Here is a 72,089-nt window from a genome sequence, read left to right on the forward strand (position 1 = left end):
AGTATCACAGCAGGCTATAGCTGTCATAAACGTGGTGTCATGGACCATAGTATCACAGCAGCAGGCTATACCTGTCATAAACGTGGTGTCATGGACCATAGTATCACAGCAGCAGGCTATACCTGTCATAAACGTGGTGTCATGGACCATAGTATCACAGCAGGCTATACCTGTCATAAACGTGGTGTCATGGACCATAGTATCACAGCAGCTATACCTGTCATAAACGTGGTGTCATGGACCATAGTATCACAGCAGGCTATAGCTGTCATAAACGTGGTGTCATGGACCATAGTATCACAGCAGCAGGCTATACCTGTCATAAACGTGGTGTCATGGACCATAGTATCACAGCAGCAGGCTATACCTGTCATAAACGTGGTGTCATGGACCATAGTATCACAGCAGGCTATACCTGTCATAAACGTGGTGTCATGGACCATAGTATCACAGCAGGCTATACCTGTCATAAACGTGGTGTCATGGACCATAGTATCACAGCAGCTCATAAACGTGGTGTCATGGACCATAGTATCACAGCAGCAGGCTATACCTGTCATAAACGTGGTGTCATGGACCATAGTATCACAGCAGCAGGCTATACCTGTCATAAACGTGGTGTCATGGACCATAGTATCACAGCAGGCTATACCTGTCATAAACGTGGTGTCATGGACCATAGTATCACAGCAGGCTATAGCTGTCATAAACGTGGTGTCATGGACCATAGTATCACAGCAGCAGGCTATACCTGTCATAAACGTGGTGTCATGGACCATAGTATCACAGCAGCTCAGGAATGTTGCTGCTGTGTTTGCACATTGTTGTACTACACCCAGCAGATATGGAAGTGTGATCATAATCAGTGTACAGTATGTTCCCTCTCTCTCTCTCTCTCTCTCTCTCTCTCTCTCTCTCTCTCTCTCTCTCTCTCTCTCTCTCTCTCTCTCTCTCTCTCTCTCTCTCTCTCTCTAATGTGGGTATGTGGCCCTAATACATATAAATCTGGAAGGCCTTGAAATTAAAAAATGTTTGAGAGAACTACACTGAATGCACACCCTCCCTCAGACCCGCCTGTCACAAACCTGTGAGGTTGGTCATCATGTGAAGTGAGTGGTGCAAGTCTGTGTGGGGGTTCCCGGGCAGGGGGGGGGGGTTGTTCCAGACCCACAGGAACGCACCCAGGGTGCCGGGCCGGTTCCGGCGTGCTGCCCCGCGTCCAAAACGGTTGAGAAATGACAGAGTTACCGTGTGGCAGTCCCTCTACTGTACTGTACTGCACTATACTGTACTGTCACTGTACTGGCACACCCGAAATCATCATATATACAGTTATTATGTGCGTGTGTGTTTGTGTGTGTGTTAGGTTGCGCACAGGTGGTGAAAAACAACCATGCTGTTATCGTGCTCATACCAAGCCACCCACCCACCCAGCCAGCCAGCCAGCCACCAACACACACAGCTCCGTAAGGGAGTGGTTGCACCACTCAAAAAGACTGTGGATTACATTTCCTCTATGTAGGACAAAGATGGTCCCCAAACTGTTTCTGTGAACCTTTGACAGTGTGTCAAATATTGTCTGCCAATAAGTTTGGAACGGTCCCAAATTTACATTTGCAATGATAAGATGTTAGCTTCAGGTAAAATGTTTGACAGTCGAGTCTTGGACCAGTGTTGTCAATGAACTATTTCAATTGTATTGTCTCCACCAGGCATAGGGAGAGTATGTTTTGCACACGTCCGTGTGTGTATAGTGTGTGTGTGTGTGTGTGTGTGTGTGTGTGTGTGTGTGTGTGTGTGTGTGTGTGTGTGTGTGTGTGTGTCCGACTGTCCATCCGTGTGTCTGTAAGTCTGCGTACAGCTAATCTCCGGCACCGTTGGCCCGGTCGATGCCAACTGTGCCCACAAACTCCCTGGATGCCAACGACGAACTTCTGCCCCACTTCTTCCATAAGGGCCTGTTATAGCGCCACCATGAGGCCGATTTTTGCAAAACACATTTCTTTATATTACTCGTACACATTTTATCCATACATCATGCAAATCGGTATACACTATCTCTATAGTCATGTGATCAACACGGACCTGTCCGCTTCCCCATATTCCATCACCATTGGCTAAGATTACCTTACAAAGTTTGCAGGATTGGTCCGTTTTGAACAAAATGCCTCAAATCATGAACACAGCATGCAATTTCTGTGAAATTATGCACACTCATTCCCACTAGGCAGAGGAAGAAATGGAACTTCAAATAAATTCAGCCTCATAGTGGCACTATAACAATCCTATAACACTATAGCAGTATAACAGGCCAATTCATGTGCTTACACTGGATGTAATGGGGGAAACTGCACCGATCTGTGAACAACTTTGTAGGCACACTCCCTAGAGGCCAAGGAAAAACCTTTGCCCTGCATTTTTCACATCTGCCGGTTATAGCATGGCATGAGGCCGATTTTGGCAAAACACATTTCTGTAGATTACTCGTATGCATTTTATCCATACATAGTCATGCGATCAACCAGAATCTGTCCACTTTCCCATATTCCATCCTGTTTGGCTAAGATTGGCTTCCAAAGTTTGCAGGATTGGTCTATTTTGAACAAAAGGCTGATTTTATTTTACTTTATATTGTAGTTTTGCAGCCACATAATTATTCTCTTTGTTATTGGTTTTTTTTCTTCCTAATGTATTCTATTGTTGTCGCACAGCTGAAGCTCTAAGCAAGAATTTCACCACCTGCAATGTTGACACAGCTGTGTAAGGTAAGAGCATGTGTCAATACTCTGTGAACCTTGGACCTTGAATGTCAATATAGTATTTACAGTAAAGTCCCGCCCCTCACCTGCCTCACCTAAGATAACGCAGGAAACAAAGAGGTTTATTCTTACACTTCTCAGCCAAGTCTAACCCTGATGAGACAACACCACCCACACGCACACACACACACACACAGAGAGAGAGACGGAAAATACGATTTGCTTTCAAACACTACAACTACTAAGGGAGGACTGACCGTCTTTCCCCAGGAGAGAATACTGACCCACACGACTTTAACCTGCTGCTGACTCTCATCAGCTGAAAAGGAAATCAACGTCAGGGAACATTCTCGGTGCGTTACTGTACCGCGACTGACTAGTAAGTCCGTTTTTTAGTTTCACTCAGAGACACAATGGCTTCCATGTTGTCTCTTTCGGAAGAGGACTTTTCCTGTCCTGTGTGTTGTGACGTCTTTAGAGACCCTGTTGTCCTGGCGTGTAGCCACAGCTTCTGTAATGCCTGTCTGCAGAAATGGTGGAGAGAGAAGGAAATAAAGGTATGTCCAGTTTGTAAGAAAACACATTCAATGGATGATCTACCCCGTAACCTGGTCCTGAAGAACCTGTGTGAGGCCTTCTTAAAGGAGAGAAGTCGGAGCGCTACGCGAAAACAGAGAGGTAAAAAAAAGAAGTTTAAAAAATATACTAATAAAATAGTGGCTAATCCGAATGCTTCAGCAGGGTCTGAGGGTCTCTGCAGTCTGCACAACGAGACATTAAAACTGTTCTGCCAGGAAGATCAGCAGCCGATCTGTGTTGTGTGTCTTCATTCAGAAAAGCACACACACCACAGAATGAGACCCATTGATGAAGCTGCACTGGATCACAAGGAGGACATCCAGAAATCACTGAGACCATTACAAGACAAACTGAAGGTCTTTAATGAATTTGAAACAGACTATTCCCAAACAGCAGAACACATTAAGGCCCAGACCCGGCACACAGAGATGCAGATTCAGGAGCAGTTTAAGATGCTTCATCAGTTTCTACAAGAGGAAGAGGAGTCCAGGGTGGCTGCACTGAGGGAGGAAGAACAGCAGCATAGTCAGAAGATGAAGGAGAAGATTGAAGGTCTGAACAGAGATCTATCAACCCTTTCGCAGACAATTAGAGCCATAGAGGAGGAGCTGAGAGCTGAGCACATCTCATTCCTGCAGAACTACACGACCACAATGGAGAGAGTCAAGCTCACACTGCCGGACCCCCAGACGGTCTCAGGAGCACTGATGGACGAGGCCAAACACCTAGACAACCTGACCTTCAGAGTCTGGGAGAAGATGAAGGACATCGTCTCCTACACTCCTGTCATTCTGGACCCCAACACCGCCCATCCTGATCTCATCCTGTCTGACGATCTGACGAGTGTGAGATGTGGAGATGGACAGCAGCAAATTCCTGCCAACCCAGAGAGGTTTGACTCCTGGTGCCATGTCCTGGGTTCTGAGGGCTTTAACTCAGGGACTCACAGCTGGGATGTTGAGGTTGGAGACAATAAATGCTGGTCTGTAGGTGTGTTAGCAGAGTCGTACCAGAGGAAGGGAGACATTGAGGGTCAATCTTGGAGCATATACTTTGATGATGGTGAATACAAAGCAGCCTCCTCGTCCTCGCCAGGGTCAGAGACTGTTCTCTCTGTGGAGCATGCCCCCAAGAGGATCAGTGTCCATCTGGACTGGAACAGAGGAGCGCTCTCCTTCTCTGATCCTGACACTGACACACACATATGCACCTTTACACACACGTTCACTGACACACTCTTTCCATTCATTAACACTTGTGATACACTCCCTGTGAAGATATTACCAGGAACGTTTAGTGTAACTCTGCAGAACGATGACGATGATGATGATCGGGAATCTGATGATGATGCAGATGATGAAGATGAAGATGATGATGATAATGTAGATGATGCAGATGATGGACATGATGAAGATGATGATGATGACACATTTGATGATGATGATGGTGGTGGTGATAACAAATTTGATGATACCCGAAACATTAACATTAACCCTAACCTCACAGGGAAGCCATGGGTGATTTTTAACCAGCAACGCATGACTTTGTTATCGGCAGTTGCCGTGTCTGGACTGGCGGCCGCGGCACGGGCCTACACTGCCGCGGCACGGACCAGCAGTGGAGTGTTATAATCCCCCCCCACCGCGTCTGATGCCGCTGACGGCGAATGCACTCACTCCAGATACAGATACATCCGACAGCATCATCATCATTGGAGTCATCCTCAGCATTCTTTTCAAAATCCTGAATCAGTTGATGAATCACCATCGTCTTCATCATCGTTGACGACATTGGATCCGGAGTTTCAGGACATTATCGACATCATCATCATCATCATCATCATCATCACCACCTTCATCGCGATCATAGTCGGATGCATCATGATCTTCAATGTTTATTTTTAAATACATGATGGACAGTGATATTATTCATAAGAAAAGTGTATAAAAAGTGAATAAAAGAAAACCTTGTTTGACTCTATTGAAATAATTAATTGAAAAAGTGCATGTACAGTATGTCTTAAAGCGATAGTTCACCCCACAAAGGAGACTTGTTGTGTCTCCATAGGGAACCACTGCTGGTCATTACATTATTAGCTTAGGAATGCGGAAAAAATAACAAAGATATGTATGAATTCAAGTCTCCATGGGGGGTGAATAATCCCTTAGTTAGTTTTTTTCAGCCATGAGTCATGCATAAACCAGAATAATCAATGATCAATTAATCAAATAATAAAAGATGAATCAGCTGATTATAGTCAATTTAATATGAAAATGGTTTTCCCCTTTGTAGCTTTACAGAAACATCTCTAAAAGATGTAGCTTTTACATGACACAATAAGCAATAATATACTTGTTTTGTAGTACAATTTCTAAATAAAAACTTTTAATTTAAGATTAATTTCCTCTGAGCTGCACACTAGTTTTACAATTTGCATGACAGATTTGTATTTGTTTATATCCACTTACAGTATACCTGTATCTGGATAATTGTGTTCAATAGATAGATTGCATGCTTTAAAGATGGAGTGCCACGATTTTTTCCACCCTAAAACATGATCATCAGGTATTATTATAATATAAGGAGGAAGAACTTTTTCCAGAAAGTTTACAGTATTTGTTAAAATCATGCTTTTATGTGGACAAGCCCACCAGTTCATTAAGTATGCCTGGTTTGCCTGGTGGGTGGTGATGAGTGTTGATCCAGCTGAACTGAAGCCGCACCCACAGCTGTAGTTGTATGATAAAGGGGGAAGGGTTAGGGGAGGGGCTGATAGTGTGATGTCACTATATTACTGTTTATTTCATTAGCCCGTTTGACTGTCAAGGGTTCATCCTCCAGGAAGAAACCCTAAATACAAAGTTAATACACCATTGCACATAAAAACGACTCCAGGGTGTCTAATGAAGTACTGTCACCTCAGACACATGAAAAACTGGAAAAATACAAAAATTGTGGCACTCCATCTTTAAGAAAAATCTAGGCCTCACAGAACTCTGTAGTAGCCTACTATAACTACCTTATTATTTATTGCATGTTTGACAGTGTCAGTGACACAACATAGTATATGCTAATATTTGTGAAGACATTATAATAAATATAATGTTTGAGTTTACAAATAGAATTATGTAGCTGAGCTGGTATCACTTACTGTTCATGAAGTTACCTGGGAATACATAGATAGAGAAGAGAACCCCAAATCATTATGCCTAATTGCTTTAATATTATGTCCCCATTCTTGGCATGTCAGGCAAACATTTTCAAAAAAATTGAAAAAACAAATACAAATCCATTCCCAAACATCTCTATCCCGTCCCTCTTTTTTACTCCCCCCCCCCCCCCCCCCCTATTTTTACAAAATAGCAAAAATATATATTGATTGGCTATTTTTGCTATTTGCCATACCACAAAGTATACAGGGATTAACTAACTGGTTAACATTTTTGATAACCCTTATGTGGACACTAGTATCATGCATATTGTCTCTGCCGGGTGGAAAACAAACGATTTTTAAGGATTCAAATTCAGAAATGGCAAAAGTAGCAGATCTACCCGCTCCATTAAAGTGTGTCGCTTCACGCTGCACTTCGAGTCTGTAGATCAGGGGTTCTCAACCCGTGGGTCGCGACCCCTCGGGGGGTCGCCAAATTATTTTAGGGGGTCCCCAAATTATTTTAAAAAAAAGAAGAAAAAAAAAGATTTTGTTTAATTTTTTTTCCACGATTTTTCAAAAATAGCAGACCTACAAGCTCGTAGCGCGCCACTCGGTGGCGCGCTATGAGCTTGTAGATCTGCTATTTTTAAATAGCTAAATTATAACAATGCTTAAAACACCAAAAGGGGTTCCCGCCCAAAATGGTTTAAGGTTATTGTAGCAGTCAATTTATATTGGGGGTCGGGAGGGGGCGGGGCGGGGGTCCCGAGACATTGCCAAAGCATTTTCGGGGGTCCCCGGCCAAAAACGTTGAGAACCCCTGCTGTAGATCAGCTACTTTTGATGCTTTTGGGTGACGCTAGTGTGATCAAGTGGGGCATTAATTTACGAAAAAACACAAAAAGTCAGAATATGGAGAGGAGAGGTTTCTGCCGCGACAGCCATGCAGCAACGATATGGTCCTTTTAACAGGAGTCAGGAGCTGTTGGACACGAAGCAGGATGAGCGAGCGAGGGAGGGAGGGAGGCATGCGGCGAGAGACAGGTCGGCCAAAGGTGAAGGGCTACAGTCCAGTATGTGACTATATGTGTCCGGTATGTGACCATGTGTCCTGTCCACTATGTCCCTGGTGGTCAGGAAGGTGAGGAGCTACAGTCCAGTATGCGTCCAGACACCAGTATGTCCTGATGGTCATGGAGGAGAGAGGCCAGCAACGCCCCAGCTCTAAGCAGATGGATGTGGTGGGGGGCACCGGAAGGTCGTTGTAGGGGCAAGAGCGCTCCTGATGTGTACGGCTAGCTCACTCAACCACTGGGGGGCCCGACACTAGACAGGGACTGAGACTTAAAGTGTGTGTGTGCGTGCGTGCGTGCGTGCGTGTGTGTGTTAGTGTGCGTGTGTGCGTGTGTGCGTGCGTGCGTGAGTGTGAATAACAGCGTATAAAATGTCGATAAAGTGGTTAAAATGATTGTGATTCTGTGTTAAGACATTTTGCTATGGACCACCTGGAACGCATTAAGCTACTATGAATGGACCAAGGAATTGAAACCCAGTCACTGTGAGAATACAAAATTGATGTATTAATTCCCTGCTCTTTTATCCCTTCTACATTTTTGAGGACCCCCTCGAAAATGAGATGATGCATCTCAAGGGGCTTAGCCTCCAAAGAAAATAAAAAAAAATCATTAATCTTTCCTCAGCGGTGGTCAGGCACCAAAGTGAGCCAATGGCAGCACCACCAATGCAAGAGAAAATGAGAAATTAACATATTAGTGATTCATGATTAGCTCAGTGTCACCAAAGCCATGTTTACGAAAATATCCACGTCTTCGGATGTTGCATTGTTAATTTCTGCAAGCTGCACTAGAACAACATTTGGATCAAGACAACAGGCTCATCCATGAAACAACACATGATGTATCCCACTGTTCCCACACCATGGCACTATGGCACTATGGCAGTATGGCAGCATGGCAAAAAGAAGGGGAAAAAAATCTTGAGTAAAGCTGGTCAAGGTCAGAGTCGGAGGGAATGTAGTCAATTGCACCCTGGACTACATCCACTCAATCTTGCCAAGCCCAACTACCCCCTTCTGTGTGATTTGAACTCTCTTCCTGAGTCCAAATGCGCCCCTCAGCCATGGGCCATGCAGCAGTGCTCATGTCCATCACGCTCAGGTCTCTAGGCAGCTGATGGCTATTGCACACCCCCTGGGACCGTCGCTGACCTTTGCTGCTGATTCTTTGCTGCTGATTCTTTGGCTTGCCACTGTGCTATTATCTGCGGTACAAGCAGACTTAATGGTAGCAGGGGAGCCAACCCGTGAGCCCCCTTTCTTCTCCCCACACACCACCACCATCATCCACCAGCCTCAACACTACATTCTTGGTAAAACGGCCCCATCTGTATTCAGACAGACTGCACAAAATCTGTCCACTGCTCACAATGAACCCCGGAATCGGGGATGTTTGAGTGGTTGCGTTTTACTTCAAGAACCCCAACCTTGTGAGCGTCTAGTTAATGAGCGAAGCAATTAATGAGGGAGTCGCGCTTGAAGCAGGGAAGGGAACGGCTGCCGAGCCGAGTGGAAAGATCAGCCGCCTCTCTCTGCAATTGGACATGTAGATGACAAGTTCAAAAGGTATGCTAGAAAATCATATAATTTGTCAGACAAACTCCATGGCTGTCAGTGAGCAGAGCACAGAGGGGAAAACACTTTATGCTACCTCATGAAATGATGTGCCATAACAGTGAAGCGTGTGTGCGTGCATGCGTGCGTGCGTGCGTGCGCACTGGAATTATAGCTTTTTTTTTTTACATTTCTCATACAGTATTATTTTTTAGAGTTATTTCCCCTGTCACTTGCCCATACTACCAGCAGGCCTCATGTCTGCTCATTCAATTAAAATTATAATTGGTACAGAGATGCAACACTAATATTCTGATATTACTTTTATTATTAATTTAAAAGTAAAAAACAAAGAAGAAAGAAAAAATACAGGTGGGAGCAGTGTACGATTCTCTGAGACAAATGGGGTGAGTGGGACTACTAGATGATTGTTTTTTATCAACATTATTTCAAGCTTTTGCCTCGATTATGATTAATAAACAATATTTATATTATATAATTAGGTTTATTTTTAAACCTAATTAACACCCCCAACACCCCCCATCGATTACTTTTTGCATTTCCTAAGCCAATAATTTGATGACCAGCAGCCTATACTCCCTATGGAGGCGACAAAAACAAAAATAAATATCCATGGGGTGAGTAATCAATAGGAACAAGTCATTTTGGGGGGTAAAACCTTTAACCTTTAATGAGCAACCCACACGGCTCTAAATGTTGGTTTTGTTAGTTATGCGGGAACGCCTACTGAGTGGCAAAAAACTACTTTCTGGCAGCCCATACCTCCAAACATCTGATTGCATTAAACGACGTTAAACAATATTTAACTCACTTTTCCACTCACTTTATGCATGCAAAAAAAGAGAACAAAACAATAAATAAAAACTTAAAATAACTAAAGATTATGAACGGTAAATTGTCATCGTATACGGTAGACAGAGGGAGAGATAGAAACATATATATTTTTTAAATAGGTCATACTCAAAATGTACAGTATACTGTAATAATATTCTCTAATCATCATGTCAAGTGGCTCGGGGATACAATGCAGAAGACACTAAATCAAAAGAGAACAGAGAAAGCCTTCTTTCTGTCTTGCATAACCATGACACTTCCATGACAGCTTTTATTGTATTATTCATTCTTCATTTTTGATCAGATTCAGATGTCAAAGCTTCACCTTTAAGCTCCACTTTCAAAGTGCCTGCACTGCCCCTGAGCATGCATTTCACCTTTGTTCCATCGTATTCCATCATTACGTCTGTCGTTCTGTCTCGCATCGCTCTCGCAACCCTCTCCATCATAACTGACACGTTTAGCTTTTCGTCCGTCAGTTAATTCTGTTTTTCTGTCACAGTATCACAGAAAGAAAGTGGTGGAAGAAGTACTCAATTTAGTGATTTGACTGATTTGAAAAGAAAGTGTGTCACCGCGACGTGCCGTTCTTTAGTTATTGGCAGTTGAATATAGCTTATTCTCGCCAAAAACACAGAAAAAACACAAGAAAGCAAACAATTTTGTTTTTTTTAATACATTCTTTAACATTAGTACGGGTTGGATTCGCTGTGACCACGTTATTTCCGGGTGTGAGAGCTGACCATACTGGAGAAGGCCAACATCTTGTTTCTTCTTTTTCTGCACTGCACTGGGAGTGTAACCGTTGCAAGGAGCAAAACTAATGTCTTTTGCAACATGTTGCATCACTCCCTTACTCCCTATTCCCCCTAGATAAGAACATAGGACTGACAGGGAGATGTGCTGCTAGAATGACACGACTGTGTTAATCACTGCGGTCGATCCATGTGCTTAAAGGCTTGTCAAAACACAGGAAGGCAAGTTCTCAATCTCAAGCCCTTACGGACACATTTTCAGGTGTCAGTCTCTGTTCTTGTCTCTTTCTTTTCCGTTCATAATTATCTGCATGCTACGACACAAGATCAATACCTCTTCCTACAGTATAGACGAATCCACAGAGTGCTGCCCTGGAGTTGCCGTTTCATTATTGCCACTTGAGTTATGATCGCCGCTCTGTGGGTTCGACTATAGATGGAAACACAATCAGCCTCAAACTCGCAAACCAAGTGAAAAGGAAGAAAACACGTTTCATCTTCCACTCCACATATCACCCACTTGAAAATATCCAAAGCCTTCGCGGCCCACCCATCTTTTCAGAGAATGTTATGATCAATCAATATTGTGTTCTGGCTTGGATCAATACAAGTTCATCTGTATTACAATGTGAGCTCACATTTCAAGATTTGAAAGATTAAAAACAAAAACAATAATATAAACATTTGTGTGTGTGTGTGTGTGTGTGTGTGACGCGACTTGGCCTGTTGTAGCGCCACCATGAGGTTGATTTGAAAACTGTCAAGTGGCATTTCTTCCTCAGCCTAGTAGTGGGAATAGGCATGCACAGTTTCACCGCAATCGGACGCTGCGTTGCGGAGTTGTGGCAATTTGTACAAAACGGGTACAAAACGGGCTACTCCTGAAAACTTTAGAAGCCAATCGTAGCCAATCAGGATGGATAATTATGAGAAATCAAACAAATCACATGATCACATGACTATGGAGAGCATGTGTACCGATTTGCGTGAAATTTGGATAAAATCTGAAGGAGTAATAATTAGAAAATGTGTTTTACATATGTCGGCCTCCTGAGTATGGCTGCGATCAAGCCAACGGTGCCAGAGATTAGCTGTTCACAGACGGACGGACGGACACACGGACGGACGGACGGACACACGGACGGACGGACACACGGACGGACGGACGGAGTGCAAAACATACTCTCTCCCCATGCCTTCGGCCTGGTGGAGACAAAAAACACCATGATATTCCACACACACACATTTATTAATTAATTTATGAATTTAGTCATGCAAGATTATCATTAAAAACGTAGTGTTTTGCCAATCATTTGGGGACCCTGTGGGTCACCGTGCGGCCCACAGGTTGAGAACCACTGTTCTGCTCCCTGATCCTATAATCTCAGCTTTTCTTTCCCACTACTAGTTCTATTCACGTTCGAAAGTGTCAACGCCATCATATTTCTGGGGCTCTAGTTAAGACTACAACGCTCCACTGCTCTGCTCACTCAATTATGGACCGTACTCACACTGGAGCCATTTTTGCTCTTATTTGAGCATGACATAAATGTGACATTATGGAAGGCCACTGTGTGAAGTTTCATATCCTTTTTTCAAATAGTTAACTCAAATGTTTTATAACTCCACTACGGCCCGTGGAGGTCAAATTGTGCTAACAATGCAAAATAGTACGGTGCACACATTGGACCAAATAGAATATAATTTGCGCACGCACGCACGCACGCACACACACACGCACACACACACACACACACTCGTCAATTGACCCTAGCCCACTGCTAGCCCTCTTTGGCACTGTCCGCGATTTGTATCACTTATAATAAAACTTCCATCTGACTATGTAGCCTTTTCTCACTCTTTCTCGCAAGTGGCTTAACATTAATGTTCAAATGGAAAGACTTTAATCCAACAGCTTTTACACACTGGAGGTCCAGGATGTTCTCTGCTTTTTAAACTTGGAAAAAGATTAATTAGCCTACAGTAGCTACTTTATGAAAGGCCGTACTACAAAATACCATAAAGCCCCTTCTCGCGATATGCAAAAGAGCACATATCCAACTGCCTGGCCTTCTCTGAAAGAGCACATATCCAACTGCCTGGCCTTCTCTGAATATATATTCACTGCCAGTTCATCTGTTGCTTTAGTGGGTTCGTTGCCATCTAGGTTTTTGGGACCGATACTGCCAATGACAAGATTTCTCGTGATATCACTTCAAAGTCTTCACGGGTCCAATTTGACCAACCGAACCCAAATTGACCCGCAAAAGATTTACCCAGCACCGAATGGACCCGCTGCTGCCTGGTCTTTAACGTGTGAATGTATAATCCCATAGTAGACCAGTTAATCATTGCGGACAGTTTGTAAATGCAAAATAAATCCACGTTTTCTTTTTGTAGTTTCCATCGTGTTTTGCAGAGCATATTAAGTTCAACACGGCTATGACAACTCCACAGTGATGTTGTTGAACAAAGAGCCTGGCGTGCCTCTCAGGAATTGTTGATGTTTGTGCCTTTACACATTCTATATTACAGGAAGAACAGAAAGCTTGGTGGAAACGTCTCGTTACCAAAACGTTTATGTTAATGTCAACAATTTATATGATATCACAGCCCCGATGTTGTTTGTAAGTAGCGCCTAGTATAATAAATTAATAATTTACATTTGGGGGATATCTTTCACAATAATAAATAAAACATGTTCTAGACATTCTAATGATCACAAAAAATATATATTACAGGCATTTTACTTACTTTTATCATAGCTGGGTCTGAATTCGTTAAAATCGTGCACTTGGTGACAAGTTTTTGATTTTTGGTATGGTGGTAGGTATGGTTATAAGGTTTTCAAAAACCATCGCAAACGAGTTGGGAGCGCCCCCTAGTGGTCCGTTTGCAATGAATCTAATATTAAATGGGTCAGTATATGGTTATAAATCAAAATAATTGATAAAAGAGATTTTCCAATGGATTCTATTAGTATTGGGTGTGCTAAATAACATACTAAAAAATTAGGAAAAAATAACTTCTGGAAAGGCATAATTTTCAAGATGGCGTCCACGATGGCTGCCGGGAGCTTAAAATGCCTATAAACTGGGATTTAATACATAAGAAATCATAACAATTATGCACTTGGTGACAAGTTCTTGATTTTTGGTATGGTGTTAGGGATGGGCATAAGGTTTTCAAAAACCATCGCAAACGAGTTGGGCTCGCCCCCTAGTGGTCCGTTTGCAATGAATCTAATATTAAATGGGCCAGTATATGGTTAAAAACCATAATAATGGATAAAAGAAAAAATTCAATGGATTCTATTAGTATTGGGTGTGCTAAATAACATACTAAAAATGTAGGAAAAAATAACTTCTGGAAAGGCATCATTTTCAAGATTGCGTCCACAATAGCTGCAACATGCCTATAAAGCTTCGATTTAATATGTAAAACAAATAAAATAATAATTGATAAAATAGATTTTCCAATGGATTCTATTAGTATTGGGTATGCTAAATAACATATAAACATTTTGGGTGAAAATAACTTCTGGAAAGGCATCATTTTCAAGATGGCATCCACGGTGGCCTCAGTAAGCTTAAAATGCCTATAAACTGGGATTTAATACATAAAAAATCATAACAATTATGCACTTGGTGACAAGTTTTAGATTTTTGGCATGGTGTTAGGTATGGGCATGAGGTTTTCAAAAACCATCGCAAACGAGTTGGGCTCGCCCCCTAGTGGTCTGTTTGCAATGAATCCAATGTTAAATAGGCCAGCATTGGATTCATTGCAAACAGACCACTAGGGGCGAGCCCGACTTGTTTGCGATGGTTTTTGAAAACCTTATACCCATACCTAACATCATGCCAAAAATCAAAAACTTGTCACCAAGAGTATAATTGTTATGATTTGTTATGTATTAAATCCCAGTTTATAGGCATTTTAAGCTCCTGGCAGCCATCGTGGACGCCATCTTGAAAATGATGCCTTTCCAGAAGTAATTTTTTCCAAATGTTTTAGTATGTTATTTAGCACACCCAATACTAATAGAATCCATTGGAAAATCTCTTTTATCAATTATTTTGATTTTTAGCCATATACTGACCCATTTAATATTAGATTCATTGCAAACAGGCCACTAGGGGGAGCTCCCAACTCGTTTGCGATGGTTTTTGAAAACCTTATAACCATACCTACCATCATACCAAAAATCAAAAACTTGTCACCAAGTGCACGATCTTGTTGATTTTGGACGAATTCAGACCCAGCTATCAGGATTAAAGGTCAAAGGTCATAGGTTAAAATGCATAAAACATTTCCAGAGATTTTGAAGTCAGTAAACAATGAACATCAATGATGATGTTTAGGTGAAAAAAGAATAGGAAGAAAATATTTAAGTAATTAATTTAAATAAAAATGTTGCATTTGTAGCATCGCTGGGGTTAATTTACAGGGCTAAAGTGTTAAATAAAAATGAAATAGACTTTAAAAAATACGTGAAACGGTTTTGTGTAAAACTGAAACTAACTGAAATAACAGAGGATGTCCTTAAAAAATAGCAGATCAACATAAGCTCACAACACTATTTTTGCTATTTTACTGCATATTACAATGAAAAACTAACACTAGAACTAAAACTAAAACTAAACTAACTACACGTAAAAAATAGAAGATAAACTAAACTAGGAAACCTGCTTTGAAAATTAATCAAAATTAAACAAATTGGAAACAAAGTTTGTCTTGTTTGGGAGCAAGGTGTTGGACAGACAGATCGACAGCCATCCTTAACCCTTAGAAGATGAAAGACGCCAATTGGCGTCTTCATCAGAATTCCGTAAATGATCAATGACGCCAATTGGCGTCTTCGCCGTTTTTGATTAATCTAAACATATTAATATGCTCCGAAGCGCTGTTTAAATTCCTGAGCTTATATTCCAACTACATTACCCAGAAAACCCGTGTCACGTGACACACGTGTACGTGTTGCCATTGGAAGCTGGTCCCACCCCCTGTAAACAGTGGGGGCAGAGGGAGTCTTCATAGTTTTCATTGTTTTGCCTGTTTACCCGTCTCGCCCGAGCGATTTTCTAGCAGAAAAAGTTGAAAGCAGTACTATTTATTTGAGCGAGTTTTGTGGTAGTAGTATTGATCCATACGCGTCCCAGTCGCCTTCTCCAGGCGGAGTAGCCCTGGTCCAGTGCTTACAGCGAGACTCGCTGCTCCCTCCCTCCTTTTTTCATTGTCTCCCCATCGTCGTCCGATGAGCTATACCGGGAAACCATTGAAGAAGACGATCAACCCGGAATGTTTTGAGGTAATCTTATTGTAGATCCTTCTATAGTGATCAGAAATCATAAGATGATCGCTACAAATAGATGCTTGGATAATTACTACTACTAGTCAGATCATGACGCCAGAATGACTCACCACGATGGCCCCCAGCCATTAGCCAGCACCAAAGGTGCTGGCTAATGGGGGGGTTGGTGTCGGTCGGTGCATTGGTGCTGGCTAATGTCTGGATGGTGGTGTCGATCGGTTGGTCGGTGCAGTACAAATGTATCGTAGCAGGCATGCACGCATGGCAGTACAAGTATTTTATATTGTAGCGTGCCTTATAGGCGATCTGATCTTTAGAGTAATGTTCGCTCCTTTTATTTACTGTCTACAAAGACGGAGAACAAACATGCATCGTTTACTGAAGCAACGCGTGGTTGTTGATGACCTTGCTACAAGGATCGGAGGGGGGACGGGGAGTGAAGCTAACAGTAGCGTATTATATAAGATCTGTATGACGTTTCATTGACGTCTGAGCTTGCATGATAATCGCATTCATTGAATATTGTATACTATCATGATTGTACATTGTTTAGTGTGTCTCCGTGTGATGATGATGATGACGATGATGTCAGATAGCCTACGTCCCCCCCCCCCAACTGGCTATTGGCCGGGCTGACTACAGCTAAATGTTTATTTTTATATATTTAGAACTGGCATCAGATGAGGAGGAGGAGGAGGATGATGATGATGATGATGAAGACGAAGAGTCAAGACTGCGATGGAGTTCTCCGACACTGAACCGGATGCATTCATTCATTTCAGTTGTTTTTTTTTAATTTAGCCTACACACACACACACACCGTCAAGAACAACTGGAATGCAGTGGTTTGGGGACACTGGGGAGTTTGGGGACAACTGTTTTGTATGTAGGCCTATTTATTTTCTGTAATATTTATTATAATTGTATTATGTTAGTAGTCATAAAAAATAAAAGACGCTTTTACAATGCGTTAGACCTGTCATGGCTATTTTGTTCACTATTCTGAGGTTTATGGTTTGACTAAGCGAGTTTCAACTGTGATTTACTCTGTAACGGTAGATGGTAAGAACCCAATTTTTTGTTATAATACAGTATACATTCAAGTCTATATTTTGATACATATCATGGGCACAAAGTCATATCAAAACAATGTCCTTGGATGTGTTTTTTTATCAAAACTGTTTCTTCACAACAGGTTTTTGAGATACATGCATGAATAGACAAGGTACTGGTAAGACTATGTAAACATGGTATATATCAAAATGTGCGTTAGAATGTCTAATTTTACCCCAAAAAAGAATTGAGTTTATATGATGTTCCATTTCAGAGCTAGGGGGACTTTTAGCTGGATAGGTCAGATTGATCATGACTGACCATGCTATTTATAGATGGCAAAATATCTACAGTGGTACATGTGAGAAACTTTTTATTTTATTTTAATTGAACTAGACAACTCACCCTTTAAAATGAGATATTGCATGGCTATGTACGCCCAGCAGAAAAAAAGTTATTTAGAAAATAAAACTTCAACCGGGCATAACTTTTTTTGTTGTCCTAGAAACACTACCCAGTGTAAATGCAGGCTCTTTTAAATGGCTTCCAACACAAAAACTAAACATTTTATCAACTCAGTTAATTTTTTTCCTGGAAGCAGACAAGCCAAGCTTTCTCTGAAGGTCTTTCGTTGTCACACATTCACAACAGAGAATTTTCAATAAATCATTCAAAAACGCCATTCTGCCATAGAGAAGTCTAAAAACTATATAGAAATCCATGAAACTCTCAAAGAGTTAAAGACGGAGTGGTTCAAGGTTATTTATTAGTGTCCCCGAAGGGCAATTGGTTTTACAGCAGGTCATAAGGCTTGAAACACATATAACATACATCAATCAAACCAAACTTATTGCTGCTGGTCGCAAGCGTGCGCTGCGCCCGGAGTGCTGTGATTTTCCTTACTCCCTAAAACACAATACTATAGGAGGAAGATTTAGTGTACAGAAAAGTGTTAAAATTGAATAAGGGGCTTTTAACTCAAAGCATTTCAACTTTCAGGATGATACCAAAAATACCCAGGGAAGACATATTTGCGTATTACCACACCTGGGGGTCTATTATTAGAGTAATGTTAACTCCATAGACGCATACAGAACAGAAAAAGTACAAAACTATGGCACCTCATCTTTAAAAAATTCATCCTATATTAATTCAGCGTGAAATTTACTCATTTATTGATTTTCTTTGCTCCCCTGACATGCCATATGACTACTTTCCAGGGTATAAACGAAATTGGATTGTGCACAGCTGCGTGTCTACTATTCATTATGATGCAGCCTTTCATATTGAGGGTTCACAGTAAATTACTCAATTATCCACTCAAATTTATCCAATTTGTAACTCTGGCAGTGCACAAAATGCATGGAACCTATAGGTCCATTTGGTTACATTTTTTACACTTCCAGAGTTAAATGAACAATTGAATAATTTTAGCTTTGCGTCATCACTGTCTCTATTGCATCATTTCAAGGGATATTTTAAGATCTCTCAATCACCTCTCATGTGATTTCCCTGTGGGTTGTGCAATGGGACTCTGTGCACTCCCAATGCACCTCGTTGAGGTGATTCAGCTTGTGCTCTTTGAAGTGTGAGCCTAGTTTGTCTGATTACCCTTGAATAGGACTAGTTCCGAAGGGACGTGCCCTCGGGGGGACCCCTCTCTAGTTTTATTTCAAATGCCTAAAGAATAACATGTTCTCACAATCACGATCAGAATGATCTTTCTGATTCTTTACTGTAACATCACAGGTTCTAAGGTGTGTTAAATAAGTGTTTTTTGGTGTGCGCTTCATTTGTATAGCTAGTTTTGGTGAGATTAGAGAGGATAGAGGTACGTAGGGTATAGAGCGTCGCAGTCCCGCCCCCTGCCAGGGCCCAGGAAATGATTCCGAACAAATAATTAGAAAGAAGAAAAACAACAATAAGTGTTTTTGTTGTTGTTTTTCTTCTTTGTAATTATTTGTTCGGCCCAAAATGTTGTGTTTGTTGTCATGATTTGTCACAACTCCGGTTGGCTTTGTCCGCGGCGAAAAGGTCTTTAAATAAATACTTTTTGAAAAGCCTATGGAGAAAATGAACGGGGAATTCACTTCTGGGTCCCACGTCGTCATGAAAGGGGGCGGGACTGCGACGCTCTATAGGAGAAGTATAAGAAGAAAAGAAAAGAACACAGGATAGAAACATTTCAACTAATCAATACATACAGTATAGTGTGTGTGTGTGTGTGTGTGTGTGTGTGTGTGTGTGTGTGTGTGTGTGTGTGTGTGTGTGTGTGTGTGTCCTTCACCTCATGTTGACTGATGCAGACGTTCCGCCTCAGCACAGATTCAATTATGTTTCATGTACTGACTCTCAGCTAATCCAACTAATCAACTTAATCGATTATATATATATATATATATATATATATATATATATATGTGTGTGTGTGTGTATATGTGTGTGTGTACATGTGCGCGCGTGCGACGTGCGTGCGTGCGTGCATGTTTGCGTGCATGTTTGCGTGCATGTTTGCGTGCGTGCGTGCGTGCGTGCGTGCGTGCGTGTTGGCGTGCGTGCGTGCGTGTTGGCGTGCGTGCGTGCGTGCGTGCGTGCGTGCGTGCGTGCGTGCGTGCGTGCGTGCGTTACAGCAAAATCAAGAAACCAGTAAAATCGAGAAAAACAGGATGGTTACGCGATGCATAGCCGGGTGGAGCATGGATCTCCAACTTCCATCGTTACCGATTCGGTGCTCTACAGCCGGACACCAGTCTAGTAAAACATAAATTGAGGGGGCAGATTATGCAAATGAGCGGTGCCATTTTCTTGTGTTTGGGCCCCTGCTCCCTCAGTACTTCCGCACATCAGTTATTGTGTGGAAGTATGGGGGAGCAACTATAAATCAAACATCAACCCCATATTTCTTCTCCAAAAGAAAGCAATCCGAATTATAAATCACGCCGATTATTACGCACCAACAAATCCACTTTTTATTCAGTCACACACCCTAAAATTGCATGATCTGGTAGACCTCAACAGCAGTTATAATGTATAAAGCACATAACAGACTGCTTCCGCCCTGTGTCCAGGAGTTGTTCGAGGCTCGAGAGAGCAGGTACAATCTTAGGGGATTCGGCATATTCAGGGGGACTAAGGCTAGAACCAACAAAAAAGCGAGATGTATAAGCGTAAGAGGTGTGAAACTGTGGAACGGCTTAGACAATGAACTAAAAAAGTGTAGCTCAATTTATACATTTAAAAGAATGTACAAATCTAAAATAATAGATAAGTATAGAACATTATTATAACCTAGTATATTTACTAATCATATCTTAATCATATTAGTACACAATTATTATGATAAAGCAATATAATAACTATATAATAACCATATAAATAACTTCTTCTCATGTGCGACTCTGGATTCTGTGTGATCAAATCTGTATTCTCCTGTGTGTCTTTGTTTTATTTTTATTTTTATTTTTTTGTTTGTTTCTCTTTGTTTCTCTGTCAGTTTTATGTCCCCCCCACTCCCCCCCTGGGATAGGCACAATAAGCCATTGGCTTCAGCCTAAACCCTTTTGGTCTAAGTGTAAAAAAACACGATGAATTGAATACATGTAATGTAATGTTTTTTTGTTTTTGTATTTATGACCAAAATAAAACTGAACTGAAACTGCTCTCTCTGTACGGCCCTGTGTGTCCGGCCCTCTTCTATTCTGTCCCACAGAGCTGACCAGACCTTTTTTTAAAGATTTGTTTTTGGCTTTTTGCCTTTATTGATAGTTACAAGTGAAGATAGACAGGAAAGAGGGAGGGAGAGAAGGGGAGAGACATGCAGCAAAGGTCGTCATGAGCGGGACTCGAACACGTGACGCACTGTCAGGCCAGAGCCTATGTGGCATGCGCCTGGACCACTAGGCCAGCGGGCACCCCAGATTTTACTAACTTGAGGAGAGTTAACCACTTAAACCCTATACTTAGTTGACCGGATTACCAAGGGGCTCTACACTAAAATATCTTTGCTGAAAATAGCCGATCTACAAGCTCACAACAACACGCCATGTTCAAGTGGTTAATCCTGATTTCGTTCCTATAAGTCTATAATTGTATTTAAATTGGGATAAAATATCGTCATACTGTCGGGTGGAAACCTCATACGTCCAAAACTATTACTTTTCAGGATTCAAATTCAAAAGTTGCAAAATGTTGCACGTGTCGCTGTGCCGCGTTTCGAGATTGTACGTGTTATGATTCATGCCATGTACAGCTAAGTAAGTCTGTGTACTGAACTTAAGATACAATTTCATAAATTATGTGACAGTGCAGCTTGCATTGTGATTAATAGCGATATGTTTCTCTGTCTGCATTGTACTTTCTAGATGTGAGGCATCCTGTTAGGTGGCACCCATAAGGTCCGCCTGGTATACGAGACAGTAAGGCTAGCCTTGTACATGGTGAGTTCAACCTTGCACATCATCACGCCACGTTCCTATGGCGCGCATCTTCGTGTCTTACTGTCTCGTTTCTATGATCCAGCACTATAAATATTCCCTGTCTGTCTAATAAACTTTGTGAACCGATAGTGTGATGCTGCCTCAGCGTCTCATTACTTGTTCTCCCGGGCCCGTCTCCAACTTCAACTGGATCGTCACACACACCACCCAGCCTACACACACTGCCAGCCTGTCAGAGCCAGACCGAGGGTCCATTTAGAAATCACAACAGTACGTCTGCTACTTTTGATGCTGTAGAATGATTGCGTAGGGCGTTAATTTGCGTTACAATTATGGAGATAAGAGGTTTCAGCCTGACATTGACTGCAACAATATACAGCTATAGTTCAGCGGTGTCAAATGACACATTTATAATACCTCTAAAGATTCCTTTGCTTGGCGGCAATAGATGCAGTTAATCCCCCCCAACCGACTGTACCTGTGAAAGTCTATGGCGGCCAAACTTGTTCTGTGAGAACACTAGGTCATGGTCAATTAAGCATACTAGTTGACCATTGGTCTCTCTTACAGTACAGTGTCATTGTCAGCATGAATAGAGCCTCTGAGTCAGCCTCAGTTACGCTGTTGGTATCACCATTCGCCTGAACTAGAGACACTATTACTGTATGATGCAACATGCTGTCCAACAAAAGAAAGCTTGTCGACGAAGGCTGTGAATTCAATACTCGGAGAGACCGTTTTTTCTTCTATAGTTTTGAAGGCAAGCCTCTGTGCCTGATATGGCCAGGGCAACGCCTGGAAATAGAACATTGGCGCATCGGAGCGCCGGGCGAGGCATGAACGCGCGTCTGACGCCGCCGGTGTGGGATACGTAGGTACATTGAAAATAATGGAGGCGGCTGTTTTGATGCGCGCCGTTTGCAGCCTGTGTGTGTTGCTTACGCATGTTTCTTGATAAATGCATTTTATATATGTGATGTATTCCCATACTTTTGTTCTTGCCTAATGTAAATCGCTCTGGATTAAGAGCGTCTGCTAAATGCCTAAATTGTAAATTGTAAATTGCCCTTTACACTGTAAATGGCGAGCAAGAGTGAGAAATCCTCCTCGAAACTGAGCGAAGACGTAGAGAACGATTCTGAAACTCACTCGTCGTCAGCTGTGATATGCTGTCCTTGACCTGTCCATGTTGTAATTATTCCCATGATGTGCTTGGTTCGCTGTGGGATAGTTGCAATCCTAATTTAATTTGAAAAGCACAAATATTTTTGTAGTATTCCAAAACAATATTGTTGTCGCCTGTGTAGATTAAGTGCCCTGCTATATCAATGTAAATTACAAGATCATGCCAAGCCAGTCTGTGTCATTCTCCAACAGGGCTGCTGGCTTACTGTACATTTTTCATTCATGAATTGTCCACATTTTGCATGTAATCAATCACGATAACACTTTGGGACAAAACAGTGTTACATTATAGAAGATTGAGTCCCATGAACTCAATCTTCAATCCGTTTTGATACCAACATCCATGACATTGTCAATGTTCAGCTCCTGCTATGATCATACATCTCATCGGTGTGTGTGTTTCTGTGTGTGCACAGAGTGTGTGTGAGTGCACGACATTCACTGCGCGTGTGCGCGCGTGCGTGCGTGTGTGTGCGTGCGTGCGTGCGTGTGTGGGGGACTCAGCTTGTGTCAGATGTAAGAAGAGCAGGCTCCAAGGAAAAACACATTTTGAACCACTATACTAAAAGACAGCAGTGTCAGTAAGTGAAGTCATTCATTGCCTACTCTATTGCAATTGATGAGAGCATGGATGTGGCTGGTGGAGCTCAATTTGCGGGAGAGGAATTGCTGGTGTTGATGAATGTGTGACCGTCACAGAGGAGCGTGTGGAGATGGTGTTCATGACAAACACCACAGTGAACATGTTCTGTTTTCTCGGGCCTCATGCGGAGGCCCTGGCCTGGGCAGACACACAACCACCAGCCTCCAGCAGTGCGACAGGCCATAAAGACAGTGCTATAGTATAGGGCAGGGGTCCTCAATAGGCGGACCGCGGACATTTTGTGGTGCCCCTGATTGAAAACCCATTAATTTGTTGTCCCATAGAGGTCTCCGAAACTATTTATATAGATCATTTTGAGCCTGGAACCAAGCCATCCAATTGGCTCTTGGTGAATCATGACCATAACACATTTGATTCTGTGTAAAACAATATTTGAAAACCACAACAGCTATTAAACAGAAAATGCTAGATTTTCAATGCTAGATGTACAAGCTCTCTGGGCCCCAGTGGGCAGCTGATCTGGGCCCCAGTGGGCAGCTGATCTGGGCCCCAGTGGGCAGCTGATCTGGGCCCCAGTGGGCAGCTGATCTGGGCCCCAGTGGACACCTGATCTGGGTGCTACTGAAGATCTTTAGCTATTCCACGCTCTTCAGTGTAGCGGCAGCCGGCAGCATCTCACCCACAGGCCTGCGTTCCATTGGGTCTCTTGGAGCTCCGAGCAGAGGTGAGCAAAGGGGGATTATTAGACTTATCAGATCAAATTAAATGATCTCACGTTTCTCGCCTTTCTTCATGTGACCCTCGCCTTTGCGCCACACGCGCATCCTTCATTAGGCCTACTTTTCCACAGAGATAAGATACCGTTCCGTGCTAAATGGAACACGCTATAGAGCGTCGCAGTCCCGCCCCCTACCATGGACCAGGAAATGAAACCCAATGCATTTTTCCCATAGACATTTCTTAAAGTATTTATTTAAAGACGGTTACGCCGCGGACAAAGCCAACTTGAGTCGTGACAACTCATGACAACACAAACAATATTTTGGACCAAACAAATAATTACAAAGAAGAAAAACAACAACAAAAGGGTTGTAACCTGCCGTTTTTTTCTTCTTTCTAATTATTTGTTCGGCCCAAAAAATTGTGTTTGTTGTCATGATTTGTCACGACTAGAGTTGGCTTTGTCCGCGGCGTAAACGTCTTTAAATAAATACTTTCTGAAATGTCTATGAGGAAAATGAACGGAGAATCATTTCCTGGTCCAGGGTAGGAGGCGGGACTGCGACGCTCTATATGGGTGGAGTGGAGATCGCTTGTAGCGTACAGTAAGTTGTGTTGACCTTGCTGTTTCATCCCACACACACACACACACACACACACACACACACACACACACACACACACACACACACACACACACACACACACACACACACACACACACACACACACACACACACACACACACACACACAGACCTCTGTATCGTTCCAATTTCAGTTGCCCTCTGGTGACGGGCGGGTGGTGTTACAGCGTGACACACAGACACACAGACCGACAGTTTTGGCCAGCTTCTATAGTTAGTGCTCACTTCGTTCGCAATAACACGTATCTACTGGGAGTTGCTCCCTGGCACAGCATTTCAGATGGAGGGTCCACGGCCAGATTCATATCAATTTGAGAACCACTAGCTTTGCACATATTAGAGGAGGAGCTGTCCAATGCATGCTGTATAGTCTTCCTCTGAAGTCTATTCCTCTATTACAGCACCGTTAGTGGTTAAGTACCTTTACTTCTCGAAAGCACCTTGATTGTAGGCAGCTGCTGAGAGGAGAGAGCATGACTCACTCACTTTGAACTCCCATTTTCCCCGACCCAATTGCCCACTTCTCTAGCCTCACGGCTACCTGCGCCCTGGTTTGCATGTCTGAGATCTTCACCACTTAAATAAACTAGAGGGCGGACCGCCTCACCCCCAGCTATTCATTTCACTGAAAGTTGCTCACTGGCATTTGAAGCAACCGGAAGAACGCTCTACGCAAGTGCTAAACTCCATAAACGCGCCTGCATCAATTCACGAACGAGCGCTCTGTGTTACACCCCAGCTGTGCACGCTTTTCCTCATGCGTGTACTTCACCCGGCTGCAGTTCCAGCTTTGGCCAGTAGGATGGGGCAGCTACAACCTTTCCCATCCTCTCTGGGGGCCCGCTTACCGCAGCGGAGTACCTCAAGGGCTCTGTTTTCTGTTATTGTGGGGAAAGCTTTCGCTGACAATTGCCGCGGAATTAGCTCAGTGATTAAAAATTGAGCACTTGGGGGTAGAACAGGATAAAAGTGGTCTGAACTCTGCTGGAAGAACAAACATGTACATGTCCCAGTTTAGTCTCTCTCCGTCCTGCATACAGACAGAGCATGAAGTTGAGGAAGGCGTGTGCGCGCGCACATGCGTGCACGCACACACACAATGTAGTGCATTGACAGCTAGGAGTGTGGAGGAAAGCTGGAGCTAAAGACCATAGCTGCCACTGAGCAGCTTGGCCACAAGAAACAATTGGACGAGGTAAAGTGACCCAGAGAGAGAGAGAGAGAGAGAGAGAGAGAGAGAGAGAGAGAGAGGAAAGAATACAGAAATGCTGCCAGAAAGGAGGGCTATAAGAAAAGGAGAGAGGCTGTGTAAAGGGGGTCTTTCCTTGCCTCAATGACTGCCCTCAGGGCTGTGCCTGTGGATGAAAAGGACGGAGTGAAGCCTGGGTCCGCTCCAAGCTCATTAAAGCACAAGCCAGCCTCTCTCCCGCTGAAGCTTAAAGCCTCCAGCGACCTCACCGACGACCTCATGCCAAGTCAAATGCAGCTGTCTGGGTGCTATAGGCCCACCACGGTTCCCAAAGTGGGGTCCGGGGACTTCCAGGGGTCCTTGAGGGAGTTCCAGGGGGTCTCCAGCTAAATGATAGCGTAGAACCAACTCTGAATGTGTGCAAATGGTAACGGGTCTGGTTTGGTTCAATTTGTACACTCTCAGAGTTAAATTAACATTGATTTTACAATATAAATTGGGATCCCAGAGGTAAAAATGCCATTAAATAGGGGTCAGTAGACGAATGCATGTCAAACTGGGGTCCTTTAAATTAAACGGGTTGAGAATCTCTGCTAGAGCCGTAAAAATTCTTCTCTTATGGGGGTCCCTGGCATCTCTTTTAAAAATGGGGTCCGCAGGCTAATGAGTATCATTTTGGGGGTCCTTGACATGAAAAGGTTTGGGAACCACTGCTATAGGCCAGGGGTTCTCAACGTTTTTGGCCGGGGACCCCCGGAAATGCTTTGGCAATGTCTCGGGACCCCCGCCCCGCCCCCTCCCGACCCCCAATATAAATTGACTGCTACAATAACCTTAAACCATTTTGGGTGGGAACCCCTTTTGGTGTTTTAAGCATTGTTATAATTTAGCTATTGAAAAATAGCAGATCTACAAGCTCATAGCGCGCCACCGAGTGGCGCGCTATGAGCTTGTAGGTCTGCTATTTTTGAAAAATCGTGAAAAAAAATGTATTATTATTATTTATTTTTTTTGAAAATAATTTGGGGACCCCCTAAAATAATTTGGCGACCCCCCGAGGGGTCGCGACCCACGGGTTGAGAACCCCTGCTATAGGCTATTGTGGAAATATCCAGGATATTGGGATGTGTTAATGTTTAATAAATATGTTGTGGAGTAACAGCACATGCACCTAGGCCAAACTGCCAGGACCTCTGGCAGTCTGCTAGAGGAACAAAGATAAGAAGTGTGAATTACGACACCATGCAAGGGTAGTAAGAACTGTCCCACTGCCGGTAGAAGAACAACAGATCAACATTTCCCAATGACTGTGTTTAACTATAAAACATTATGTCTGCATTTATCTAAAGGTGGATAGTAATCCCAGTGCCTAAAAGGAATGTAAATGATTAATGTGTTAAACCCTAAACTCTCATAAACCAGTTGAGAAGTAGCTATAGTGGGAAAATAGACCATTCCCCCAGCCCATGTAATTACCATACACTCATGACTACAGTAAACCTCACAGCAGGGTGCTCCGGCCATGTGCTAGCACATGTCAGGTAATACTTTCTGGTTTTAAACCAATAGTAAGGTTGGCTATAAACCAACCACAGGAAGGAGCTCAGCAGCCAATTGATGCCAAGCTGGTTTAAGACCGGCCCACAAGGCGGGCTCCACTAAACAGAGATTTTATAAACCCTGCTTGGGGCTCTACCAGTCAGATTCAAACCAACTACGAAGGATCCACACCTCATGTAACCACATGGACATGATGAAAAACAACTCACATTAGACCAATGGTAATTATTGATACATAATGCAAACTATTAATAATCAATGAATAATGTGTTATCCATGTGTTGTAACCTGCCTGTAATTGACAAATGCTATGTGTATCTCTGTCTTATCTGTAACAGGTTTTTTACCTAGCTAAACGTAACTAAACGAACTAACTAACCAACTAGTTAAAACTAACTAAACGTCTAACCTAAACTGGGTTAAAACTAACCCTTAAACCAACCCTAGATAAATAGTTCATGTGTTTAAATGTATGTTTGTTAAACGACAATAAAAGTATAAAAGACACCTGAGTTATATTATTTAGACAGTTTGAGTAAAGACATACTCTATGTGCAGTTGTGGCCTTTCAGTAGGCGTAGCTATGGACCATGATGCTATCATCTTAGCAAGTTAAATCGTGGATAGCTATAATCTGAACAGTAAAAAACCATTCCGTGCGATTACTATCGTAATCGCGGTAATCTTTACTAAAACAAAAACTCCAAATAAGTAAAAAACCATTACGGTGTAATATAAGACTATATTACGGTTCCTTTTTACTCCAAACGCAGTAAAAAACCATGGGGTGCGATTGTTATCATAATTGCGGTAAACTTTACTAACAATTAAACCAGTAGCCTTGTAACTAAAATAGCCTGGTAACTAAATAGTTCAAAGCACGGTTAATAGATGCCACGGCTAGACTCAAAAGTCTCAAGCGTAGATGGTAAATAGCCTGATGTACTAACCACAGGCCTTGTAAAATGTACAATCAAAGTAACTCCAGCGTAAAACAGAGGTTGCTAACCTAAACACAGGCGACAATGTGATCCAAGTTCTGGGTTTTAATGGCTACTCCAGAGTCAATGTCTATTCCAGCCTCTGATTCCAAGCAAGCTGAATGTCGTTGATTCAGGAGTGATTATTGTAACTAAGAGCTGGGCCATTATTGTTCCCAGTTTCCTCCTGGCTTTCAACCAGGGGAAAATGGCCGCCAGAGCAAAGCTAATTTGCTAAAACCATTAGCCTTTTGTCTTGCCTTCCACACTGTGACTACCACCCAGCCATAGGCGGGGGAGGGGCAGTGATGAGATAGGCGACAACAGGGCAACTTGCCTCTACTCTGATACTTCTAACCTAGCCATAAATGCGGGGGAAGGGCAGAGTAAACAGGCAGACAGGGCCTAATGGTAACTTAAAATGGCCCCTAAACTGACACTGTAGAATAGTCATGCTGTGTTGCTTCACTCTCTAGAAGACTCTCCATCCTAGCCATAAGTGCGGGGGAAGGTAGAGTTTGGCAAAACAACAGGGCTCAAGATAGTGTCCACTCTCAACTCCTGTTATCAGCAGGGGTGGGGGAAGGTCGTAAAGACAACCCAAATGCTAATTGCAGCACCAAAGGATGCATGCAGTCAGGGAATGACACAGACCACTAAGGCTAAAACTAATTGAGTAAAATAAGGGAGGCAGGTATTATTAGCAATGAAATGTGAAACCACTTTTAACTATAATTCCCAGCTTAAATTAGACCAGAACCGTAACAGAAGGAAAAATACTGTAAACGCTAAACTGGCTAAAATCCCCTGTGTCAATGCTATAAAACTATAAAACCGTGATAATATGGCCCTTGCTGAGATCCCCAAGATGGCTAATTCATTATTCAACGAGTTAAAAGTTAAAAGCGAAGAGGCACGATCAATATTCGAAAAATTAGCTACTGAGTGTGAATTAAGTCTGTCACAAAATACTCCAGTCATCAGAAAAGCAAATGCATTTGTTAATCTTAAAACAGCTTTCGAGAATGTAATGGACACTTATACAGATTATTTTGAAGAATTGAAAGAAGCTAATTTATCACAAAATGCTTTGCAAGTAAATAGTGAGCTCCATGACTGCACGACTAAATACTATAACATGAGGAAATTGTTACTGGATTCAGTGTGGTTACAAGTGGAACCACAATGGTCAAACTTGTTTGACACAATAAACAAATTGATTAGTTCAGAGACGAGGGAACCAATGGCATCAAATGCATTAGATAAAGCTCTCGATGTTTTGAATTTAATATTACAGGACACCAAATCCTTAATAAGTCCGAAAAGGTCAATTCAAATGCTCTCTGACTATAAAAAGCTTGTCCGAGGAAGAGACAGGCTTAACCTGCAAGCCGCTCAGGCTGACCACGATCTAGGGCCGATAAAAATAGGGTCACTAACGCAAAAGATCCAGGTCACAGCAGCGGAGGAGGAGGTCAGCGGGGTCAAGGAAGACGACACCGGAGACGTCACCTCCAGACCAGCGGGGGAGGAAACGGACGGGGGGCGACAGACGCCTGACCGCCCTCTAACCCCAACAGATGACGTCACCTCGATGGGGGAAGAAACGGCAGGGGGGCGGCAGGAACCGGTCCGCCCTCCAACCCCAACAGCAGACGTCACCTCGCGAGCCCCAGGGGGGCTTGCCACTATGTCAGCGGAGGACAGCCAGGCTCCCAACGCGACACCAAAACAGCAGGGAACCTGCTGTGTCCTACCAGAAGACTACGCCAGGTCAGCAGCACCGGAGGAGCATGAAGCCTGCGGTGGCCACACAGTGGACACCAGCCGGGCGCCCTCAACAGCCGTGCAAGCAAGAGGCCCAGCGGAGCCGGCACCTGACGCCAAGTCAGCAGAACCAGCACCGGAGGCCAGGGTGAGTCCAAAGGAAGAAACCACCCAGCGAGCTGCCGGGGCCAGCACAGCGCACGCTACAGAAACTGCCAGGCAGCGACCAAACACGGCGCAAGGCCTCGCAGAGATGGCGTCCGTCGCGGGAGACAACAGGATGTCGACCGCCATGAAACAGTGGTGCACGCCACAGCAAGCCCCACCCACAGCCACACCGCATGGAAGCTGGGGAAAGCTGTGCAAGGCGCTCTCCATCCCAAGCCCAGCCATCGGTAAGGTCACAATAAAACCTGCCGATGGCACCGATGGCAGAGGGAAAGTTAAGATGAAATTGTGCAATGTCTGCAAATTACGTCATGAATGACGAACGCACACACACACACATGCCTGCCCCCCCCTAACACAGGGAGGGGGGCCAGGACACACACCAGCTCCCCCCAACGAAGGGGAGTTGGCCACCACAAGGATTGGGGGAGCGCGCACACACAGAGCAAACCCCCCCCCCCCTCCAAACGCAAGGCAGGAAGTCCGAATGCGAACGCGCGCACACGCGCACACACAACAAACCCCCCTCCAGCAAATGGAAGAAGCGCAAGGCAGAAGTCCTCCGAATGCGCACACACACACACACACACACACACACACACACCCCCCCCTAACACATGGAGGGGGGCCAGGCCACCAGGCTGACAAAGTGACTTGTCCAGCAAAACGAAGTGGGACCCATTGCAAAATGTAAGAGACAATGGGAAATGTGTTGTGGTTTTAAACAGTTGTGTGATTTCTTTAACAAAATTAACAGGTACCAAGAAAATTCCCCGGTTGACAAGTACAAGCCAACAAGTGTAAAAAGTAACTCATAAGTCCTGGGGTGAATTAATGTTTGGTTATACCATGTTAAACTCTTCCTTTCCAGCAAGGGAAAAGCCTGGGTGGAAGGTGTGAATCGTGACACTTACAGTTGCCACACACAAACTGACAGCCCATGTCAATGACAGGGACAAAATAGTGTGTAGTAACACTTTTGAAATGTAATGACTTTGTTAAATTGCAGGCCAGTTTGAAATAATTGCCTAAAAAATCCTGAAGGTAATAAAAGTGCCATGCTAAATTACACATTAGTTACTAAACACACAAAATCCAAGGGCTTTTACGAAAAAGACAGTAAAGTAAACCAGAACCCTTGTGAAATCTATCTCCAATCTGCTCAGGACCAAGCAAGTTTATGAGGGGTAATAAATGGCAGGAACCAACCTGCTTCTAAAATGTAACAAATTAGTGATCCACGAAGATATCACAAGTCAAGGTATTTGTTTGAACAAAGTGGAATCAAATTATAACAGAATTACAAGTAAGGAAACAAACAGGAACCTTAGAATGAGTAACTAATTCTGAAAAGATAAAACAAAGAACAATATTATAATTCCTTAACCAGTCAGTTCAAAGGCATGTTGAGCTAATCATAGTATTACTACTCCAGAGTCAATGTCTATTCCAGCCTCTGATTCCAAGCAAGCTGAAATGTCATTTGATTCAGGGGTGATTTCCCATTTTCCTCCTGGCTTTCAACCAGGTGAAAATGGCTTTGTGTTTATCAAACCCCCCCCCCTCGGCAGATAATCAATGTGTCGAAAACCAAACCCTTTATAAACGAAATGAGTGTTTGAAGAACCTCTTCAATAGGTTTATGAATAGGTTCTTGCGGGGGGTGTGGAAATATCCAGGATATTGGGATGTGTTAATGTTTAATAAATATGTTGTGGAGTAACAGCACATGCACCTAGGCCAAACTGCCAGGACCTCTGGCAGTCTGCTAGAGGAACAAAGATAAGAAGTGTGAATTACGACACCATGCAAGGGTAGTAAGAACTGTCCCACTGCCGGTAGAAGAACAACAGATCAACATTTCCCAATGACTGTGTTTAACTATAAAACATTATGTCTGCATTTATCTAAAGGTGGATAGTAATCCCAGTGCCTAAAAGGAATGTAAATGATTAATGTGTTAAACCCTAAACTCTCATAAACCAGTTGAGAAGTAGCTATAGTGGGAAAATAGACCATTCCCCCAGCCCATGTAATTACCATACACTCATGACTACAGTAAACCTCACAGCAGGGTGCTCCGGCCATGTGCTAGCACATGTCAGGTAATACTTCCTGGTTTTAAACCAATAGTAAGGTTGGCTATAAACCAACCACAGGAAGGAGCTCAGCAGCCAATTGATGCCAAGCTGGTTTAAGACCGGCCCACAAGGCGGGCTCCACTAAACAGAGATTTTATAAACCCTGCTTGGGGCTCTACCAGTCAGATTCAAACCAACTACGAAGGATCCACACCTCATGTAACCACATGGACATGATGAAAAACAACTCACATTAGACCAATGGTAATTATTGATACATAATGCAAACTATTAATAATCAATGAATAATGTGTTATCCATGTGTTGTAACCTGCCTGTAATTGACAAATGCTATGTGTATCTCTGTCTTATCTGTAACAGGTTTTTTACCTAGCTAAACGTAACTAAACGAACTAACTAACCAACTAGTTAAAACTAACTAAACGTCTAACCTAAACTGGGTTAAAACTAACCCTTAAACCAACCCTAGATAAATAGTTCATGTGTTTAAATGTATGTTTGTTAAACGACAATAAAAGTATAAAAGACACCTGAGTTATATTATTTAGACAGTTTGAGTAAAGACATACTCTATGTGCAGTTGTGGCCTTTCAGTAGGCGTAGCTATGGACCATGATGCTATCATCTTAGCAAGTTAAATCGTGGATAGCTATAATCTGAACAGCTATACTCTCCCGACTGGACCGACGTCTCCATTAGTGTTTGATATGTTGGGGCGCTGATGGCTAAACCAGGGCTGGAAAAGTAACCAAGTGCATTTACTCAAATACTTTGAGGAACTGTAACTATATTTCCATGTTCAGTACTTTATAGTTCTACTCTAATACTGTACATCACAGAGTATGTCTACATTGTGGTATAGAGGGTATGCACATGACATCATCGTACCTGGAAGTTATGCGGGAACGCCCACTGAGTGGCAAAAAACTACTTTCTGACCTTGACAGCCCATTCATCCAAACAGAAAAGTCCTGTCTGATTGCATTAAACAATGTTAAACTCACCCACATTGCAGCTGTACGAAAAGCTTGAATTATCCTCTTTCTATCTGCAAAGTTTTGCATAAATATCCACCATAGAAACTTATTATGAGCTACTTTCTGTCAAGAAATGCCCTGCATTTGATTATGTGTCAGAGTTTGGAAGTGCTTGTTTTCAATAACACAACATTTTGCTGCCTCCTGCATTATGTGACATTTAGAAACAGGTGGTACGCAGGACGGTTGAGTGATTTCCAACGAGCGCTTCCAAACTCCAACACTCCATGCTGCTCAATGTTTTGCCACCCAGTCTAGATGAGGGGGGCGTGTCCTGATGGGAAAATCATGCATGTGCATACTCTCTATTGATACTTTTACTCAAGTAAAAAAAAAACACATTGGGGGAACTTCTTCCAACACTGGTGCAACAGGTAGGCTGCAGTTGAAACATCAAAAGTGCCCAGTGATCTCAGCTTAACCCATTTTGACCCGAGATTCTAAAAATGTCTCCTACATCCTGACAGTTTTCTGAAAAAGCTATGTTTCTATGTCAGCCGTTCTTCGATTTTTAAAAAATAGCAGACTTACAAGCCCGTAGCGTGCCACTCGGTGGCACGCTATGAGCTTGTAGATCTGCTATTTTTCAATAGCTAAAGCATAACATAATGCTAACACCAAAAGGGGTTCCCGCCCAAAATGGGTCAAAGCGGTAGAATAATACAGTGACGTTTGTAGTCCCAGCCGTGAAGGCGTGAACCAGTTAGAATAAAGTTGCACTCCCTGGTCCTCTCTCTCACTTCCATTTAGTGTTTGCCGTCACGCAAATGTGTCCTACTGTAAATCAAACCAGAGCTTGCTGCTTAGCAGAAATGGAAATTCAAAACTGTATTTAAAAGATTAAAATAATAATAATAATAATAATAATAATAATAATTCGTTAATGTAATTGAAAAATTAGCTTTGGACATACAAGGTTTTCGCCCGACAGCGCCGACGTGGTGAATTCATTCCTATCAGAATGCTTGTGGGCTATTTCTGTCGCCAGATGCTTTGCTACATTAACTTTCATAGAGAAAGCATATAGCCGGTCCCCCGTGCACTTCAATAAATAAACAATGAGCCTACATTATGCACTAATATAACAAAATGGGACTCTTCTTTTGGATTGTGTTATTAATGTTGGATACGGTGTAGATGTAAGTTAGGTTTCCTAGAGTGCTGTGGGGATGATATGACCACTCTACTCTACAGCCAGTTTGCATCCATTATTACCTGTGTCCAGTTTGCATCGAGACAGCGTATTACCTGTGTCCAGTTTGCATCGAGACAGCGTATTACCTGTGTCCAGTTTGCATCGAGACAGCGTATTACCTGTGTCCAGTTTGCATCGAGAGTCGAGACAGCGTATTACCTGTGTCCAGTTTGCATCGAGACAGCGTATTACCTGTATCCAGTTTGCATCGAGACAGCGTATTACCTGTGTCCAGTTTGCATCGAGACAGCGTATTACCTGTGTCCAGTTTGCATCGAGAGAGCGTATTACCTGTGTCCAGTTTGCATCGAGACAGCGTATTACCTGTGTCCAGTTTGCATCGAGACAGCGTATTACCTGTGTCCAGTTTGCATCCATTTCACAGTTTTAACTGGTAGTGTCATTAATAAAAGAACTACTGTGACATGCTACCAATATTAAAAGTAAATAGTTGCTATATGCTAAGCCCTTAACCCATTTTGACCCGAGATCAGATTCTAAAAATGTCATCTACATCCTGTCAGTTTTCTGAAAAAGTATGTTTCTATGTCAGTCGTTCTTCGATTTTTCAAAAATAGCAGACCTACAAGCTTGTAGCGCGCCACTCGGTGGCGTGCTATGAGCTTGTAGATCTGCTATTTTTCAATAGCTAAAGCATAACATAATGCTAACACCAAAAGGGGTTCCCGCCCAAAATGGGTTGAGCCCTAATTTTTTTAAGCAAAAAACATAGCAAATCTTGTAGAGATCTTCTATTTTTGAATAACGTATATTTACAACTTGTTTAAACTTTTACAATATATATCGTTTTATAATTGCATACCCAAAATAGGGTCTCAGGGTTAAATTGACCAATGTGTGCAAACTTGAAAATATACGATAAGAGTGCACAACATACAGTACTGTAAATAATATGAATATCTTTGGTAATATATTCATGGCATTCCGTTACTGTAAGGGCATGCGGATAATTGCATGTGTGGACTTTTGTGGGAGTGACTGTTGTGGCAGCTGTCGTTGAGGGAAAAAAAGGAAAATTGTCACAGCCTATGTTTGTCACTTTTAATGAGCCCTCTAATTGAAGCGCTATCAAACGCAGAGAAAGTCGTCCGCTACGCGTTTTATCCTTTCCCTTTTCTTTCATTTTTTACTCTAGCCTGAACATATGCATCAATCCACAACACTCTCCTGATGCCTTCCTCGTTAATTAACCCATTTAGACCTGAGTACGACTGTTTCTATGTCAGTGGTGCTCAAACTATTTAGACCTGAGGACGACTGTTTCTATGTCAGTGGTGCTCAAACTATTTAGACCTGAGGACGACTGTTTCTATGTCAGTGGTGCTCAAACTATTTAGACCTGAGGACGACTGTTTCTATGTCAGTGGTGCTCAAACTATTTAGACCTGAGGACGACTGTTTCTATGTCAGTGGTGCTCAAACTATTTAGACCTGAGGACGACTGTTTCTATGTCAGTGGTGCTCAAACTATTTAGACCTGAGTATGACTGTTTCTATGTCAGTGGTGCTCAAACTATTTAGACCTGAGGATGACTGTTTCTATACCCCCAAAATCGTATTTAATTGGCCGCCAACCCCCATCTGAAAATATGTTGTTCCAGGGACCCCCGAGAAGCAAAGATTTGAGTTAAAAACGTTCGCTCTGGCCTGGGCCATGGCTCAGTGGTCCAGGCACCGTGGCTGGCAATCCAGTCTGGCAGTGTGCCGCGGGTTCGACTCCCGATCCCGACGGCCTTTACTGCATGTCTTCCCCCCCCCCCATCTCTCTCCCCATTTCCTGTCAGCCTACTGTCTGTCCCTCCATAAAATATATAAAATAAAGGCGAAAGCCACAAAAAAAAAAAAAACGTTCGCTCTGAAAGAATATATCTTCAAATATTTGCACTACATTTTCACGAAAAATAGCAGATCTACAAGCTCGTAGCGCGGCACTCGGTGCCGTGCTATGAGCTTGTAGATCTGCTATTTTTTTCAATAGCTAAAAGTATAACATAATGCTTAAAACACCAAAAGGGGTTTCCGTCCAGAATGGATTAAAGATTTAGGCCGCAAACGACACACTCCCGGGCTTTTAGCTGTAGCTCATCGGCGCTGTCGCGTGGAAACCCTGTATGTCCAAACCTGTCACTTTTCAGGAAATAGGGAGAAAAAAAGAGCCTGTGTTTCAATGGATCCAATGTAGTTATTATTATTTACTCACAAGCTCTTCATAATACCTTTGGTTCAATATAATATAAACCCCACAGACACACAGACATCACTTTCAATAATCATAATATCTTTGGTTCAATATAATATAAAACCCACAGACCATCACTTTCAATTTCATTTTCACTTTACCTATATGTATTTAGGATATAAATAGAAAAATAGCAGATCTACAAGTTCGCTCTGCATGGTTGTAGATATGGCTATTTTTTGCTACTTTTTGTGACACTGTAGAACGATGAAGTAGGGCATTCATTTGTAAAAAAAGGAAAAAAAAGGAATTAAATATTGAGATGCAAGGTATCCACTCCAACAGCGAAGACATGTCAAACGATGTGAATGTACGGTTATTGGGTCTGCTCCACTTTCTCCCCCCCCCCCCCCCCACTCCTCCTCACACCAGAAAGGTCTGGTTTCACAAGGAACGTCTTAACCCATATAGGCCTGAAGTCGAAAAAAAAAAAAAAAAATGTTTCTGAAAAACCTCATGTTTCTATATCAGTGGTTCTCAATATTTCATGTCAAGGACCCCAAAAATTATATGTAATTGGCCGCCCACCACAATATGTTGTTCCAGGGACCCACCAGAAGCAAAGATTTGAGTTAAAAACTGAAACTCTGAAAGAATATATATTCAAAGATTTGCGCCACATTTTAACGACTTTTCAAAAATAGCAGACAAGCTCGTAGCGCGCCACTCGGTGGGGCGCTATGAGCTTGTAGATCTGCTATTTTTCAATAGCTAAATTGTTTAAAACACCAAGAGGGGTTCCCGTCCAAAACGTCTTAATGAGATGAAATGGATGGGACTGCCAGCATGGAATATTTCCCACTTCTCTTTCTGAACCCCCCCGTGCCCCAGTTGGACCTCTCTGCTCCTCCTGTCTGCTAGTACATTCAACCCCCCAAAGAGGCTGCATGGCACTACAGAATGCCTCATACGTTTCCAAATGCCTTGTCTTTCCACTGCGATAACCAAACCAAGTGAACCGTGCTGTGTTGTGTTAAAACATATTTCACGTTGTTCTGGATTGGTTTCCAACACTGTCCATTATCTTCCGACAAATTTATATGGGTTGTGAGTCAAATATCGTAGTATATTTAAAAAATATATTATATTTCAAAAGATTTAAAGGAGGATCAACATATGGAATGAATTCTGTACTGGCCATATATGTATGGCCATATATGTCTTGAGTGTCTTGAGTGTACAGGGTTTGATGAGGTCAGATGAACATATTGAATGTCAGAACAGTACAGCACAACTAATAATTAAATAATGCTGCACACAGTGGGGTAGATGAACGCAGATCTAGAATGCTGCACATAGTGGGGTAGATGAATGCAGATCTAGAATGCTGCACATAGTGGGGTAGATGAATGCAGATCTAGAATGCTGCACATAGTGGGGTAGATGAATGCAGATCTAGAATGCTGCACACAGTGGGGTAGATGAATGTAGATCTAGAATGCTGCACATAGTGGGGTAGATGAACGCAGATCTAGAATGCTGCACACAGTGGGGTAGATGAACGCAGATCTAGAATGCTGCACATAACGGGGTAGATGAACGCAGATCTAGAATGCTGCACATAACGGGGTAGATGAACGCAGATCTAGAATGCTGCACACAGCGGGGTAGATGAACGCAGATCTAGAATGCTGCACACAGTGGGGTAGATGAACGCAGATCTAGAATGCTGCACATAACGGGGTAGATGAACGCAGATCTAGAATGCTGCACACAGTGGGGTAGATGAACGCAGATCTAGAATGCTGCACACAGTGGGGTAGATGAATGCAGATCTAGAATGCTGCACACAGTGGGGTAGATCTAGAATGCTGCACATAGTGGTGTAGATGAATGCAGATCTAGAATGCTGCACACAGTGGGGTAGATGAACGCAGATCTAGAATGCTGCACACAGTGGGGTAGATGAATGCAGATCTAGAATGCTGCACACAGTGGGGTAGATGAATGCAGATCTAGAATGCTGCACATAGCGGGGTAGATGAATGCAGATCTAGAATGCTGCACACAGTGGGGTAGATGAATGTAGATCTAGAATGCTGCACATAGTGGGGTAGATGAATGCAGATCTAGAATGCTGCACACAGCGGGGTAGAAGAATGCAGATCTAGAATGCTGCACACAGTGGGGTAGATGAATGCAGATCTAGAATGCTGCACATAGCGGGGTAGATGAATGCAGATCTAGAATGCTGCACACAGTGGGGTAGATGAACGCAGATCTAGAATGCTGCACATAGTGGGGTAGATGAATGCAGATCTAGAATGCTAATATATGCACGCACACAAGCACACACACACAAACACACACACACAAAGCCAGGCCAGGTCTCATAACAGAATAAATCATATTACTTAGCTGCTTCTCTCTATTCTCTCGGCTCCATTCCCCGGAGTGCTTACGTGGGTATATGTTAGTTAAGGCCTTGCCCTTCTATTGATAGCGTTGTGCATATTATCCAAATGAGTCAAATCTCTTTCAAAAGGCTTTGAGCCAAATTATCTGTCTGGGAGGCTGTGTGCGAACTGTGTGCGTGCGTGCGTGCGTGCGTGCGTGCATGCATGCGTGCGTGCGTGCGTGCATGCATGCGTGCGTGCGTGCGTGCGTGATTAGGCATTTGCACATTCGATTTGAAGGCTAGCCTTGACGTTGTGCCTGATACTTGTCTGACTGTCACACACTGAAAACAAAAAATACAATCCGGTTGTACAGTAGATCCACTACTTTTTGGCTTAGGGTTCAAAATGGAAAATAAACAATCGAATGGAATTAATACAATCTCCTTTCTAAAATGTTATGCATTTACCATTTAGAGCATTTACCACAAGTATGGTATTTCAAACGTGCGTGGGTGGGTGCATACATGTGCACGTGGACATGCACAGTATGTTGTGAATGCAGACAGTGACATGTTGCACGTGTTAATTGATGCACTATATCATAAGCGTCACACAAATGCAAAATGACACGTTTAGAGCTTGTCCATCTGCTACTTTTGAATTTGAATCCTGAACAGTAATATGAGCTTTCCATCCAACAGAGACGGTATAAACAGCACTAAGGTCAAGAGATACTCACCCAGCTGACAAGGCAATGACTCCATCCTTCTGCAAGATTCACAGTTTAATGCTCTATAATATGACAGGTTATACTGTATAAAGATCCAATAAAGATCATATAAAACATAATTTCCCCAGACATTGAAACACTAATAATTTTACAATAGCTGCCTGTCGGGTGGAAACCTCATATGTCCCAAACTGTTAGTTTTCAGGATTCAAATGAAGAAATAGCAAAAGTAGCAGATCTACAAGCTCAAAACCCGCCGCATCGCGTCACGTTTCGAGCGTGTGGATCTGCTACTTTTGGTGCTTGTGTGTGACGCTGTAGTATGTTCAAGTAGGACAAATTGAAAAGTTAGAATAACATAAGAGGTTTCAGCCCGACAGCAATCATAAAGTCTAAAGTAGAAGTCATGAAATTAATACGACTCCTCTCATCACTTTGCTGATCAAGCATGACCATCATTCAAGGCGGACCTCCCCCTCTTTAAGCCACGTCCGGCGGGCGGTTCCTCTGACCGGAGCGCCGCTGACGCTTGTTCTGTCTGTCTCGCTCTCTCACACCCCCTCCCCAACTCTTCTGTGTCGGCGGTGAAAACAGCAGAGCCATTTTTTGCATACCGGTAGTTGAGCTTTATAACTATGACCTGCCCAAAAAGTAAGGTTGCAGACGAGAAAACACTTGCATAACGTGTGTAGACGGACGGACGGACAAACAGACGGACGGACGGACCTAGATTGAGATGCACTCACCTCCGATATAAACTCACAAAAAAAAAAAAATAATCACACCCGTGTGAACCGAGCGGTGCACGCTGCTCAACAACACCGCTGGCTGGCTGCCAGCGGCTGTTGAAGCCGTACTCCAAAAAGACAGACATACATACACACGCGGCCAGTCATTGGAGCGGTTATAGGCACCGCTCAAAAATCACAGTTGGAGAAAATATGCATAAAATAACAATATCAATGCAAACACTAGTGGTACCCCAAATGACACCCCTGTCCCACTCCATCAGGCTCCACCTCTCCTCTCGGGGGCAGACGGTCGGTCACCATTGTGGTGAGAGGTGTGGAGAGGAGAACATTCATCCCAGATAGAACGACGTAAAGGCCTCTGCCAAGTTGTCGAGAGATTTGTTGTCTCTTCATCTTGCTCACCGGTGACTGCTGTGAAAATCTATGGTGCCATCAAGGCGGGCGTAGGTATACCCATAGCTTTCACAAAGCCTGTGGGCAGCTATACGATGACCTAATATCCTGCAGCCACTCCACACCACCAGCTCTGCAGTGCCAATGCATCACAGCCGCTGATGTTCCTGTCGAAACTCTCAAACTTGTTTATTATTTCTTGAACACCAGTTTGGTATGGTTTTAACCTATTAAAACGGCTATCGTGGAAATCGTGAAAGTTTGTGTAAATCTTTGAATATGTTTTTTTTAAAGCAAACATTTTTAACTCACATCTTTGCTTCTGGGCGTCCCTGGAACAAAATATTTAGAGATATGGGTCGACGGCCAAATAAATTAAATTTTAGGGGTCTTTGACATACCTTTTTTCAGGAAACTGTTTGGATTTAGAAGACATTTTTAGAAACAGCTACAACTCTTAAACTATAGGGTTAATGGCCACAGGCACAGACCCCCCCAATAATAGAGTTATTGAGGGTCCATTTGGTTCCATTTATTTGTACACTTTCAGAGTTACAGACCTACAGTATGAGGGTTCATTTGGTTACTAATTATAAATCATTTATCTGGGGACCCCCCTGAATAGACCACACTTTGAGAATCACTGCTCTAAAGTACTGATTTGTATTAATCCTGCTCTTATATCCTGTGCTCCCCTTCCTTTTATCCCACCATTTTTGTAACCCATTTTTCCCCCCTGGTGCCAATGCCTTCTAGCTGTGAGGTGACAGCGCTACTGACTGCACCACCATGTGCTCCCCTTTCGATATCCATCCATGATGGGCTGAGAGCTATGTGGGGTTTTGTATTGTTTACCTGTGAGAAACCTAATTATCATGATAGATTCAAAACAAGTGGCTGAATTCAATAGAACATATTCCTCGCCGAACCGCAGTCTCTCTTTTTTTGTAAATATTTTTTTATCCCACAATTTTGTAACCCATTTTTCACCCCTGTGTCAATTATCTAATGTGATCCTGGGCTCTACACACCCTCCGCCAACCTAGTCACCATATATGGGGGACATGGGGAGAGCAACGGACTTGAACTCATGCTTCCTTCATGCCTGAGTGTCCAAGTTGCTCCTTTACACCTGACAGGGGGGAGTTTCCCTGGTTGGACGTAGCGCGTGGAAGGAACACGTTATTCCAACCAGTTCCTTTCCCCTCCATCAGGCGCCCCGGCTGGCCAGGGGGAGGCAGTTTAGAGACCAGGATTACTGCATGTTTTTTGTGAGGGTACCTACCCTAGGGGACACGGGGAGAACATGCAAACTCCACACAGAAAGGCCCTTTCGCCAACCCCGCCTCGGGTATGGGCACTGATGACGGGGAGGAGAGAACACGCCCCCAGCAGCGCAGTCTTTCTAATTGATGTGTTCCATCTTGCCTGCTGTGAGCCAGTCAGGTGATGTTACCATATAGAATGTCCACTTTATGTCTGTGCAATCTCTCTCGCCCTGCTTCTGATTCCGATGAAAGGATCACGGAAAGGTCAGGGACAATTCTGAGAAAGATTTGTGAGCAGATGCTCACATGGAAACAGATATGCTGGAACATGCATGTGTACTGTATGGTATATTGTAGGTCCCCCATAGTATAATGGGGCGGCAGTGGCTCAGGGATAGAGTGGCCGGTAGAGCAGGTAGTGGCTCAGGGATAGAGTGGCCGGTAGAGCAGGTAGTGGCTCAGGGATAGAGTGGCCGGTAGAGCAGGTAGTGGCTCAGGGATAGAGTGGCCGGTAGAGCAGCTGGATGGGAACCATGACGTTACCAGTTCGCAGGCCGGGCTCCCCCAGAGTTAGTGTCGATATGTCCTTGAGCAAGACGCTGAACCCCTAATTGCTCCCGATGTGCAGGTTGGTGCCTTGCATAGTTTCCTCCGCCATCGGTGTATGAATGGGTGAATGTAATGCACAATCTATGTAAAGCGCCTTGGATAAAGGCGCTATATAAATGCACCATTTACCATTTAGTATCCATTTAGTACATGGATCTACAACAAACCTAATTCATAGTTCATCATAGTACAACAACAAAAATTCTCCTACTCCTTGGTTTAACAGCCGCATTTGATACAATTCATCATTCAATTTAATTATAATTATACCCAACAGGCAGAAGCTATATTTGTCAATCTAGCTCACTTTGACTCAGACAAACACGACATCTGCTCTGATATCGTATTCCACAGGGCTCAATTATCGGTCCAGGTTGTTTCTAGGATTAATTTGAAAATGATATTACTTGTTTATAAAGCTCTCAATGGTCTTGCCCCTTCCTACCTCTATATGCCTCATTGCCTGCCTAGATATGTCCCGACCCGTCCTCTCAGGCCTGTCCTCTCAGGTCTTCCCCTGCTGACCTGCTCCATGTGCCTAAAATTATACAAAAAAGGCGAAGCAGCTTTCTGCCTTTTCTTTCACTATTCTTTTAATGTTATTTTAATGTTATTTGCTATATAAATACAGTTTATTACTACTATTATTACTTCATAGTACAACACATCTGATACTTCATAGTACAGCAGTGAAATCAAAGCTAGCTATTTTAGATAATTCCCAAACGTTTTTGGACCCTTTTTGAAAACGTATGAACATTTTTGAGTGCCCCTAAAACAGGGACCCCAGGTTGAAAGTGTTTACGCCTAATGTGGAAGCGAGGACGGAAGAACACGATTGAATGCACGCACGCACGCACACGCACACACACACACACACACACACACACACACACACACACACACACACACACACACACACACACACACACACACACACACACACACACATGTGGAATCTGGAAATCATAATTCTATCCATAATGTGTGCTACTGTGCTCATAGCATATGGTGATCTGTTTAGTTGGTCAGACTAGCTGGCTGGCTCAATTGGGGTCTGTCTTTGATATTCAAGGACCACCTGGGGACAGGGGTTGTTTTTACTGTGCCTTTTGTTTGAGTCCTGAGATCCTGACTCACACCTAGGGCCATCAAATGCTAAACACGGGTTCAAAGTGGCCACTCAACAAATGGTTGATCAATGCGTAAGCTGGGGTTGACTTCAGGGGAACAGTGAACACGCCTCTATTCTCACCTCTTGTTTGTGATATTGTACTTAATGTCATGCAATTGAATGTAACCAGGTCAGTCAGTCAGTTGGCCAGTCACTACCTGGTGGCTGGTCAAGGCCAGCCAGGCCTATGCCATGCTATGCTATGCTGTGTACTTCGAAATAAACATCAAGGAACATCTTACTCTGTCTGCTGCCGTCTCACAATTATCTCAATGCTCTCCCAGTATTTTGGTTAAGTTTGTATGGTCTCGTGATGATAATACACGACAGATGGTGCGCGATCCCGACCTTCATGGTGTTTACGCCAGTTAGGAGAAGAATCGGCGGCTTTTTTATTCAGTCTAATCAGCGAGTTTTTGTGAGAGACGGCAACGACGGGTTCCAGCGGAACGAGGACGTCGACGGACCACCGCGATGAGGAGTGTTGCGCAGCGACGACGTGCGTCTCTTTCCAACTGGCCAGTGGACAGAGGAGCGGTCGGCGGGGAAGCAACAGCCACACGGGGGCCTTCGATCGTCAACTCTACGCAGGGGACGGCGAGCAGGGGAGCGATGCAGCGAGGCACGGCACGGGGACGCCAGCGTTCCAGGGGGGAGAGGGGATCGCTCATCCCGACGGGGAGAGGCGACCACTCGACGCTTGGCGCGGCGGCGGTTTCCACTTTCCATGGCCGACTGACGTCGCAAGCTGAGGGCCTTCACGGGCCTACGGGGTCTGTGATGAAGATGTTGCTTTTTCTCTTCGTGTTCCCATCTCTGTTGTTTCAGAGCTGGGAGGGGGGGAGAGATGATGAGATGATGAGAGTTTGCTTCGAGAGCTTTCAGCGAAGACAGCGGTGAACATTTTCTCAACTTGATCTGCAGCTGAAGCGAACTTTGAGGTAACGGAATGCAGAATACAGAAGAATTTCCTTTGTCCGTACAGAGAAAAGATGGACTTTCCTTCTTTCTGATTACAAAATTGTGCGTCGTGTTTGTTTCAACATGAAAAAATAGGCCTCATGTTGGTATGTTTTGTCGTATAATTAGGTAAGTTGGTTCATAAGTAGCCTAATTGTGAATCAAATAGGTGTTTTCCTAGAGACGTGAAGAGAGTATTAATTAGTTAAATATTGCTTAAACTCTGGCCTGTTAATGTATTTGTTTATGGTCAGGATAGGTCTGGAGACTTATTTTGATTTTGGTCCTGTGAAACTCCAAAGAGAGAGTTTCATGTGATTTGGTGTGTATGTTCTATATACCTTAGTGGAGCAGAGTTTTATTTAAAGCATTATAAACGTATAGATATGTTATGGCACGTCCTAAATTTCCTGAAAGCGGCAATGTCTTGTTTAAACGTCAGCTAATTGTAACTTACTAATCATTTTCCATTATCCATTGTTTAAGATTACTTGTCAGGATAGTGCAATTGGCAGTCGTTTGGTGCCGACAGTGTTAAAGTCAGGATAGTGATTCAATTACAGGGTAATTAATTGGTAGTCGTGTAGTGCCGACAGTGTTAAAGAGGGTTTAATTTGACTCTGTGGTTCTCTAGGGCTTAAAATGTTGACGGCAGTTTTCATGTTCATTGTTCTGTAACATTTTTAGCCATAAGAGTTTGAAATAACGCAAAGAGAATCCTCCACTGATACGAAATTGTATTTGAACTTACTGTAATGGAAACCATTTATGAATTATCCACTGATACGAAATTGTATTTGAACTTACTGTAATGGAAATCATTTATGTCGAGTTTTGTAATCTTGAATGTCTGTTTGAAAACCATGTTGGGGTAAAGCTGTTATTCTGGTGTCTTGAAATGTATTGTTAAGCTGAGGATCAAGGGGGGTGGTAACTGGTAAGAATTATGGTTCCATATTTTTTTATATGACATATATGTCATAAGGGGGGTTATGTGGAATCTGGAAATCATAATTCTATCCATAATGTGTGCTACTGTGCTCATAGCATATGGTGATCTGTTTAGTTGGTCAGACTAGCTGGCTGGCTCAATTGGGGTCTGTCTTTGATATTCAAGGACCACCTGGGGACAGGGGTTGTTTTTACTGTGCCTTTTGTTTGAGTCCTGAGATCCTGACTCACACCTAGGGCCATCAAATGCTAAACACGGGTTCAAAGTGGCCACTCAACAAATGGTTGATCAATGCGTAAGCTGGGGTTGACTTCAGGGGAACAGTGAACACGCCTCTATTCTCACCTCTTGTTTGTGATATTGTACTTAATGTCATGCAATTGAATGTAACCAGGTCAGTCAGTCAGTTGGCCAGTCACTACCTGGTGGCTGGTCAAGGCCAGCCAGGCCTATGCCATGCTATGCTATGCTGTGTACTTCGAAATAAACATCAAGGAACATCTTACTCTGTCTGCTGCCGTCTCACAATTATCTCAATGCTCTCCCAGTATTTTGGTTAAGTTTGTATGGTCTCGTGTCATAAGATACGACACACACACACACACACACACACACACACACACACAGGGAATGCATAGGAATGTCAGGGTGCTGCTGACTGAAGCTGCAGCCTGCAGCAGCCTTTACAAGCTCCCAGACGTAGGTGTTGATTAAAGCATAAGGCGGACGGATTGCAGCAGCACCGCAAGCCCTGCCAGCCTGAATCAATCAATCAAGGACACGCACTCTTACGCATACATGCACAGTGCGCTCCACTACACAGTAAACTCACTCACAGACACACAAACACACACACATTCCCAAGCATCCGCATCAATTCCCTGAGATGCGCCGCTTGCATCTCAATGCAGACGCCTTAGCGAGGCGCAAAAGGCAATAATTAGAGGTACCGGTATATGGAATTATACGCATAATCGTCTGTCCGGTGAAAACCCCTTGCATAGGACTATGTCCAAACCTGTTGCTTTTCAGGATTCAAATTCAAAAACGGCAAAAGTAGCATTCCGATACGAAAACGCAGCGCGTAGCTGGCAGATCTGCTACTTTTGATGCTTTTGTGTGACGCTGTCCTAGTACAGTAGTATGATCCAAGTAGGGCGTTCATTTACAGGAAGAAAGAAATAAAAACGTAAAAAATATGGAGATAAGAGGTTTCTGCCCGACAGCGACAATATATTACAACACCCAAACTACGTGCAGACGTACGGTATGGAACCAACACCCAAACTACGTGCAGACGTACGGTATGGAACCAACACCCAAACTACGTGCAGACGTACGGTATGGAACCAACACCCAAACTACGTGCAGACGTACGGTATGGAACCAACACCCAAACTACGTGCAGACGTACGGTATGGAACCAACACCCAAACTACGTGCAGACGTACGGTATGGAACCAACACCCAAACTACATGCAGACGTACGGTATGGAACCAACACCCAAACTACGTGCAGACGTACGGGAACCAACACCCAAACTACGTGCAGACGTACGGTATGGAACCAACACCCAAACTACGTGCAGACGTACGGGAACCAACACCCAAACTACGTGCAGACGTACGGTATGGAATCAACACCCAAACTACGTGCAGACGTACGGGAACCAACACCCAAACTACGTGCAGACGTACGGTATGGAATCAACACCCAAACTACGTGCAGACGTACGGTATGGAACCAACACCCAAACTACGTGCAGATGTACAGTATGGAACCAACACCCAAACTACGTGCAGACGTACGGTATGGAACCAACACCCAAACTACGTGCAGATGTACGGGAACCAACACCCAAACTACGTGCAGACGTACGGTATGGAACCAACACCCAAACTACGTGCAGACGTACGGGAACCAACACCCAAACTACGTGCAGACGTACGGTATGGAACCAACACCCAAACTACGTGCAGACGTACGGGAACCAACACCCAAACTACGTGCAGACGTACGGTATGGAACCAACACCCAAACTACGTGCAGACGTACGGTATGGAACCAACACCCAAACTACGTGCAGACGTACGGTATGGAACCAACACCCAAACTACGTGCAGACGTACGGTATGGAACCAACACTCAAACTACGTGCAGACGTACGGTATGGAACCAACACCCAAACTACGTGCAGACGTACGGGAACCAACACCCAAACTACGTGCAGACGTACGGTATGGAACCAACACCCAAACTACGTGCAGACGTACGGTATGGAACCAACACCCAAACTACGTGCAGACGTACGGTATGGAACCAACACCCAAACTACGTGCAGACGTACGGTATGGAACCAACACCCAAACTACGTGCAGACGTACGGTATGGAACCAACACCCAAACTACGTGCAGACGTACGGTATGGAACCAACACCCAAACTACGTGCAGACGTACGGTATGGAACCAACACCCAAACTACGTGCAGACGTACGGTATGGAACCAACACCCAAACTACGTGCAGACGTACGGTATGGAACCAACACCCAAACTACGTGCAGACAACCACGAATACATATCCCATAGCCTGTGGCAAAAAATGCTAATAAACAGCTTAAGTGATAAATCAGCTTTTGTCACAGTCTGGCGTGTGGGTGTCTATACTGTAGCCCCGAGCCCAGCATCACCACACTTCTTTAGACGAGAGTAATAATTAGACAATTGCAAAACACATGCCAATCAATTAACCCTGGCACTGCTGTTCTCATGAGTCACATCACACCCACCTCTTTCTCCCAAGGCAGTCTAAATTGAGTTCATAGAAATGCTAACTGCTTAAATTTGGAGAAAGGCAAAAAAAAAAGGGGGGGGAAAAGAGAAAAGCATCCTCACTCAGACAGAAACATTGCATCTTCTTTTTTTTATGTAAATGAATGCCCTAATTCTTTATGCAACAGTGTCGCACAAAAGCATAACAAGTAAAAGGGACTCAGGAGGACTAATGCAGTACTTAAAGGACCACTTCACCACTTTTCAACATCTCTTCATATAATAGGTCATTGGTCTTCACTAATGTTCATGATAAAACACCACCATTTTTTCCTACTCCGTCTGTAAAGCACACCCTCTGGTGTAATATTGTTTAAAGGACCACTTCACCACTTTTCAACTTCTCTTCCTATAATTGGTCCTAACTAATGTAAAATAATGTAAAATACCACAATTTTTTCCTACTCAGTCTGTGTCTCATAGGAGGGCTTTGGGCAGTTCGGACACCCGTCCACCAGTGACATCATCATTAGGCAGATTTTTTTTTTTTTAAACAAGATTTGTTTTAAAATATATTTAGATTTTGTATTATCGTGAGAACGATGCCTTCAACTTTTGCATTGCAACTTTTCAGGAAAAGAAAGCCTGCCGTTTCTATTAGCTTGGATTCACCATAGATGATGTCACTGGTGGACGGGTTTCTGAACTGCCCACAGCCTTCCTATGAGACACAGACTGAGTAGGAAAAAATTGTGGTATTTTATCATGAACATTAGTTAGGACCAATTATAGGAAGAGAAGTTGAAAAGTGGTGAAGTGGTCCAATATTACACCAGAGGGTGTGCTTTACCATCATTAATGCACGCCGGCGTTGCTGCAGGAACGAGCTGATAGGCGAGTTCTGTAAGCAGCGCAGAAGTGCATTACTGACGGTAAAGCACGATCGACCTCCAGTGTAATATTGCGATTATACAGTTACCCTTTAAAAAAAACTCAATTTCATTTTAAAGGGATATTCAGTGATTTCACTTCATTCAAATATCACTTATTTTTTCTTATTTTTTGGATAATCCTCCCTACTATAAAGTGTGCTGACCATATAAGGAGTTCCTCCCTGTCCCCAGTGAGCCCCTGGGGTCAAAAAACCCTAGTTTCGGTTTGGGCTTTGGGTGGCAAAGCCTTTATCCAATCAGGATGAGAGGGGCCTTCCTCCAATCATGATCGAGTGGGGCAGGCCTTGGTGCATGTGCTGTTGGTCTGTTGTACTTCCCCCACTGTAGAGCGTGTGCATGTGCACATCTTGTTACCGGGAGGACTGGGGTCTTTTCCAAATCACCCAAATCACTGAATGCTCCTTTAACTAAGATTTGCTACAAAATCTGTTTTTTTTATGGCAGATGTAGCCACTAGACCAAAAGAGTAAAAAAGAAACTCGCTAGCATAGCAACCCAGTCGGCTCCGCTCTGGGAGAACAGCTAGTGCAGCTGATTTCAGATGCTGTGTTTTGATTAGGGTGTTCCATCATGCTCGTTTGAAGCACGGCTAGTTAGCTACTTGGCTACAACCAATCAGAACTGCTTCCTCAAAACAACCTGTTGTATAATGTACACTAACATGTACTGATAGATTTAGTTTCTTTGAGGGATGTTGATGTATCTCTGCAGATTAATTTAGCTCTTTGCTTCCGACAACTCTACCTGAATGATAAGCGATCACAGATGATGCAGGATGCAAAAAAAAAGGGGGGAAAAAATAACCACAGGTTGCAGAGAAAGGTGTGGGAGCGATGTGGGTCGTGTGTTGATATTTTATTAAATGTACGGCCTGCTGTGAAAGCTGTTTAACATGTGGAAGGTGTGGAAGTGCTCAGAGAGGTATAGAGCAGTGTCCTTGAGCAAGACACTGAACCTGATGAGCTGGTTCATACACTGTACCTCCCACGGTTGCCTTTTGCTATAGGCATAATTATGAATGTGCGTGCGTGCGTGCGTGCGTGCGTGACTGTGAATCGAGGTTATTCGTTTTGACATTTTCATTAGATTGGTTTTTTTTCCTCCATTTCATTTTGGCTTAATCTATTCAATTTCAGTTTAGCTTATTATTCTTTTCATGAAAAGGCTTACATTTTTGTTTAGTTTTTGATTCGTTTGTGTTTTATTGTAAAATATTGTAAGTCAAGATTCAAAAAGCTAAGACAAATTTGGTTATTCTGCGAGAAGAAAAACATATTTTGTAAAAATAGTTTTTCGTTATAATGTTAGTTAAAGCATGCAGTACTATGTAACATTTTCTATTATTAATAAAATGTAATTGTGTCCAATCTGTGTGGTAGAGCAGGGGTTCTCAACCCGTGGGAAGCGACCCCTTTTATTTTTTATGCAACTGAATGGCTGGAAAATGGAAATGAAGAGTTTACATATAGTACACATAGTACATGCATACACCTTCCCTAATGATTATATCTGGTTTCAGTATTTATTTATGGTGTATTGTCTCTATTATTAAGGTTATTGTAGCAGTCAATTTATATTGGGGGTCCCGAGATGTTGCCAAAGCATTTTCGGGGGTCCCCGGCCAAAAACGTTGAGAACCCCTGTGGTAGAGTATGTTAATTCAATATAACTTATACAATTGGGGTGGTTATATTGTGCTCTTCTATCGAGACATTTAGATTGTGTCAAAGATCATTTCTCACCTAGACAAAGGATCTGACACGAATGTTTACCTGAAGGTCAAGATTACATTTATCCCCTGAGCAAGCAAGCTCTCTGGATGAATGTAAACGCAAGACGGTTTGGATAAAGGTGCTAGATATACAGTATGAAATTGTAAGTGTTATAAACCTTGCCAAAGTAGGGAAACAAAAGTTTCCATGCAAGGACACAATTACAGAGAATACCTTGATCCATCCTACGCTGAATATATCGTTGCGGTCGGGCAGGAACCTCTTATCTCCATATTGATTCCACTTGATCATACTACAGCGTCACACAAAAGCTTCAAACAACAAGCTTGTAAAGATTTGCTACTTTTGCTGTTTTTGAATTTGAAAACGTATAATAGTATAATAGTTTTGGACACAATGGGCCCTATTATGCATGTCTTAAGTACCGGGTCTTATTACTTAACTTAAGACCTGGAGGCGTGATCAATGCCATTTGGCTATTCTGAGTGGCCAAACAGCATTGACCACGCCTCCAGGTCTTAAGTTAAGTCATAAGACCTGGTACTTAAGACACGCATAATAGGGCCCATTGCAATGAGGTTTCATCAGAGACAATAACCTCATTTTGAGCAGGCTTAACGGCTGGATTTTTATACACAACACTCTTCTCTGTATTTGGCTAATGAGCTGTGCATTATCACCATTTGTCTCGACGGAACCTGCGATATAAGCATAAAGTGTGTGCCGCGTTCCAAGTGTAAGTGAGAGATTAGGCTTCCACTCAATAATTGTTTAGCATAATGGCTGCTTCGAAGCAGTCTATGTATCATGTGGGAGAAGAGTCTTAAATGGAAGGGAATACACGTCAGACAGAGACGGAGAAGAATTTAACATGCCTGAACGCGGTAATGCATGCCTTGACACCAGTAGTGGAAAACGTACACAGATTGTTTTACTGATTTTTTAAAAAGTCCTGGATTCAAAATTGTAGGCTATGTAGTAAATTGACTACAAAGGTAATAACCCGGTCGATGCCAAATTTTGCACACACACTCCCTGGATGCCAACGATGAACCTCTGCCCCAAATTTTCCAGAACGGCCTGTTATTGCGCCACCAGGAGGCCGACATTTGTAAAACACATTTCTTGATATTACTCCTCCAGATTCTGTCCAAAAATCCCCCAAATCGTTACACAGTATCTCTATAGTCATGTGTTCAAGACGGATTTGTCCGATATTTCATATTCCATCCTAATTGGCTAAAATTGGCTTTCAAAGTTTGCAGGATTGTGTGTGCGTCCGTCCGTCCGTCTGTTAACAGCTAATCTCTGGCACCGTTAACCCGGTCGACGCCAAATTTTGCACACACAATCCCTGGATGCCAATGATGAACCTCTGCCCCAAGTTTTCGAGAACGGCTGTTATAGCGCCACCAGTAGGCCGACTTTTGTAAAACATTTTTTTATATTACTCCTCCAGATTGCAGCATGCAATTTACATGAAATCTTTCACAGACTTTTCTACTAGGGGCAGTTTATCTAGTTGTATCTGTGTTGGAATGTTTCAGTGGTGGAGGTGCTAACAAACGTCCTCCTGCTGCTTAACAGATACAACAGCTACTAATAGTGTAGCTTTGCATCTTTTGCATCTGCCCGTGTGAACGCAGCATAACGTAGAGTAGAGAGTACAGACGTGTCCCGATATGTGCGGCAGGTTCAAACGAATCCGTGGCAGGTTAAAACTAATCTGTGGCTCCCGACATGCGTGGGAGGTTACAACTAACCCGTGGCAGGTTAGGGTATTTTTATATTGTGACATTTCTACTTTTTACTTAGGTAAAACATCAGAGACTCTGAGTACATCTTGCCACCACTGGACATAGACAGATGTCTATGTACTGGCGACCTAACAGACTCCGTATGCGACCGCTATAGGCGGGATCAATGCGATACTGGTGACGTATTGAAGCGCTGCCACAGTGCAAATGTAAACACAACCTAACAGGACTACAACTCGAAATTATTATGGAGATATCATCATTTTTGTCCCGCTGCTTCCGGTTTATCGTTTCTGCTGTAGAGAGCCCAGATCCAGGCAGGAGGAGGGAACTTGTGAAGTCAATACTGGCGCAATCTGGCGGAGTCAGGTTACTGGTAGCCTCGGAAACCCAGACGTTTTTATTTCCAGGGAGAAAAAAAAGGTCTGGGTTCGAGTCCACTTCAATTTGGCATAGAGTAGCGCAAACGTCGATCACTCTCTGCTGATTTCTGATTGTCTGCACCTTTGTTAAATTGACGCACACACGCACACCCGTACACACACACACTCCTCTCTCTCTCTGTCGCTCTAATTAATTAGTCTCATGTCCAGCAGCTGCGCACAGTTTCTGCCGGCGGATCCTGCCGGGAGCTGCCTATGCCATAGAAAGCATAGGTGAGTTCCAGGCTAGGTTACTGGAGACCAGCAGTGGTGGAAAAAGTACACAGATTCATTTTTATTTTTTTTTACTTTATACTTAGTTACTTCACACAACTGACACAGTGAAGTATTTAACATTGCTGGGCGGTAATGCTGCCGCATGGAGACTGAAGGAGAATTGATCTGGTGGTGGGGGGGCACCACGGCTGCTTGAAAAGCAATTTCATCTATTTACTTCTCTGGTAGCCCAGCGGGGCCCCCCGTGATGAAGAAAAGCAACAATTGGAGGGGAGCTATAGCATTCTAATCACATTTCCCTGTCTTCACTGCTCTCCAGCAGGCTTATATTTACACCTCCCACCCCGTTCATTCCTAGAAACCACTTGACTAAGCTTCTGCCATGTTCACCCTTAAATATGTTGTGCTTCATTTCGAATCACGTAAGAAAAAAAAATCACTGTTTTTTGGTCCAATAGGCTAACTTGATTTTCTCTATGTTATTCTACCATACAATGAGGAAACCTCTGTATGTCTGTCTGTCTGTCTGTCTGTCTGTCTGTCCAGTTTGCATCCATTTTTGTCCTCAGTGGGGTGACCAATCGATCTGAGCTTGCATACGGGCATTGAACATCTGAGCAGCAATCAGCTGGGTGAAGCTGAAAACTAAATGTCCCCTGTGGGATTAAGCAGGTCTCCCCCTTTCCCCTTGTGCCAACGCATTCACGCTCCCAAACCAGACCACAGAGGGGCTTGATGACCTTGGGTGCCAAGTAGGTTGTCTCAGCTCAGTCGCTTGTAACACTGGATGATGAATAATAGCGACTGCAAATATATAGACAAAGATAATTTTTCACTTTCCCTTAATTAAAACCATTAAGTCCGGAAACCATCTGTGCCATCTTAGATTGTAGCTATATATTTAGATTTGGTGTATGTATGTATGTATGTATGTATGTATGTGTATATATATATATATATATATATATATATATATATATACACACACACAAATCCTTAGCCAGCCATATGAATATTCATGACAAAGTTAGCATTGTTTGGGAAGGTCTCCGTTATGACAACTTGACATTACACAACCTGTCACAAGCATGACATAGCAGGCTTAAGCTTACTTATCAAACCTAACCACTTAAACCACATCCTTACTTGACCGGATTCCCAAGGGCTCTATACAAAGACCCCTCCTATTTTCTCTACATGATATCCTCGCACAGTCTCGCTGTGAGCTTGTAGACCCCCCCCCCCCCCCCCCCCTTTACTCCAGGGCTTGGACAGTGTGGAACTCTGGAACGCAGGATATCGACTCGGATGTGGACAGTTGACTCGGACACAAACCATGTGAAACCCCAACCTGCTCACCGGGAACAGAACGGAGTCAAAGTGCTTTGCTCAAGGACAGTTCGACAGTGACCCAGGCAGGGGAGCCTGGAGGTATTGAGCCGGCGATCGAACCGGGAGCCTTCGGTTTCCCCAAGCGGCCGCTCTACATACAGTTGGAGGCCATCGATATTGTCCTTTTCTTTTTGCTGAGGTTTGCGTGATCTGCGCAAAAGGACAGTTAACCCATTTTGGGCGGGAACCCCTTTTGGTGTTTTAAACATTGTTATAATTTAGCTATTGAAAAATAGCAGATCTACAAGCTCGTAGCACGCCACCGAGTGGCGCGCTACGAGCTTGTAGATCTGCTATTTTTGAAAAATAGTGAAAATATTTATTTCAGAAAACTGGAGGATTTAGAAGGATTTTTTTAAATGTTGAGGTCAGGCCTAAATGGGTCAAATGATAAGGGACAATATCGGTGGCACCCAACTGTATGCACACCTCTATATTCCCTCTCTGTTCCTTTCTTCTGTCAGCCTTTTACTGCCTCAAACACATTTATAACCATAGAGCAGCCTGTCAGGGTTTTTACTCTACCAGTAGATATTTGAGATTCTGTTAGAGATGTGAAGAACTTTTGAATAACTTTTTTAAGTGGAGATTTAACACTGAATTCAGAGGAGACGGCGTTGGTCAAGGTCACCATTGTCTTACTGCTTGCAGCAGACACGGGCCTGTACCCCTTTTGATTTCTTGTTAACCTCAGCTCAGCCTTTGTCACAGTGGTCGCTTTCATAGGTGCCGGAGGGGGGGGTCATTTGGGTCTGAATGTCCCCGCACTATTTATTTATTTTTCCCGACCGGCGCTGGTGGTCTCTCTAGCACCGTTCGCATTTTGTTGCGCAATCGTCATTGTGTCAAAAGTATTTACACACTGTAGTTGTCCCCATTGAGCGTATGACGCATGCTTTTTCCAAAGAAAATCTGTCTTGAATGCTGCCACCGCCGCCCACCGCACCTACACGAGTGACGGCAAAACCCACGTACAGTAGGCTTATATGATATGAAAACAATCCGCCAGGAATGGATTAGAACTTAAATTAGAGAACTACCATCAACAGAGCTCACAGCTGCATGTCTGCTGTAGAAGAAAACATCTAAAAAATATAATAAAATATAAAAACAATATTTAAAATAACATTAGCAAATACTAGCGTTTTGCTAGTCGAATAATCGAATATTATGTTAATACCCTAGTGTCCAGCTAATGTTATTCGACCAGAAGACGTCAAAAGATGTTCTAGGCGGCGAATGAGTTAAACAATCAGTGCTGGACAAAGTATCCACAGCACTTGTGGAGTGATCACAAAAAAAAACAATGATTTAAGTGCTGTACTCAGATACATGTACTGTATTACTGTTCAGCACTGGACACAAGTAATGTGGACATAATCTCTCAAGAACTTTGCCGATGGGTCCCCAGATTGACGTGAACATGACTCTGACTGTAGGTGACTTGCACTGGAACACTAGGGAATTAGAGACAGATTCAGTTTTGTTTCTGGCCCTGTGTTTCCACACTGTCAAAAGTCATTATTTTCCTTGACAACAGCAGCAGGTGTAATCTCCATAAACACACTGTAAGATAAAGAGGCCTTGTGGCACGTGGATCATGAGCACCGGAAAATACCTAAACAAAAGTAATTGATATTTCAACATTTCTTTTGCATTACCACAACAAATGGATGATACAAATATGTATGAGGTAGAAGGCAACGCACACCCTGTGCGTATCGTACAGTGAGATGAAGCATTCTAGATTAGAAGGACATAACGGTTATCACACACTCCAGTGCAATATGCCAACTAAATGTATTATTAATAGACCGTAAAGAATGTTGGTCTATTAACCCATTTTGACCTGAGATCAGATTCTAAAAATGTCTTCTACATTTCAGTGGTTCTTTGATTTTTCAAAAATAGCAGACCTACAAGCTCGTAGCGCGCCACTCGGTGGCGCGCTACGAGCTTGTAGATCTGCTATTTTTCAATAATAATAATGCTAATACCAAAAGGGGTTCCCGCCCAAAATGGGTTAAATACAGTTAGCAATGAGCATCTACCACTGGAGTGTTCAATTTCTGCTCTTTTCTTATTTAATATAAACATAGATCCTCAAACACATTGTAACGACCAGTCGAATGTGCTGAAAACCTAAGGCGAACTAGGAATCTCTTGTATTGTATTACTGTGCAACCGACTCAATTACAGTGAATAATGCAACTTACCGCTCTCTATTAAAGTGATGCCACAGTGACAGATACACCGTATAGTTCACATGAACCATATGACACTTTAAAACCTCTTGAGCCCACGGCGGGGGCAGCGGCTGTCCACCTCATGAACAGCTCTCAGCGGGTAAATGGAGACCCAATTGGTCTCCGGTTCCAACTCCGATGTTTTTGATTTCCCCCCCCTGGACCCCCCTGGGGTTTAAATGACAACTTAAATTTTTTTTGAACCAAGGTTCATGTTTTAGGTTTTTATTAGAGAAAGTAAAAGATGAGTGTTAATTTTTTTCATTTGCTGCTTTCTTTCGTTTTAGGGATTTTAGCTGTTTTTGACAGGGGGGCGGGGGCATTCGAGCATGGGGCTAAATATGTATTTTTTTACAAAATATTATGGCGATTTATTTTTTTATTATTTACTATAGTCCTACTAGACCCCAGGAAATTACATCTGGCCACATAAGATCACAGGATCTACTGAATGTGAAGGAGGCCTACTGGGGGGGAAGCCACACTGTGTCATAGGCTCAATAATGGAGTTTGAAACATTCAGTAGATGTCAGGATATTTTGTGGCCAGATGTAATTTCTTGGGGTCTAGTAGGACTATAGTAAATAATAAAAAAAGAAATCGCCATAATATTTTTAGCCCCATGCTCGAATGCCCCCGCCCCCTGTCAAAAACAGCTAAAATCCCTAAAACGAAAGAAAGCAGCAAATGATTTTACTTTCTCTAATAACAACCTAAAACATGAACCTTGGTTGAAAAAAACTAAAGTTGTCCGTTCAAGAATGAACCACTCTAAACCGTCAACACTATGATGCGCTCTTTTTTATACTCTTGTACTAAATCAAATCAAATTAGATATTTCTGGTGAACGTTCCCAGCCAGAATAAGGATTGATTAATTGATTGATTGATTGATTGAATTAATACTTTATTAGACAGAAATGCAAACAGCAACAGCTAGAGTACAGTCAAAAGGATATGCTTCAAATATGATTATGTTGAGTGGTCACGGCCTGAGAAGGTTGAGAACCACTGCTGTAACTGAATAAGAAGCACAATAAAAAAAACAAACAGAGAACTGCGTGCTGGGAAATCCCTCCTCGGCCTGGCATAAGCTACACAACCCCCACCGGAGGGTATTTCTCCGGTTTCATCACCCCTCGTACCTTAGCACAACGTCTGGCAGGTGCCTCCTTTGCTCTCCCATTCGATTTGATTTTGTTTTCATTCTTATCTTATTTTGTTCTTATCCGTTTGGCTCTTGACTCTACTCTTACCCGTTCCTATCATGTTTCACTCCCTCTGCTGTTGCCGATATGACACCTGAACGTACTCACAGGGATCAATAAAGGCTTATCTTATCTTTAGTCCATGGCTACTACTACGATGCAGGGCTGACTGTTCATACACAGGGAAATGGTTCAGAACGTTCCTTGGTGGTGGGTGGTAGCCCCCACATGGCTCAGAACGTTCCTTGGTGGTGGGTGGTAGCCCCCACATGGTTCAGAACGTTCCTTGGTGGTGGGTGGTAGCCCCCACATGGCTCAGAACGTTCCTTGGTGGTGGGTGGTAGCCCCCACATGGTTCAGAACGTTCCTTGGTGGTGGGTGGTAGCCCCCACATGGTTCAGAACGTTCCTTGGTGGTGGGTGGTAGCCCCCACATGGTTCAGAACGTTCCTTGGTGGTGGGTGGTAGCCCCCACATGGTTCTGTGAACCGCAGGTCTTTTTGTGGAGTGCTGAGGTCACACTTGTTGGATGTCTAGCTCCACATCCCAGATGGCAGTAGCCTAGCCTATGGTCAACAGAAGCCTGGGGCCAACAGTCATCGAAGAGTCTCGGAGACAAAGATGGTGATACCTATCTACAAGGTCACACAACGTGTGGCATTTAAACGCGTCGTGAGCTTGTAGATCTGCTGTTTTGGGCCAATATTCCCGGTAGGGTTGGGATTCGGAACCGGGTCCATTTCAGACCCGGTTCCGACATTGCGGATCCGGAGCCGGATCCATTTCCGTTTTTTTTATTAACGGTTCCCCAAACGGTTCTCATCAGTCGTCGTTTAGCTCCGCTGTGTCTGTGCATGCATGCAAGCAGAACCTGGGGTGACGTCACCCCACCTACATGAGTGAGTGGGGTCGGGGAGGATACGCCCACTGTTCTGTGCATTCAGCGACCGGTCACCGCCACGGAGCGAGTGGTCCAGTATGTCGAAGAGATCTCCAAAGTGTGGTTAACAGAGAGGGAAATGACTCTGAGGCTGAGCACGCAAAGTGCAATAAATGCGATGCTATAGTTCCCTGCAAAGGTTGTTGCAACTTGTACCAGTTGCACCACGTCCACATTGAGGAAACATCTCAAAATCAATATGCCTACACGAGTCCACAACTCACGAGAATAATCTAGGCACATCGCGTTTGTGAGCCATGCGGAAAGCCGTGACCGCACTCCCCGCAGCTCCACCACAGCCGGCGGGGGACGAGGATGATGCAAGGCTGGTTCACTTTCCCCAGGCTAGTAACGTAATAGAAAATAAAAACTACTAACGTCTACAGAGCTTTTCATTAGGCATATTGTACAACTGTTTTTACAACTTATTTACTATAGTCCTACTAGACCCCAGGAAATTACATCTGGCCACATAAGATCACAGGATCTACTGAATGTGAAGGAGGCCTACTGGGGGGGAAGCCACACTGTGTCATAGGCTCAATAATGGAGTTTGAAACATTCAGTAGATGTCAGGATATTTTGTGGCCAGATGTAATTTCTTGGGGTCTAGTAGGACTATAGTAAATAATAAAAAAATAAATCGCCATAATATTTTTAGCCCCATGCTCGAATGCCCCCGCCCCCTGTCAAAAACAGCTAAAATCCCTAAAACGAAAGAAAGCAGCAAATGATTTTACTTTCTCTAATAACAACCTAAAACATGAACCTTGGTTGAAAAAAACTAAAGTTGTCCGTTCAAGAATGAACCACTCTAAACCGTCAACACTATGATGCGCTCTTTTTTATACTCTTGTACTAAATCAAATCAAATCAGATATTTCTGGTGAACGTTCCCAGCCAGAATAAGGATTGATTAATTGATTGATTGATTGATTGAATTAATACTTTATTAGACAGAAATGCAAACAGCAACAGCTAGAGTACAGTCAAAAGGATATGCTTCAAATATGATTATGTTGAGTGGTCACGGCCTGAGAAGGTTGAGAACCACTGCTGTAACTGAATAAGAAGCACAATAAAAAAAACAAACAGAGAACTGCGTGCTGGGAAATCCCTCCTCGGCCTGGCATAAGCTACACAACCCCCACCGGAGGGTATTTCTCCGGTTTCATCACCCCTCGTACCTTAGCACAACGTCTGGCAGGTGCCTCCTTTGCTCTCCCATTCGATTTGATTTTGTTTTCATTCTTATCTTATTTTGTTCTTATCCGTTTGGCTCTTGACTCTACTCTTACCCGTTCCTATCATGTTTCACTCCCTCTGCTGTTGCCGATATGACACCTGAACGTACTCACAGGGATCAATAAAGGCTTATCTTATCTTTAGTCCATGGCTACTACTACGATGCAGGGCTGACTGTTCATACACAGGGAAATGGTTCAGAACGTTCCTTGGTGGTGGGTGGTAGCCCCCACATGGCTCAGAACGTTCCTTGGTGGTGGGTGGTAGCCCCCACATGGTTCAGAACGTTCCTTGGTGGTGGGTGGTAGCCCCCACATGGCTCAGAACGTTCCTTGGTGGTGGGTGGTAGCCCCCACATGGTTCAGAACGTTCCTTGGTGGTGGGTGGTAGCCCCCACATGGTTCAGAACGTTCCTTGGTGGTGGGTGGTAGCCCCCACATGGTTCAGAACGTTCCTTGGTGGTGGGTGGTAGCCCCCACATGGTTCTGTGAACCGCAGGTCTTTTTGTGGAGTGCTGAGGTCACACTTGTTGGATGTCTAGCTCCACATCCCAGATGGCAGTACCCTAGCCTATGGTCAACAGAAGCCTGGGGCCAACAGTCATCGAAGAGTCTCGGAGACCAAGATGGTGATACCTATCTACAAGGTCACACAACGTGTGGCATTTAAACGCGTCGTGAGCTTGTAGATCTGCTGTTTTGGGCCAATATTCCCGGTAGGGTTGGGATTCGGAACCGGGTCCATTTCAGACCCGGTTCCGACATTGCGGATCCGGAGCCGGATCCATTTCCGTTTTTTTTATTAACGGTTCCCCAAACGGTTCTCATCAGTCGTCGTTTAGCTCCGCTGTGTCTGTGCATGCATGCAAGCAGAACCTGGGGTGACGTCACCCCACCTACATGAGTGAGTGGGGTCGGGGAGGATACGCCCACTGTTCTGTGCATTCAGCGACCGGTCACCGCCACGGAGCGAGTGGTCCAGTATGTCGAAGAGATCTCCAAAGTGTGGTTAACAGAGAGGGAAATGACTCTGAGGCTGAGCACGCAAAGTGCAATAAATGCGATGCTATAGTTCCCTGCAAAGGTTGTTGCAACTTGTACCAGTTGCACCACGTCCACATTGAGGAAACATCTCAAAATCAATATGCCTACACGAGTCCACAACTCACGAGAATAATCTAGGCACATCGCGTTTGTGAGCCATGCGGAAAGCCGTGACCGCACTCCCCGCAGCTCCACCACAGCCGGCGGGGGACGAGGATGATGCAAGGCTGGTTCACTTTCCCCAGGCTAGTAACGTAATAGAAAATAAAAACTACTAACGTCTACAGAGCTTTTCATTAGGCATATTGTACAACTGTTGTTAATGGTGTTAATTTAGAACGCCAATGACTCAACGTCTTTCTGTCTTTCTGTCTGATATTTTATGAATCACGTTAACTATAGAGCCAAATCAATTTGTCTACACTTATTTTTTACAACTTATAAGCAACTCAACTGCTTTTGATTTGGCTCTAAATTAATCGCGTGACTGTTGAGAGCCCAGCGTTTAGGTGCATATACCTCCATAGATTGATTACTTTACAGTTTGCAGAAAAAAGCACAGGAACGTAGCCTACAGTTCAATACAAGGTCTGCTAAAAGGATTTTATAATCCAAGAAAGCACTATGGTTCGTTTCCATTAGGGTAAGGGGTCCTTCATATTAAATTAATCTGAACATTAAAGACACAACATTTGTCACCACAACAATATCATTATTGCAATGTGTACAAATTGCAATATACAGTACAAATTGCAACTAGAAAAAGTGCCCTTCTGGGCACAGGTCTCCACCAGGAGGATAGGAGTGTGTGATGTTTGGCAAAATGTTTAGGAGTAATATAAACATGTTTTGTGTGTGTGTGTGTGTGTGTGTGTGTGTGTGTGTGTGTGTGTGTGTGTGTGTGTGTGTGTGTGTGTGTGTGTGTGTGTGACATGGCCTGTTGGCCTGTTGTAGTGCCACCATGAGGCTGATTTGAAAACTGTCAAGTGGCATTTCTTCCTCAGCCTAGTGGGAATATGCATGCACAGTTTCACCGCAATCGGACGCTGCGTTGAGTAGTTGTGGCGATTTGTACAAAACGGGTACAAAGCGGGCTACTCCTGAAAAGTTTAGAAGCCAATCGTAGGCAATGAAGGTGGATTATGAGAAATCAAACAAACCCGTCTTGATCACATGACTATGGAGAGCATGTCTACTGATTTGCGTGAAATTTGGATAACATTTGAAGGAGTAATATTAGAAAATGTGCTTTACATATGTCGGCCTCCTGGTGGCGCTATAAAGAGCAGATGTGAAAAATTCCAGGCAAAGGTTTTTCCTTGGCCTCTAGGGAGTTGGCATACAAAGTTATCCACAAATCCGTGCAGTTGGAGGTAAAAACACTTTTCGGCCAGTTATAGCGCCACCATGAGGCTGAGTTGAAAATGTTCACGTGGCATTTCTTCCTCGGCCTAGTGAGAATGTGCGTGCGCAATTTCACGGAAATCACAAGATGTGTTCATGATTTGCAGCATTTTGTTTGAAACTGAGCACTCCTGCGAACTTTGGAAGCCAATCTTAGCCAATCAGGATGGAGTCTGAGAAATCTGAAAGACCCGTTTCGTTGAATGGCTCTAGAGAGACTGTGTACCAATTTGCGTGATGTTTGGACAATATCTGTAGGTGTACTGTCCAAAAACTTGTTTTGCACAAAGCGGCCTCCTGGTGGCGCTATAACAGGCCGTTCTGAAAATTTTGGGGCAGAGGTTCATCGTCGGCATCCAGGGAGTGTGTGTGCAAAATTTGGCATCGACTGGGTTAACGGTGCCGGAGATTAGCTGTTCACAGACGGACGGACACACGGACGGACGGACGGACGGAGTGCAAAACATACTCTCTCCCCATGCCTTCGGCCTGGTGGAGACAACAATGATATTGTTGTGGTGGCTAGCTGGTGGTGGTGAAGTTTAAATAATAGTGCCACCTCATAATTGTAAAGTGCATTTTCAATAATTTAATTAATGAATTTGTGTTTATTATGTACTTGGTTAGGTTAGTTATAATATAAGCATAATCTATGTCAGAAAAAAAGGGGAAAGAAATAATATTAGGATCCGTTAAGAGAACCGTTAGGAACCGGAACCGTTAAGAGGGATCCGGTAAGGATCCGGAACCGTTAAAATCCTAACGAATCCCAACCCTAATTCCCGGCAGAATAGAGGTCCAAGTGGTTAAAGGGGAATATCACTCATTTTCAACATTTTACCATGTCATTAATATACCTTAGAGCTGTTGTGTGGAAACAATACAAATTCCCCCCCATTCTGTGTTTCCTAGAGAAATCATTAACACAAAAATCATTAACATGGTGAATCACATCTTGATGACATCATCAAGATGTGATTCACCATGTTAATGATTTTTTTCAGACCTCCAGTTCTAGGAAACACAGAATAGGGGGACTTTGTTATTATTTCCACACAGCTCTAAGGTATATTAATGACATAGTGAAATGTTGAAAATGAGTGGAATGCCCCTTTAAGTAAAACGTGTGAGTGCGAGTACTTCTTCCACCACCTGTGGTTTTATCGGTCTGTCGGTCTTACCGGTCTGTCTCTCTGGCACGGTCTGTGCACACTGTGCCAGAAAGACAGAGCGATAAAACCTGGCTTAAAGCATGGCCACGGTATGATTGGGGAACTTCTTAAAGGACAGAAACCCCCAGAAAGATAACCCACCCACAGGTCAGTGCAGTGAGGGAAGAAGCAGCCTCTCTCTCTCTCTCTCTCTCTCTCTCTCTCTCTCTCTCTCTCTCTCTCTCTCTCTCTCTCTCTCTCTCTCTCTCTCTCTCTCTCTCTCTCTCTCTCTCTCTCTCTCTCTCTCTCTCTCTCTCTCTCTCTCTCTCTCTCTCTCTCTCTCTCTCTCTCTCTCTCTCTCTCTCTCTCTCTCTCTTCTCTCTCTCTCTCTCTCTCTCTCTCCAGATGAATGCTAGGTTTATGTCAAAGGCAATATAACGGTCGAGCACAGCATGGTCCCCGCACAGCACACACACACACACACACAGCTGAAGGATGAGCTAATATTCACTGATTTATCTCTGCACTCTCTAGAGTCGCTCCCGTTCCCCATGTGGTAAATAAATCATAGACCCATATGATCAAACGTAAGTCATCAACAAGTGATCAAAAGGGGGGGAATGGACCGTGTTGGTCTCCACCCAGTACCTGCACCAACCTGTGTTGTTGTTGTGCTCAGTGTCATGTTTGGAGCACTTGTTTTTTCCCCACCTTTGAGATTATAAAGTGGTATCGATTTAAATAATCCTACATTCCATATGATATAACACTTGAAATGCACAGCTAACGTCAACACACTATGACGACGATGATGATGAAACTCCATCTCAATAGTTTCAGGAAAATTGCAATAATAACTAGGGCTTGCCAATGCTCAAGTGATAGATGGTTTGTTTCTCCAAGGAGTACAGGTGCTCCTAAACTTAGATTCAGCCAGAAAAATAAAAGTTTAATATCATGATCTGTGGATATTGAAAATGACTAGCAGACTATACGTTCAATCTCAACATGATATACTGCATTGATTTTCTGTGAAGCATTCATTTGGTTTCATGTGCTGCTAAAAAGACAGAAAATCGTAACACTATACCTCTGTGTGAGGGCAGCTATTTTCTATTCTATAATGTAATTTCTTTATTGTATGCTGTATATATTTGAATTGTTGCCTAATTAATAATACCTGATTATGTGAATCACTCTTAGATTCTATAATAATCATGATGTCCTTTTTGCTTATTCCACTGTTGTGGATTTGAGAAATGTGTAACACTGTATTTAATGATATTTCATTAATTGATCTAATGACCTGTTGTGTTGGTTCCACCCACTGACGAGTAACGTGACCCGTGGGTGTCTATTTAAGTGGGTGGATCACTGACAACTTGAGTTTGACCAGATGAAGAGCCTTGGCTCGAAACGTCGTCAATAAATTTATCTTTTGGAGCATATGAGTGTGCGGGTTCCCTCTCTTTTTCATATGTCATTTTTCGAACCCAGCACCTCCACAAAGTGATGTGCGTATTTTACTATAGTTTCTATTCTATAATGCCTCATTTAAATGTCATACATGTACAGTGCTGGTGTCAAGATCGGCTATTTTGTAGATTGGCCGCTTTAGACCCAGTATGTGACTGTAAAACAAGCATTGCTGCAGTCTCAAAAAAGCCTTATGAGTCAAACATTGATGATGTTTTTCCACCTTTAAATCAACTAAAGGGTAAATGATGTGAAAAGTGAACTTTTAAAACGACGTGATGTTTTCTCAGCAGTGATATGAGTGCGCCACTCTCACACTGCCAGCACAGAAACGCATTCTGGGGACATTTCACGCTTGTTTATTCCCCACCGCTTACCTGTTACCCGCCGTTTATTACCACATTTTTGCAGCTGCACAGCAAAATCCATAGTGTTCATTTGTCCCAAATGGAGTGTGTAAAACAAATGACCCAAATGGACCCATGTGAGCACTGAAGATTTCACATGTCAGCATAGCATGTGGAGGCAGGCTGGCTGCAGTAGAAGCCGTTTAACTCGACGGGACACAGCAGTGACAGGCGGGTGGCCGCCCGGCATGTCACTGAGTGATGGCGCTGTCATCAGTAAACAACAGCACGTGTCGCTCACCTCCGACATGCCGCTCAGCGCGCGCAGGTGTCATTTCGGATAAAAAAAAAGAGAAGTGATGGCAAAAAAATATAAAGCGATTTTCACTGACACGCCTAACCATATAATAGCAGGTTTAACCCATCAAAGACCGTAGGCCGATTCTACACATACCAACTAAAATTGTAGTCACACATTCAAGATCTTTTTTTATGTTGAAAAATAGCAGATGTACACGCTCGCAGCTTGTATATCTGATATGGTTTTAATGATTTAAAGTGGTTAATGAACATTGATTGACTGAATACTTTAACCGTTTGCAAAGAAGTAAAGAGGTCTGTACAGTTATAGCCTACAATAATGCTAAAAGGATAACACAAAACGTCCTGTGTATTCAATTCATCAAGACATATAAAGACATACAAACTATCCAAGAGATCATCAATACTACTATGAGCAGTAAAAATGTACAAAAAGTAAAAACTGTGCGTGCGTGCGTGCGTGCGTGCGTGCGTATGAGGGAGAAAGAGTGTGGGGGGACAGCTAGGTGCCGTTTTGAAGGAGGGTATGGAGGGAGTCACACTTTTGAATGGCTGTTGCTAGGGCATTCCACATTGTGGTGGCAAAACACACAATACAGTGCCTCTCCCTCTCTGCAGAGAAGAAAGCGAGTATCCACAACATGTGTGTCACATGTAGATGGATGGGCGAGGACTGGGTTGCACTATAAAGCGCTGATGTACAATAAGATTCAGACTGAGGTAGAGTAGAGAAAATAATGCAGAAAGTAACTGCATTTGAGGTTAAATGTGAATACTATGAGGGGGGCGGGGGGGGGGGGGGGGGCACTGAAGAAGCACTGAAGAAGCATCACAACGGCAAAACTGCCAAGTTAACATTATCTGCTTCAAAGCAGCGCGGCAGCACGGCATCGGAAACCACCGCAAACATTATCACCGTCCATTGGGGCATTATTATCGTCGCTGGGGGTCCGTTTTTTTTCCCGCTAGAGCCTTTATGAAATGATACAATCGGGGGGGGTGGGGGTAAAAGCCACTCTCTTTGACAAATACTCACATGAAGAAAGTGGAGAGTACATATGAGAGGCATGCAATTACATTCCAATAGATAGATAGAATCTAAGCCATCCTGTGTGATGGCGTTTGTGTTCTCTGCAACCGTCGTATAATGCAGTCCCAACAGGAGAAAGCGTGCGGAGGAATGATGGTGTGTGTGTGTGTGTGTGTGTGTGTGTGTGTGTGTGTGTGTGTGTGTGTGTGTGTGTGTGTGTGTGTGTGTGCGTCAGTGGCAGTGCGTGTGCGTGCGTTTGTGCGTGTGTGTTGCTACTGGTGTTGTTGTTGGGAGGATAATAGGCCATCTTGCTGCATGTCTGCTATCTTTCCCTTTTCATTACGTCTCCGGGGGTCGTCAAAACAAGGTTCCACTCGGATCACCGACGTCGCATACAGCAACCCGTCAACAAGTTCAAGATACTACAGTGATCTCATATAGCTATAGCACTAGCCCCCCCCCCCCCCCGCTCACATATACACACAGCTCATCTCACTCCTACACTCCAATTCCACTCTTCACCTTCTCCTCTCTCTCTCTCTCCGTCTCTCTGGACTCTCACATAGACTATATCATCTCAGTAATTTGAGCTGCGTGGCCGAAAGCACTGCGGAAATTGTAAGTCTGTGTTTTCCAATCTTCGGCCCCCCTGAACACAGATGATTAAATTACTGAGGCAAATCGGATATGGGGGATGAAGCCGTGGCTCTGTCAATTCAACTTGGGAACTTGGGTGTGGGAGGATGTGGGGGGGAGGGGGGGGCTATACGTCCAAGAGACAGTCCATCCACCATCGCGGAACAACACGTTGGTACGTGATCTGCACGGGGGTGCATGTAGGTGTATTTATGTGCAGGCGGTGAAAACAACAACTGGCAAACAGGCACGCCGACTGACAAACGTAGACGTGATGGAAGGTGATGCAACGGGCTGCAAGTCTGGCAGCCATGCAGGCGTGCAGGGCCATGTGGCACCGCAGGGCTGTTCTTACAGGCGTGCAGGGCCATGTGGCACCGCAGGGCTGTTCTTACAGGCGTGCAGGGCCATGTGGCACCGCAGGGCTGTTCTTACAGGCGTGCAGGGCCATGTGGCACCGCAGGGCTGTTCTTACAGGCGTGCAGGGCCATGTGGCACCGCAGGGCTGTTCTTACAGGCGTGCAGGACCATGTGGCACCGCAGGGCTGTTCTTACAGGCGTGCAGGGCCATGTGGCACCGCAGGGCCATGTGGCACCGCAGGGCTGTTCTTACAGGCGTGCAGGGCCATGTGGCACCGCAGGGCCATGTGGCACCGCAGGGCTGTTCTTACAGGCGTGCAGGGCCATGTGGCACCGCAGGGCTGTTCTTACAGGCGTGCAGGGCCATGTGGCACCGCAGGGCCATGTGGCACCGCAGGGCTGTTCTTACAGGCGTGCAGGGCCATGTGGCACCGCAGGGCCATGTGGCACCGCAGGGCTGTTCTTACAGGCGTGCAGGGCCATGTGGCACCGCAGGGCCATGTGGCACCGCAGGGCCATGTGGCACCGCAGGGCTGTTCTTACATAGAGGGATTCTCTGGTCGCCCACCATGCAGGCGTGCAGGGCCATGTGGCACCGCAGGGCTGTTCTTACATAGAGGGATTCTCTGGTCGCCCACCATGCAGGCGTGCAGGGCCATGTGGCACCGCAGGGCCATGTGGCACCGCAGGGCCATGTGGCACCGCAGGGCTGTTCTTACATAGAGGGATTCTCTGGTCGCCCACCAAAGGTGATTTTAGCCACCCTCAAAAGGAAGATGACCAATGCCAAAATGATAAGAATTGAGAATAGAATATTGTGTGGAACTTTCCAGAACCTGGGAAGTTGTGATGTTTTTGTTACTATTTTAGAGCATACCTATTTACACCCACCTCAACAGTGGGTGCAGGGCCAATAAGGCAATTATGGAAGGAGGTACCAATCTTTTGGTAAATAATTACTTATTACTTACTTATTGAATAAACAAACGACAACGTTTCGATCTTGATAGATCTTCGTCAGCTCATACTGACCTGACGAAGATCTAAGATCTAAATGTTGTCGTTTGTTTATTTTTTTAAAGTAATTCTTTACCAAAATATGTTACTATTTGTTACTATTTTAACCAGAACTGTACCCTTGAAGAGGGAGGTACAACAAAATGAATAATAACCAGCTCTTAGTTGTGGGTTCAAAGAACTCAGGGTTCCTGGGGTTCCCAAACTTTTTCATGTCAAGGACCCCCAAATTGACACTAATGAGCCCGCAGACCCCCATTTGAAAAGATACGGCAGGGACCCCCATAACAGAAGATTTATATGGCTCTAGCAGTGATTCTCAACCCGTTTAATTTCAAGGACCCCCAGTTTGATATGCATTAGGTTATTGTGGAGGTCCCCGGAACATTCCAGACCCCCAGGAACGCGCCCAGGGGGCCGGGCCGGTTCCGGCGAACCGCCCCGCGTCCGAAGCTGTTGAGAAATTACATAGTTACCGTGTGGGGGTCCCCAGGGGGTCCCTCTACTGTACTGTACTGTTACACCTGAAATCGTCATATATACAGTTAATATGTATGTGTGTGTTAGGCTGCGCAACAGTGACACTTGGTTTTGAAAACCAACCAAATTCTATTTTCGTGCTCAGACACAGCCAGCCAGTGTAGGGGTTGAGGATATTCCGTGGTCACAAGTGCGGAAGTGCTGACTAGATGTAACGTCTTGTCTAGAGGCTGCCGAATAGATGGGATTCCGGGTTTAGAGATGGAAGCTTTAACTTAGGTTTAAAGTTAGATTTATCTTCTTGAAGTAACTCTACAGAAATCTTAAATCCGTCAGAGAATATTTGCTGGCACGAGGCCTTATAAAAGGAGGGAGTGACGTAACGACTAGGTAGTCGTGACGTCAACCCTGACAGTACCCCCCCTCGAGGAACGCGTCCACGCGGTAGGCAGAGGCGTCAGGGCAGGGGACGGTTGGATGTCCACGGTTGCGGAAACAGAGTCGTGGCCAGTTGTCCGGGGGTCCACTCATCCAGGTGGCCAGTTGTCCGGGGGTCCACTCATCCAGGTGGCCAGTTGTCCGGGGGTCCACTCATCCAGGTGGCCAGTTGTCCGGGGGTCCACTCATCCAGGTGGCCAGTTGTCCGGGGGTCCACTCATCCAGGTGGCCAGTTGTCCGGGGGTCCACTCATGCAGGTGGCCAGTTGTCCGGGGGTCCACTCATCCAGGTGGCCGAAGTAGCCCAGGATGGGTATAATCTCCTTGGGGGTATAGTCTCCTTCATCTTGGGGTTCAACTTTGACCGCGCAACCTGGGCAGGGGGAAATTCATTGGGTGAAACGGAGCCTGTAGACATGCTCAACCGCTGCGACCAAAATCTTGGACGGATTTAACTGTAGGGGTTGAGGATATTCCGTGGTCACAAGTGCGGAAGTGCTGACTAGATGTAACGTCTTGTCTAGAGGCTGCCGAATAGATGGGATTCCGGGTTTAGAGATGGAAGCTTTAACTTAGGTTTAAAGTTAGATTTATCTTCTTGAAGTAACTCTACAGAAATCTTAAATCCGTCAGAGAATATTTGCTGGCACGAGGCCTTATAAAAGGAGGGAGTGACGTAACGACTAGGTAGTCGTGACGTCAACCCTGACCCACGTACCGGCCAAACCGACCGGTTATTTGTGCCTGGCGCTGTGCGCCCGGATGTTCTCGAATGGGCCCATTCTTCACTCCTTTTCGGTCACCCAGGAATCAACCGTACCCTTGCTTCGATCCGTTCACGTTTTTGGTGGCCCGGTATTCGTAAGGACACGATAACCTTCGTCTCCTCATGTTCGGTTTGTGCTCTGAATAAAACTTCTAGCAGGGCTCCTTCGGGTCTCCTCCTCCCTCTCCCTATCCCCGGTCGCCCTTGGTCTCATATCGCGGTCGATTTTGTCACTGGGCTGCCTTCCTCTGCCGGTCACACCACCATCTTAACGGTCATTGATCGTTTTTCTAAATCTTGCCACCTGATTCCTCTACCTAAACTCCCTTCTGCCATGCAAACTGCTGATGCTTTGATGTCCCACGTCTTCCGACTCCATGGCCTCCCCTCGGACATCGTTTCCGACAGAGGTCCTCAATTTACCTCTCAAGTTTGGAAGGCCTTCTTCAAAGCACTGAACTGTACCGTTAGCCTCTCCTCTGGTTTCCATCCTCAATCCAACGGCCAATGCGAACGTATGAACAAGGACCTCTCGGAAGCTCTACGTTGCTACACTTCCTCCAACCCCGCTGCCTGGTCTTCCTACCTCCCTTG

The 72,089-nt window shown here is 43.9% G+C and overlaps 1 protein-coding gene across 1 annotated transcript; it reads left to right on the forward strand.

The window, feature by feature from the left end:
- Positions 1–3,172: 3,172 nt before the first annotated feature.
- Positions 3,173–30,337, forward strand: LOC306922080 (E3 ubiquitin-protein ligase TRIM39-like; the record flags this gene model as incomplete). Its single annotated transcript, XM_079499469.1, has 3 exons — positions 3,173–4,720; positions 29,866–30,048; positions 30,197–30,337. The coding sequence occupies 3 exons, from the start codon at positions 3,173–3,175 to the stop codon at positions 30,335–30,337; spliced, it is 1,872 nt and encodes a 623-aa protein (XP_079355595.1).
- Positions 30,338–72,089: the final 41,752 nt, after the last annotated feature.

Source organism: Electrona antarctica, assembly GCF_951216825.1.
Source record: "Electrona antarctica genome assembly, chromosome: 4".
Lineage (NCBI taxonomy): Eukaryota > Metazoa > Chordata > Actinopteri > Myctophiformes > Myctophidae > Electrona > Electrona antarctica.